General features: G+C 41.0%; 2 protein-coding genes and 1 pseudogene across 4 annotated transcripts in view; all 3 read right to left on the bottom strand.

Moving 5' to 3' along the window:
* Nadk2 (NAD kinase 2, mitochondrial) overlaps positions 1-2,129 on the bottom strand; it is a 40,975-nt gene extending 38,846 nt beyond the window's left edge. The window contains exon 1 of one of the 2 annotated variants that reach the window (XM_055601035.1): positions 1,747-2,129. In XM_055601035.1, coding sequence (XP_055457010.1) covers positions 1,747-2,004 — 258 coding nt within the window. In that variant the 5' untranslated portion in view covers positions 2,005-2,129. The remainder of the gene's footprint in view (positions 1-1,746) is intronic. The other variant, XM_055601036.1, reaches the window with a different exon arrangement.
* A 4,007-nt stretch (positions 2,130-6,136) lies between these two features.
* On the bottom strand, positions 6,137-56,412 carry Ranbp3l (RAN binding protein 3 like). 2 transcript variants are annotated; one of them, XM_055601125.1, is made up of 16 exons: positions 56,254-56,412; positions 55,276-55,445; positions 31,213-31,271; positions 30,236-30,275; positions 29,710-29,787; positions 29,131-29,205; positions 25,094-25,165; positions 23,966-24,108; positions 20,130-20,230; positions 18,680-18,764; positions 15,291-15,393; positions 14,083-14,207; positions 12,635-12,755; positions 10,680-10,822; positions 8,596-8,785; positions 6,137-7,988 (listed from the first exon to the last, which is right to left on the bottom strand). In XM_055601125.1, the coding sequence occupies exons 2-16, from the start codon at positions 55,361-55,363 to the stop codon at positions 7,945-7,947; spliced, it is 1,467 nt and encodes a 488-aa protein (XP_055457100.1). In that variant the 5' UTR covers positions 55,364-55,445; positions 56,254-56,412; the 3' UTR covers positions 6,137-7,944. The 2 variants fall into 2 exon arrangements, with proteins under 2 accessions (XP_055457100.1, XP_055457099.1); XM_055601124.1 differs by lacking the exon at positions 56,254-56,412 and having other exon boundaries at positions 55,276-55,822.
* On the bottom strand, positions 26,378-27,341 carry LOC129671949 (heterogeneous nuclear ribonucleoprotein C-like; annotated as a pseudogene).
* Positions 56,413-72,089: the final 15,677 nt, after the last annotated feature.

A 72,089-nucleotide genomic window follows, 5' to 3' on the forward strand; every position in this document is an offset into this window, starting at 1 on the left:
AACTATTTCACCTCTGCCTCTTGGTGATCACAAAACTGTTGTACGGCCCAGCAGTTATACTTCAAAGCTGTCTTATTCACCCAGTGGCATTCAAATATTAAGAGAGTTCTCCACTCACAGAGGGAGTTTGAGTTCTTAAAGACACCAATTATTCCTACATTTTAAGAGGTTTTAATGGTGGCAATCTAGTTCGGAGATTCAGGGGTTAATCTCAATTCTGACACCATCCGTTTTCCAGAGTCCTTGAAATAATTTCAAAACGCAAACTTCAGAAAGGACCTTGGAAGCTATTTAGTGCAACCAACCCCTCAGGAACTAGGTGAACGAACTCTTGAAAGCTAACATCACAGTAAAAAAGTTAGATTTCACTCAGGAGGTCCAGAGACAAAAACAAAACAAAATAAAACAAACAAAAAACCCGCAGAGGAGAAATCAGTCACACAGAACCAAGGAGCGCCTTGAGCTCCTACCGGGCCACCCCACCCTCTGTCTTGTACACGTGAAAGTACCAGTTCACCTTTTTTCTTAAGTGTACTATTTTAAGAAAAGAAAGGCTTAGGCCAAAATTGTGTGAGACTACGCACACATGGTATTTCACAATTTCTAAAAGGTGAACTATGCAAAGTTGGGCACATCACCAAAAGGACACACCTCTTTTTCCAAAATAGAAACAAAATTCTTCCATCTGGCCAGCAGTTCCCTCACCTCGCTGAATTCACTTCACTCCATTGCACAAAGTACCCAGTCAAGCTGCCGACATTCTCTAATACTGCCAAGTGTCTTCTCCGCACACTTGGGGGAAAGAGAAAAATCTGCACCCTGACTTCTACCAAGTGACCCCTCCCCTTTAACTTGCCAATCAAACAAGACTGACAAGATGCCGCAGCTAAGCCAAGATTTTTACAATTTGGTTTTCCTGTCTCAAGAAAAAGTGCAGAGAGGTATCACCAGGATTTTAGAATAGGCAGCCTACCTGTTCTTGTACATAACTGAATAACGGTTATATATACATTTAGTTCTAAAGCTTTTGGATGTCTGGAGTCAACAATTACAGATATAATGGGGGGGGGGGTCTAGAAAAATTGCTAACAGCAGTTAGGGAAGCTCAAGCTGTGGGTTCAATCCCAACCAAACACATAAACGCGTGGCTGTGGGCACCTGGCAAAGCTATTAGTAAATACACCAAATATGGAGTATCACGGAGGCCCTGTTACTTCCGAGGCATGGGCTCACACCTTCACCCATGATCCTGCTTACTTATCCCTCATCTGACCTTCCTACCAAAAAAACACATCTCAGGTCAACTTTCCGGCCTTGCTGTCCAGGTGCTTTTCAAGCGGCCGGGGCCCCTGGCCCGGCGACCACATTCCAGCAGGGCTTCCCTGGCCAGGCCTCGGTCCCCGGGCGTGAAGGGGGTGTGACCGCGGCACCTCGGCCTTCCTCCGCGGCTGGCCGCAGCGCCCGAGAATTACTTCTCCGGGCGGCCTGGGGAGGGGACCCCGGGGCGAACAACCGTCCCCACCTCAGCGGTCGGAGCCTGTACTCCCGAGGCGGGGACGAAGGCACACGTGGCTTCCCAAGTCCGGGTCGCAGAGGCCCCCCTCCCAGGCAGGCTTGGGGCGCCCCACTCCCGCGCTAGACGACCGGAGGGAGGCCGTCGGGCTCGGAGGGTACCCCGGCGCCCGCGGGGCTCAGCCGCACCGCCACCCCCACCCCGCGGCGCCGGCCGTCCCCGGCGGGACCCACCAGCTGCTTCAGATCCTCCTCCGAGAGCTCCGCATAGCGGTACCGCTGCTGCTCGAACTCGTAGCGGGTGGTTTTCGACACCACCACCACCCGCGAGGGGCGGAAGCCGCCGTCGGCGGGGCTCCCACCGCCCGCCAGCTCGCGCGGCTGCCCGTGCCCCGGGGGCCGCCGGCCGTCTGCCCCCGAGCCCCGCAGAGCCGCCCGGCCACCCGCCACGCGCCGGCAGCTGCCCAGCAGGAAGCCCCGGTAGCAAGTCATGGTCCGCGGGGCTGCGGCTGCACGATCGCGCTCCCCGCCGCCAGCACCGAGCCGGGCGCGCAGAGGTTAAGCGCGGGGACGAGCGTGCCCAGACGCGGGCCCGGGCCGCGAGCCCCCGGGAGGGCCGGGGAGGCGGGGAGCGGGGCCGGCCTACGGGGCCGGGCTTTATTTGTTTGTTTATCCGTTTGCCCTGGCGCCTGCGCAGTGGCCTCCCGGCCCGGCCCCGCCTCCCGCTCCGCCCCTTCGCGGTGGCCGCTCTGCGCCCGCCCCCAGGGCGGCTCTGACAGCTAACCCGAGTTCGGGAAGGGTTGGGAGCCCGAGGGGGCTGCGGGGATTGGCCGCGGCCGGGAACCGGCCGGAACTCTATTTGGCGTTTGAGCTGCCAGAAGAAATCCAGCTGGAACCGGTCTGAGGCGGCCTAGCGGGTGCGGGCGGAGGTTTGAGCGCCTGGCGGGAAGGCGGCTGCTTGCGCACCTCTGCGCCGCCGTGTTTTCATTGTTGCCTAGCTCTCTGGGCGGCTGCCTTCCCTGTGCCGGTGACACTTTAGCCGGCGTCTGCTGGACGGCGGGTGCGTCCACCTCCCGAGGAAGAGCTGAGGTCGCTGGCCTTGCCCCGAGCGAGCCCTTTAGAGAGGAATTACAGATACGGACAGGATCACAGAGCTCAGAGACCTCCGCGGCACGACCCTGTGACCGCCAAGGCCCACCAGCCTAGAGAGACAGTGCCGTCAGTGAGACACGTGGGGGTTAAAGAGGGAAGGAGCTTGGCCTCGTGAGCGTGCGTGTCCGTCTACACCGGGAGATAAAGGACGGCCGGACTGAGGGGTTAGGAACTTTCACAATTTGCACTTTATATCCTGTAGGCGGCCCGCAAAGAAGCGAGTTCAAAGCAGTGTTTGATGATTATTGATCTGGCTTTGGAATGTTGGGCAGCCTTGGAAGCCAGAGCGAGGTAGGACTGGGGGTGGGGGGTGGGGTTGCTGTCAGAGTGTGTGGGGACAGTTACACAACCATAGACATGGGAAAGTCATTCTGAAGGAAAATCCCGTAAGACAGTACACATCCAGGTTTGTGGCCCCTGCCCCTGAGGTCCTTGCTGTACCACCCACTTTTCTTCGCAGCCCTCGCACTCCCAGTAAATGGCCTCCGGATTCCAGGCACGCGTTTTCAGAGATCTCTGTAAAAGACCTGTGTTCTCTCCACACCACAGAAAACTAGTTTGGACTCCCACTCCCAGGAGCCTTATTTTGGATCTCTTGTGCCTCTTTCAAAGCATTGCTTCATTACACCATCTTCCCTGGTGTACCTTGGATTCTCTCTCCCTGCTGGATTTTCCACCTCGGTTCTTAAACATACCCGTGCCTATGACATTTAAAACGGAATAAAAGGAACCTTCTAAGCCGCAGTTGTTTTCTTTTTCCCATCAACCCTTGACATACTCAGTGGTCCTCAATCTGAGGGTATCGAGCTCTTTGGGGTCACATATCAGATAACCTGCATATCAGATATTTACTATTCATAAAAGTAGCAAAATACAGTTATGAAGTAGCTGGTAACAAGATAATTTTATGGCTGGAGGTCACCACGACCTGAGGAACTATATTAAGCGGTTGCAGCTTTATGGAAGGTTAAGAAGCACTGCTACGGGTTCTGGACGGAGTAATCTGTGAATTCTTGCCACCAACCTTCTCTTTTTTGATGGGGAGCAGAGCAGGGGTAGAGGCTCTTAGTTGTAATCCATCTTTGACCAACACTTCACCTTCTCCCTATGCTTACTTTGCTACTATTTCCAAAGTTACCAAATGACTCGATTGAAGCTCAGAAGATGCTATTTGGTCCTTAACTCATTTGGTTTTGTGGAACACCGGAGTGGCTCAGATCTTTCTGGAGTATTTGGCTGTTGTTTCTCAGCACACCAGTCCCTAGGGGTTTTCCTCCCCCTCTCAGCCCCATCTTGGGTTTTTCCTAGGCCCATGTCTGGGGTAGAGCTCCTGCCCTGGACTCAACATTCTGTCTCCTCATGTCCTCCCCCACTCCGCTCTCCTTGATGAATCCGTCTGATGTTGTGTAATGAAGCACTTGGGCCTTGAAAGACTGACTCAAATCCCAGCTTTAGTGTGTATTTACTTTGTGAACCTTGAACTGGTTGCTTAACCTTTCTGAGCCTATTTTCTTATTTATAAAATAGTAGCTACCTTGTATACATGTACATAAATGAATACCTAAACCTATGTCCACTGTAAATTAGACCCTACAAATATTAGCCCCTTTGTCTTAAATTATTTCAGCTGTTACCAACATAGTTAGCCTGTATTATTCTCCTGAACTTCAAATCCTTATTTGTAGCTTATTATAGAATGATGGCTCTACAGTTCAAATATACAACACATTATCAGTGGACACTAAATTATATTTGAATGGAACACCGAAACAGGTGATGGCAATTGAATGATAGAGTCTTTGTTCTTCAAGAGCCTAAAGATTATACAATGGTAGCATTTTACGGAGTGCTTTATAAGACGTAAGAGGAACAGGTTTGGGGAAATGTCCTGGGAATGTCTTGAACTAACATATAGTAAAATATTAGTGTCATCAAGACCGAGAAAGGAATTCTGCAGAAGAGCAAGCATAAACAAAATGTACAGACCCAGTAATGCAGCAATTCTGAATTCCTTGTGAATTGTGAGCAGTAGAAAGTACTTGGAGGCAACACTATAGATACAGATGGGGGAAAGTCCCTGGCAAGTGTTATATCTACGCTAAGAAACTTGACTTTTATGCTTTATATACTAGAAAGTAACAAAAAGGACGAGATGGCATAATTAGCTTCGAAAAATCAGAAAAAAAAAATTCTCAAAAGAAACATATGAAGTATAAACCCCTGAAGAGATGTTCAGTCATACTAAAAATCAGAAAGATATAAATTAAGGTCAGAGTGAAATAGTTTTTATCCACTAGATTGATAGAAATTAAAAAATCCTAGGAATATTCTAGTTAGAAGACTACCAAACCATGAAGACCGTAATAGGCTAAACCATTCATCAATCATTTCAATTTCAATTTCACCATTACTACAGTTTATAAACACTGTCTTAGAAGTTCTAATATATCCTTATATTCCAGCTTGATAAAAAAAAAAATCAGTATACTACAGTATATATAGTAGGTGTGATCTGACTAATGCAAAAACACAAAACTCAGGGAATTCTTTGGATGGGGTATCAGTTTCACATACTCTCAGACCAAAAAAAAGAAAAATTAGGTTACCAAATTTCAAACTCTAATTGCAGTCATATAATATGGCCAAGCCAATGTGGTTCTCTGATGAATGATCCAAGCAGCTACACGATAGCCACATCTTAAGCCAATGTTACTGGTCCTAACATTTTATGAAAATACTGTCATTAGTAATCTGCAGTTTGCAGATATCCAGAGGTCTTAAGATGTACTCTTTCCAGTCTCTGCAACACTCATGTACATGTGACTGTGAAAGCTGCATACCCTCTTTATAACATTTCTGTAGTCTAGGACTTGTATAGATATTTTTCCCTGAGGTTGAAGGCACCTTGCTTTGGTAATAGTGGATGTGTGTGGTGGTTTGAGAAACGGCCCCCATAGGTTCCAGTATTTGAACATATAGTCTCTGGTTGGTGACACTGGAATAAGTTATAGGACCTTTAGGAAGTATGTCAGGGGCTTGGGCTTTGAAGGTTTGTAACCTGGTCCCACCTCCAGTTCACTCTGCTTTCTGCATGTGGTTGGGGATGTGATCTCTCACCTTCCTTCTCTGACTGCTTGCTGCAATGCTTCCGCACCATTACCTCTCAGGAACTGTAAACCCAAATAAAGTCTTCCTTCTGTAAGGCCCCTTGCTTCTTATACTTTATCCAAGCAACAAAAAGTAATTACTAATGGATGTAAAATACTTTATAACAAAACATTTAATGATTCGTAATTAAGCTAAACATTTGGAGTAAATACTATTGAAAGAATATTTCTCTTATCTAAATATAAGATATGTAATTCTATATAAAATTAGGTACATAAGTAATTTAATAAAACTAGCTTTTATGGAAACCCATAATACAGAATTAGCCATCACCTGTCTGAATAACTTATGAAAATGAGTATTCTTGTATTATTGATTACTTCACATTGAAAGGAGACAAAGGATGTAGAAAACCCAAAAAGGAGGGGAGGGTGCTAGATGAACATACAAGATAAAGAAAAATTAGAAAATGTTTCTTTTAATCAAGATGGAGGAATGTTGCACTATATATCTTGTTTCTGCTCTTTGTCACTGTTTCATGATCCAGAAGTTTTCACTGTCTGTCTGCCTTGCTGACATTCTAAATTACTGGGGATCTTGTGGCATTTCTGCATAGGCTACAGGTCTGTTTCTTCTTTGCCATCTGTACAGAAGACCAAAGAAAATCAGTAGCTTTGACTTACATTAAAGTAGTTGAGGCAGGCAAAAAAAACAAAAACAAAAAAAAAAGTTACTTCATTTCCATTCCAGTATAGGAATAAGAAGAAACATGCCAAGAGATAAAGATTTCTCTGCTCCCTGCTTCACTTTACAAGTCATCATATGGAATCTTACAGGTGAACCAATACTTTGTATCTTCTTCAAATGCCTTCCTGATTGTAATAGGTTTCTAGTAAAAATTCTCCACTGGTTTGTATTCTGCACCTTTATAAACAAGGGTGGGGGATAGTGTTTACTCCTTCCCCTGATGGTAAGTGCTTTTCTCTTTATACCTTTTCTCCTTTTGAACACATTACTTAAATCCTACTCCAAAAGACCTCATTCAGCTGTTGTCTGCTAAACTTTAAGATTTGAGCTGACGTTTGGTGAATAATATGTACGTGCAGATACTTTTGTCGTTAGGAAGGCAATGAAGCAATGTTTACTTTTAAAATATATATTCACGTGTACTTCCAAAGAATATTTCCTTCACTATAGCAGTTTGTAATGTTGCAACTTTATTACAAGTATATCAGGGTTCAGAACACGTTCAAAAGCTATTTAGGATCTTGAATCTTTCCTGTAATAAGATTGTTTGCAGCTACTAATAAAATAAAATATGGCCCTAAGAACTGAGACTGATTTTCATATGTGATTCATAAAGTAATACCAAAAAAAGCATAAAAACATCTGCTAAAAATTGTTCAAGTTACTATACCATACTGATGGGATTTGAGATACTCATTTGGCTATATATGATACATTTGTTATAAAAGGGCTTCTGCATGCCACACCTAGCAGACTGCTAATGACAATCACATAAATAAAGCACACTAATATTTGGCTTTTGGATATTTTTGACACATAGGTACTATATTACATTTTGTTCAATTATTCAACATCTCTTGTGGGCTGACTGAATCAAATACATAAGATGCAATGGATACAAGTCCACAAATGGGCACTTTTGTAAAAGAATTCTTACTTGAAAATATGTATTAGAAAATTCAAAGTGTAAGTGAAATATACATTTCTCAGAAGATAAACACAATTTAATAAAATGCCTCACAGTTATAGTATTTTAAAGATACAACTATAAATTTAGTAAAATATTTGTTCTATAGCCAGACAACATATGATTAAAATAAATACTTTGTTTAGATATTTATGAAATCCAACAGTCTTACTTTTAATTACTATATTCATCAATGTGATGAGTAGTCCAAATTAGTTATCAAATCCTATTCTAGATTAATCCACAAAATTATGATTTTTTTTATCTTCTGAAGTTCATTTCTTAAATTTTGCACACGACAATCAAAATGTTAAACATAAAACTTTTAATTACAAGAAATTGTGTTTCTTTAATTTAAAAATAAAAACAAAACCTCGTCGAGGTCTGAGTAGAGTCTTCTCAGTGGGTGGTCAGGCCTTTGGGCTTCCTCTAGCAGTCCTGTCTGCTGTAGAGAGTGCTTATGAGCAGACAACTGACTGTCTGTGGCTCCACCTTGAAGGGTCTGTGATCAAGTTAAAAGATTTCATCACACTTCAGGGCAAGCAGTAAAATCTAAATACCTGTGTACTACTGGTTCTGTTTCAGCCGTAGTTCATTTGTGAATCCTGACACAATTTTAAACAGAAGTAATTTTTGTCTTAGTCAAAGAAGGACCTTAATTTTAATACTTACACAATTTAGATGTTTCTCTATGTACTCAAATTCCAAAGGGGGAATAAATAAGATTTTTAGGACTTTAAACTAGATTGACACGCTTTCCCCATTGCATATATTTCTAATTCCACCAGTTATAGACAATAATAGACTAGTACAAGGGAAAACAGGCATAAGCAGTGGTTACTTTCAAGGCAGCGATGTAATACTTTAAATTGTGAATATAGTCTCTTGTGGTATTTACAGTCAAATGACTTACGGGTGTTGCAGGGAGGCTGCCTTGAAGACCACCGGTAAAAGACAGAGACTTTTTCAGCCCACTCCTGGATCTAAACAGCCAGACTCCAACCACCACTCACTTAAAGCAGTTTTACTACTGAAGCGCCTCTTCAGTATGCTAGCCTATGCTTACAATGTTGCTTTTAGGCTTCTGACCTAACACAAGAATTACTTACCTGATCCATTTTTAGTGACTTGTAGGAACTCGTCCTCATCTTCATCACAGCTCTCACAGCTGAACTGCTGGAGGACTGCATCCGACTGGCTTTCAGCTGGACCACCATCACCTTGCTTGCTGAGACTTCGAAGGGCAATAAGGCGGTGATGTATTGCTGCATATAGATAACCTATGTCTTTGGCACCAGCCTTCGTGGGAAAAATTAAGTTGTTAAGACTATTAAGTGATGAATAACTCTAGCTGTGCTTACATATTTTCCATCTCTTGCTGTCTATAAAGGAAGGATTCTATTACATAAACCTGGGAGGCAAATTAATGCCAATAGCCCAACATGTTAAAAAGTAAAGCTGATTCACTTAACACCAAATCGGATCCCAAAGTAAGTAATGCTATGAGATCTCAGTCCGTACATTTTAAATTGAGAAAATGCAGTTTTGTAATTTCAGAATCCTGTTTGAATGTAAATCTTTAAGATGGGTCTTCTGTTGCCTTATGCTGTAGAACATGGTAGCTTTAAGGACATCTGTTTCCTCCCATCACCTTACTTACCCACCCCTTCAACCCACATAGCTTCCTGGAGAAGCAAAGCTCCTGAGGAGTTGGTGACATTTTCAGACATCATATTTATCAAAACTTCTCCAAGCTAATTTTGAGTTGTCATTAATATAAATTTGGTGACAGCAGTAGCTTAATATTGGCACATCATTAGCTGTTGTGTTTTTATTCCATTTATATTAGCAAAAACAACTAGTATAGAAATATTCATCCCTCTTCCCTTTATGGATGAGAAAACTGGGTGAGAAAAATAAAAGGGCGTGTCTAAGTTACAACATTAAAGCACTCATTTACATTAAGAAAAATTAATGTTTTGTCATCATTTTAGCTGTTTAATCTCAGCAGCTTTATAAATTATATTGTTGCCTTCATTTTTCATGTGAGTAAGTCAGTTTTATGAAGGCTAAGTAATTTATCTGGAGGTAATATAGTTTATACAACGTGACACATATATATGGATACGTTTTTAGTTTATTCCTGATCTTATTGTATTTACACATACATAATGAGATATTTTGTGGATGGAGCACAAGTCTAACCATAGCATTTAGTTATGGTTCATATACCATGGGTCAAGTGTTGAGCAGCTGTCTGGTGATTGTGGACACAGTTAATCTCCATGTCTTCCATTATGCTTTACCCTCTGAAACCCAGTGGAAAGGAAGGTTTCGTTCATAAGTGATAAATAGGAGTTATTGTCTTATTCTAACTTTTTTGTATTGCTGTTGGTTGAACTTACTCTAACACTTTAATACTCAAAAAGTCACTTGTACCTGACAAAACGCTTTAAGTTAATAACATTTTTAGGTTTTATAACATGCCATTTTTCTCCATCATTTAATGGAAGCCTATCTACTTATATTACTACTTACTCCAATATCATTAGGGTACTCCTATTTTTCAAGTCTTCCTGGTCTCAGGCTATGGGGAAAATCTAGCTAGAGGGGGGAGGTCGGGATGGCAGGAAGAAGGCTTTGTTCTTGGCAGCTCTCTCGTATCTGTAGCTTGTGTTTGAGGTCAGGCATTCCTGCCTCAGGGAACAGCTCAGCTGTGCTTCCCTCCCGTTACCCTGGAGATTTACTCATGTTCAGAATTGGAATTTGCTGTTGGACTGGTTGTAACGTGCTGTCCCTGTGCTTTTCCATTCTGCGCTGGCTCCTTTGCTGTGATCACAAAGCCTCCTCTATCTGGGTGGCCTCATAAGTGGCAGGTTGCAACCCCCTGGGAGCCACTTTTGACACTGTTGTCACTGGAAACTTAGAAGCTTATTGACATAATTTTAATAGTAAAGGAAATAATAGGAAAAGATATCCAAATACTTAAGAATGAGGACCAATTGATTAATATTGACTTTGGTGTCAATTTGAATAGATGTTAGGCCATGTTAGATTGTCAGTAGCCATAATGAGTGATTCTTTGCCAGCTTTGCAGATTATCACAACAAAACGGAAAAATGAATAAGGAATTGCAAAAGGTTAATTGTTATATTAGTAGGATAACCACTCATTGCTGAAATCTGTAACTTACCTGAATTAAAAATACTTTTATACCGTCAGCTTCTAAATCTGTTGCAGTTATTCTCAAATTTTTTCGATTTGCTCTTTGAATCCTCATCTGAGCCCAGAGCCTGCTGTTGAGGACCAGCCTCAAATTGCCTTGGTTTCGCATGACTGTGAGGAGATGAATAACAACTCAGATTGAAGTTCATAATGTCTTAACATTAAAAAATTCATAAACATTTTGATGGAAAAGTTAATCCTGTAGATGTTTTATAAGCTGTGTTTTCACTTGTGAGTGATAATTTAACTAGATTATAAATTGATTTTCAATCTGGGCCTTACATTAGGGGAAGTTTATTTATTTACTTACTTTAGTTTCAATGTTAGAATTATATTTTTTCTAGAATGTTTAAATTATTGAATTTAAGGGGCATGATGACTTGAAGATTTCTAAGAAATGTTTATGTTGAAAAGAAAAACAGAAGCAAAATGTTTTAAGTGTTCAAAACATTAAATCAGATAAATTACAGCTCAGCGATGCGAGAGAACGCTACAAATCCATTAACAATACTGAAGAGGGCACTCGTGTGGGGAGTTAATAATGGAATACTATGTAAAAAATGCCAGGTCAGTATAACAATGAACCACAGCTGGACAGTCTACACAGAAGTGTACAGAGAATGACATCCACAGAATATATTCTGTTAGCAGACTGTATCTAGAAGGTAGACGTGATAGGATCTTATCTATTTCTAGATAATATCTATTTCTAGATATTTCCTCTTTCTATAGTGAGTCCATATTACTTATATAATAACAACAATAACAAAAGATGTTTGGGAATCCGAGGCTTAATTTTTTTTTTCTGGCAAACAGTAGAATCAAACCAAAGTGCAGAACAGCCAGTCCTGACTGGCAAATGAAACGTGATTGCATTATTTAGCAACCTGTTTGTCCATACAAGGTTGAAAACCCTGTTCTTGTTCTTTTGGCGGGAATTCTATTTCTCCCCCCCCCCTTTTGAGCTTGATATTTGATTTGATTTGTTTGTTTGTTTGTTTGTTTGTTTGTTCAAGACAGGGTTTCTCTGTGTACCCTTGGCTGTCCTGGACTCACTTTGTAGACCAGGCTGGCCTCAAACTCACAGACATTCACTTGCCTCTGCCTCCCAAATGCTGGGACTATAGGTGTGCGCCACAGTGCTGGCTGAGCTTGACATTTGAAACTGAACAAATCCTCATATGCCCAGGTCCAGATTCTAATGTAGTTTCCTTCAAAGTTTTGACCTCTCAGAATTGTCTGGCAAAAGAATTCACTGCACCAACCCTCCAGCCGAGGCTCACCTGGGCCTCTGAACTAAAGCCCAGTGTGCTCTTTTGGATGCCAAACATCTAAAATTCTTCCCCAGTATCTGTTCACCCATCTGCTGCAGGGCACAATAGTCACACACTTGGGTGTATGAAGGGGACAGACACTGACCCTTCACCCCAGCTCCATGCTGTGCTTGGATGCCGAGAATACATGATCCTTCAGGTGTTTCTTTCCCGAAACTCTCCATCTTGCAAAGTTATTTACTTTCCACCCCTTCCGATACCGATGGTATCATTATTCGGGTGTGTGCTTAGCTTTAACACCGATGCTTTCCACACAGTGTCCCGTCCAACTTTCACAACTGAATTACAGTATCTCTGTGAATTCTCACAAACACTGAAAAAAGCTGCAGGCTACAATTATTCACATTTTTAATTCCTACGGTCAAGCCGTTTCTTTGGTGTTGCTAGTCAGTGGTGGAATGAAAATTGGAACCAGGCTGGCTGACAGGTGAGCCTCCTTGAAATGCAAAGCTCCGAGAGTCCATTAGAGATCTCGTTTCCATCATCAGGTCTATGGTCGTGTTTTATAATGCATTTACACAAAGCAGTGTGCACCTGTGAAGCATTTTGCCCCGTGAAACATGGCTTACTTTACAAGATTGTCCCTTACTTAGTCTTGACTGTAGTGTCCCGCAGTCACTGCTTGCTGTGTCATTCAGTCTCAGACTCCCCCTGCCTCTTTCAGTCCAGGAGTGTGTTGTTTTATTGAGTACGAAGATCTTGCAGTTGATCTAAATGACAGGTTTTTTTTTAATGTCTGAGACATTAAAATCAGATTAAATTATTTCTTATTCCCTAACAGTGTTATATCTGTCTTCTCTCATATTAAATTATTCTTTGTTAATGCCTTATAAACTAGATTTTGAGATTTATTTAACTTTCAAGAACATGCAATCTCTGAATAGTTCAAACTATAATATCATAAAAGTAATAGCACAGAGTAAAATGAAAAGGGTTCCCAACCCTTGCTTTCCATCTTCACTTCTGTAACAGGTTGCATTTTATTTATCCTTTCAGAGATATTTGTAGGTATTCATACATACATACTACATACATACATACATCATCTTTTTCTAAAACTACAGGATACTGCGCATACTTCCTGCTTTCTTACTGAATATATCATACAGAAGCCAACTTCTTCATTAAACTTGATATTATCTTGGCCATATAATGTTATTTTAAAGAAATGAATTATGAAATGATTTTCATGTTAAGTGTTTCAAACACAGCACACAGACATGGAGAGCTGTAACTTGATAACACAGGGTCCCTTGTGGTAATTTAATGGTCACCCCTTCTCAACTACATGCATAAAAAGTCATATGTACATCCAGATCTAAACAGTGTGCCAGGGATTGGCCCCTAGCAGATACTTCCGTTAAGCCAGAATTATACCTGGAGATGTGCTTACTCAGAGTGAAAGTGTCCTTGGCTCACAGTGGAAATAACGGAGTAGAAAGTGTGGGAGAAGACGGAGAATGCTGAAGGGGGACTGGTGCCTTTAAACAGCAGTGAGGTTACAGTAAGTACCCTGACACCACTCAACCTAAACCAGCACCTGTGAGCTTCTTGACTTTAACAGACGAACAAGCCCAAACCTGTTCATCTGAAACTGAAATCCAGGCACTTCTCGGTACTAGTAGACTTAGCCATAGTAATGGCACTGGTTGTGAGAAGTAGAAAACAGGACTCAAGTTATTTTAAGACAGGATCCTAGCCTCCTGTGTACTCATGACTCTAAACTTAGGATCCTTGCTTCTTTCTTCCTGGAGGACTAAAGTGAGTGATTATAAACCTAAACTCATATGCACGCGCTTGCACACACACACAAACACACTTACACAAGCATGAACACATGCATGCACATGCACACACGGAGAATTTAAGAAGATAATACTATTTTAGTTTAACAGTGAAATTCTTACAAGCCTAAACAGGTTTTATTCCAGCAACTTAGTCTTCATGAAACTATTTCCCTCTATTTTTGAAGGTGTCTCCACTGATGTTAGCTTTAATCTAGATAATACCAGAAAAAGCAATACCTAGCATACAGACCTTCAACACATTATGTTCTGTTTCTTCTCCTGTTATGACATCAATTTTCTCAAGCAAGCATTGTTGTGATGGCTTGGAAGAAAAAGCAGCTGCTGATTCAATTAGGGATATGTTTTTAATAGAGTCTGTTTCAAAGAGAATACAGGAGGGGAAAAAAGTAAGACTGTTTTCTCTGCCATGAAAGCTATTTGTTACATCTTCCCACCTTCTCTTTTAAAGGTCAAATGGTTAGAGTGGGTTAAAGCCACCTAATTTACTCTCCCATAGCATTAGGCCAATAATTTTAAAGTTTATGTCATAACTTAATTATGTGTTTTAATCCTTGCCAATTTTATTTTAAAAGCTGGATTGTAGGCTTTTAAATTTGTGTGGATAGTAAGTAAATGCCATTAAAAAAAAATAGGAGACTGGGGGATGTAGAGATAGCTCTGTGGTTTCAATCAGACTGTTTTTCCAGGGGACCCAGCTTCAAGTCCCAGCCCCCACATGATGGTTGTTGTAACACCAATCCCAAAGCACCTGATGCCCTCTTCTGGCCTTTTTGGGTACCTTTTGGGGGGTTGGTCTGGTGCTATGTAATCTAATGCTAAATAATGCCAGATCCCCAAGATCTGGTTGTTACCCAGACAAACACATTCTCACATACACCAAGTGATGTTGTGTAAACCATGCTCCCCAATTTAAAGTTGGTTGGTTAATAAAATTAGCTAGGGGCCCAAAACTGGGCAGAAGAGAAGTAGATGGAGTTTAGGTTCCCAGGCTTGGGGTCAGATGAGTACTGTGAGGAGAAGAGATTGCAGGAGGAGAAACCGGAGAGAAACAAGTTGCTATGGGGCAGAATGGACCCCAGAATGTGCCCATGAGGGCTGCTGGCCTGATGGAACAGAAGCAGCCCAGGCAGGAACAATTGTGGCAAGTATTGTAGGGTATGTAGCTGGGAAAGAGCAAATTAGCTTAGAGGGTTGATATCTACCCAGATATGGTGCCTTAAAGCTTTTATAAATCTAAAACGTCTCTGTCTCAGTTACTTGGACTAGTTGGAGTAGAGAAGTCCTCTAGACTCCAATATCCCTTTTCACAACAGGTACCAGATACACATGTCATGCATTGACATACATGCATGTAAAATACCCACATTCTTAAATGCACATTTAAAAAAAAAAAGGAGACAGTGAAGTTAAATGTTTTACAAACAAAATAATTCTTACTTGAATTTGAAGCAGTGTTAGGAAGTTTCAGAACAGATCTGAATGTTTTTTCCTTGGCATATGAAAGATTTTGAAGTGGAGGCTGGGTGAGCTTTTGAGTGCCCTGAGAAAGAGAAAATGCACATTGTTTAATCTCATGCCTACATCTTTGGAGTAAGCTAAAAGGATTAATTTTCTTTTCAACAGAGCACACCAAACACCACCTACTGTTTTTGTTTCAGGCTCCCTCTGTGCTCCACAGAGAACTGGGCATTGATTCTAACCTCAAAAAACCAGAACCCACTCACGGTTAGGGCTGGGCTTAGGATCAGGGTTAGGGTTATGGGTCTGGTTTCAGGAAAAGAAGAAAACCTTGAAAAGCAGGGAAGCAGATGGCTGTCACTTTGTGTCTCACCAGGCTAACCAAAACACCATTCAGTTCTCTTTCAGTGTTTGTCAGGGACCCAGAGACTCACGACTGGTTTTCTTCTTCTGCCATGTGGTCCCTCAGATCAAACTCAGGTCGTCAGGCTTGGTTGCAAGTGCTTTACTCTGCCATCTCCCTAGCCCACCGACAGTCACATTCAAGGCTGTGTGTATCTGATGTGATATGAGGCTGGATGGAAAAGATCAGCAACTGTGCTAGTCACAGCTGAGTGTGTAACCCTCTGCAGAACAATGACCGTGGAACAGTGCTATTCAAGAACACATTCAAATCCTGCCTTGATGAGTCTTCCATGTTATTTAATGGGAAATCAGTATAATACCTAAAACAAGGCAATGCTGCTATATAATCGTTTTCACTTCAAGACAATAGAAACACCGGCGGCTCAGGAATATTAGTGACTCATTCTAAAAGCACACAGTCAATCAATCGACAAGTCAAGAATGCACCTTGACCCCATATCACAGGGCTCAGCGTTCACAAGATCAAGTAGAGGAAAAGCACAAACTATCCAGATAATTCCATATCCTTGGGACATACACTCTGAGAGAAATGGGAGGCTCTAATCCTTTCATAAGCCACATCCAAAATGCCCATGGGATAGAGTGACAATTCTCCCTCAGGGACCTCTGTGGTCCCAACCGCAGCTTGTTCTCATAGGTCTCCCTATCTCCTTTCCTACAGCATAAACCTCTCTAGAGTTAGCTTTGCATACTGCTTAGGTGGACTTCAAACCTAGAAAAAGAAAGTCCAAAAATGAACAAACCTGCCTAAATATTGCATGGACTTTCCCCTGGAACTTGCTTAGTTCGTTCTAGTTCTGATCCAAAGGTGTGATCAATATCTTTGATATTGGTGGAGTTTCCCTTTTTTAATTTTTTATACTGTCTGATGAAGATTGTCTCACTATTTAGTGTGGGGTGGCCTCAAACTGTCTATCCTTCTCCCTCAGCCTTGCAGTGGTAGGAGGCAGGCATGGGCCAGCACCTCCAGGTGGAAGTGGCCTTCTTGGGAGTGACAGAAGGGTACTTTAAGCTAAAAAGCCACAGAATTATTCTTGGAATTGAGAACAATCCTGAGATATATCTACACCAAGCAAGATCCAAAGAACAATAGACTCAGGAAAAGCCCTAAAAATCTTGGAATCAACTAACTCTGAGAATTTTTGAAAAAAATTTATTAGCATATGCTAATTGTACCAAATAATGCATTTTGTTTTGGCCTTCTCTCTCTCTCTCTCTCTCTCTCTCTCTCTGTGTGTGTGTGTGTGTGTGTGTGTGTGTGTGTGTATTATGTATTTGTAGTGTATGTGCACATTTGTGTGTTCAGGTGTGTTCACTCATGTGTGCAGGTATGCAGAGAGCAGAGGAAGAAGTCATATGGCGTTTTCCTCTATGGCTATCTACTTTATTCCCACAAGACAGGGCCTCTTCCTAAACCAGAAGCTTGCCGTTTTAGTTAGGCTAGCTTTTGCACAGGTACCGAAGATACAAACACAGATTCTCATTTCCACAGCACGTGCTCATACCCACTGAGCCATCTCCCCAGCCCCTCGCTGTGACATTTTCACACATACATCATGTTCCTTGACCATAAAAGTCTCCGCCACTTCATTAACCTGCCTCATGTAACAGTAACCCTAACAGAAGCCCCCTCAGGCCAAGCTCAGGAATCACCCTAGTTTAAATAAAGGCTGGGAAACCCTGTGAGTCATGAAAGTGTGCAGGCATGCCACAGATTCCGCTTTATTGTTCCTTGGCTTTCATAATGCTGCCTTAGAAATCAAAGTTTTGGGCAGTGCCCAGCAGCAGCAGCAGCAGCAGCAGCAGCAGCAGCAGCAGCAGCAGGGAAATGAAATAAGAATGATAGCGTTAGCAGAGCGGTGGTGGTGCACTCTGTAATCCCAGCACTCAGGAGGCAGATGCATGTGGATCTCTGTGAGTGTGAGGCCAGCCTGGTCTACAGAGGGAGTTCCAAGACAGCCAAGGCTACACAGAGAAACCCGCCTTAAACAAACAAACAAATGATAGCGATAGCAGTTAAGAGTTTTCACTGAACAGGTATATTTCCTAGACAAGTTTTTCTCTTAAGATGCAAAATGTTATAATGCTTTTTAAAGTAAAGGTTCAGCTGTGGTTAGTGAGAACACATTAGCTCATTATTTTAAGCGGGGTGACATTTATTTAGTGGTATAGCCACTGAAAAGCTGCCGTTGCTCCAGTCAGTAACCTCCCACTCACACCCAGGCAAGAAACTCTAAAGTCAGTGGGCACCACAGGAAAGGGAGACATGAATGTAGGACAGAGACTTATTGGGAACAGTTCCAGCAGAAGGAAGAAGATGGGAGTGGGTGGGTGTGTGCGTGAAAATGGCAAGATTCATAGTATAAACATATGAAGCTGTGAAACAATTCTTAAAAATTAAAGAAGAAAACATTGCTCTGAGCTTATATTAAAGCATTGCCAATTGATTTGCTCTAGCTGCTGTGTGTTTCTGAGAGTTCCGTGGGTACTGTTGACACTTGATATTGGAAATAATGCGAGGATTCTGCAGTTTCCTTCCTCTGTGGCGGTGGTTCCCTTTGGGGGAGCGGGGTCAAATGACACTTTCACAGAGGTCACCTAAGATCATCCTGCATATGAGATATTCACATCACAATTCGTAACAGTAGTGAAATTGCAGCTATGAAGTAGCAACAAGATCATTTTATGGTTGGGGGAGTCACTCCAGCATGAGGAACTGTTTTGGAGGGTTGCAGCATTAGGCGGGTGAAGAAACAGCTCTATGGGCTTCACATCTATTAGCCAACGAGCTAGGACATGCTTCCCAGAAGCTTTTTGCAGTTAAAGAAAGAAATCGTGACTTTTAGCCCAGAACTAGGAAGTGTGCTTGAACTGAACATTAATTAACTTGCCTTCGGATATGTGAACAGCAGCTCCTCTAAGAAAATTTACCAAAAACTTACCATAACTCTTTCTACCATGTTTTCTCCAAAAACAAAGTCAGAACTGCAGCTTTTAAAAGAACACTTATCTTCCATTGGTCGGCATCTATGAGAAAGAAATAAGTATTTGGTATTTTAAATTTAAGCCTGAGCAGGCAAAATAATCAGGTAGTTTAATATGCTTATGTAAAGCATAAAGAGACTGCCTTGTTCATATGAAACAAAAAAGAAGTGAAGGAAAAACATGAGCCAAGGACTCCCAGGAGTAATTTTCAGAATCTTGTTGCTGAATGTTACAGCACTGGCGTTGACCTGTAGGTATGATCTCAGGGCATTCACTATGTGGGCTGCATGCTCACCTGGTGGGCTGCCCAGCCCTTATCTTGTTGCATTCCAGCAAGCTCTAACCATTATTCTTTATCCTAAGTGGCTAATGACGCTTTTAGCAAGCCAAGATATTCAGAGTGTCTTATCAATTACGCTTGAGTGTGCATTGCCTTGATTCTTCTACTCCACAAAATTTTGTTTTTCTATTAAAATTTTTTTGCATGATGAGAAAAGCAAACATGTAGCCCCCTCTTTGTAGGCAGATGCACTAAAGATTTTCAGCACATACACATGACCTCATAGTTCCCAAGCTGGATAGAGCCTACTTGTGTGAGCCAGTGTTTGTGCACAGCCACTTCCAGCGATTTCTCAGATAAAATATCCCTTCCCCACCATCAACACTAAGAACATTAACTGTTCACTTAGCAGATGCATACTGATTTCCTTTTATCTATACAATTCATGCCAGTTAATCATAGATAGCACCAAAAATGATCAGGAAGGGGAGAAAGGACGACAAGAAGGAAGTTTAATAACAAGATAACTTGGACCTGAAGTTTAGTCATATTTTTTTTCAATATTCCAACCCAGGACCATGAGGTAATGAAGGCAATACAATAATTATGATGCCAGTCATGAAGTAGCTCAGGTACCCTGGAGAGCTCTCTAAACTAATATTCTCATAAAACATTCTTTCCAATGAGAAACCTGTCGATTTATTCACATACACTGTCAGAAAATTACAGTGTGTGAAGAGCTGAAATGGTCAAAGAAAACAAAAAGGGAAAGAAAACATCTTGGCTTTCTCATTATGCTGAACATCCCAAATTAGAAAATCTGAAGTACAAAATTCTTCGGAATCTGAAACACATTGATGTAATATTATGAATATACAATCCCTGGCCGCATATAATAAGTCAGAGTCAGAAATCATTTTAAAATGTTGTTTTACAATTACATTCAGATTACGTACTCGAGATGTATGTAAATCTGTGTACATTTTATGTTTAGACTTGGTCCCATCCCCAAGATATTTATTACATTATGTGTATTCCAATATTACAAAAATCTAAAAAAAGAAAGGAACACTGCTAGTCCCAAACACTTTGGGAAAGGGACGCTCGAGCTGTATTTATTACTTTACCCTGATGTTGCCTGTGAGACGTGCAGATCAGTAGACAGCCGGACTGAACCTCTGGCGTTTGGTAAATTTTCACTTAGTGTACTAGCCTTTGCTTCAGAAATCTGGGAGAGAGAGGGAGGGAGATCTGAAAATCCGGTAATCTCCCTGTCTGTAGTCGTACATGTTGAAAGGTCCCTGTGTCCAGATCCCCTCCCCCAGCCCCTTCTGTGCCTCCCCTCACGTGTTCTTCGCAGCTCTGGGCACTTTGTGCTCCTGCCGCCCACGTGTACAGGCGAGCCGACTGACAGACCTTCGAGAACGCACCACGTCTTACAGCCAAACGGACGTGATGATAAGTACAAGTCTTTCTGTTTCCAGAGACTAAGCGCTTCGTTATAATACTCACAAAACACGTTGCCTTTGTTACCTTTACCTGTCTTATCCAGCTAGGCTTTTTATTTCCGCATTATTAGGGGTACTTTTCAGGACTATTTAATCTCTGGGGATATGCTAAGAGCCCCACTATCACAGCCACCCAGTATAAGAGAAAACTCAGCCCATCTCTTCATTCTGATGTTTTCCCTGGGTAACTGAGCCAGCTGAAACTGGATTTGTGCATGTCCATAATGTGCACAGCCTGTACCAATACTCAGATCTGGAGTAAGTCCTGCTGTAAAGAACTCATCTGGTCCAGTGTTTGCTGCGGTTTTTGGACACTTCTCTTTCCCTGAAAGGATTTGCAAATGTGTTCTGGGGGTGAGTTCATATCTTCAAAGTCAGGCAAGCTGTGTTTCCACTTGAATTTTTATACCAATTAATAAATGTATTAATATTTCTCTCTTAAAACTGGAACTTGAAAGCTAAGAAACACCTGCAAGAGAGCACTGCCTCGGTTATCTAAGGTTAAGGTATATCCCAATGACCTGGCTACTTAAATAATTTCTCCTTCAGTCTCAATGATAGTTTTCACTCTTTGTTGCTTGAAATCATTTTATTATAGTACATTTGGTTTGATTTATACACAAACAGTGGACATTGTCTGCAGAATGCAGTTTTTTTTTTTTTAAGTATGCAACACGATAGCAGAGGGAGCACTGTTTGGGAGAGGAAGGGGCCAGCAGGAAAGGAGGAGGGACGGAGGGCAAAGTAAGATTCTGAGTATGCATGGAGACACCATCGTGAGTCCCAGAATTTACTTTTTAGGAGCCAGTGACCAAGCCAGGGTCTCACGCTTGCTAGACCAGTGCTCCGGCACTCAGCCACATCCTCAACCTTGTAAAGGGAAAAGTTTTAAATGTTTCTTTTACTTTTGAGATTATAATATAGTTTCATCATTTCCCCATTTCCTTTCCTCTCTTCAGACACTCCCACATACCACCGTTTGTGCTCTTTCAGATAAACGGCTTTTTTCACTAATTGTTGTTATTTATACATACATATAAATTCTTAGATACATAAATACAACCTGCTTAGTCTGTATGTTGCTGCTCATATGTGTATGTTTTCAAGACTGACTATTCCATCAAGTCTCATCCACATGACTGCCTAAACTTGAGCTGAACAAAGATGACAGCAATGGTCTTGCTCAACTAGACCAGGGCAGGGGAAGTGCATAGGGAAAGTCCATGAGGCCTCAACCCCACACAAAGAACTGAAGGCAACTAAGGAATACTGAGAAACAAAGAAATTGTCTTCCCCAGGGAAGAACATACCAACTATTTATCTCATACCAAAAGGAAAGATTTTAAAGATGGTAAGAAACAGTGTTACCAAAGTTTATATTTTCCTTAAACTTCTGCATTAAAATGGTACCTATTTTGGTTTGTACTTCTTTAATTTGACAGTGAATGTTTTTACTAAAAAGTAACAGGGTGGATACTAATTCATCTAGTTTTGATATGTGTCAGTAAAGAATGTAAGATAATGGTTCTATAAAATTCACTGAGGGATAATTTTTACACTATCTACAAATTACATCTATTTAGTCAAGCTTGAGCCATAGATTTTCATAAATTGTGTGTCTCTGGGGTTTCAAAGATTATCATGAAGCAGAAAACTCAATAATAGGCATATCCAGTGGGGCCTCTCATAAACTAAAGATCATCTCATCTCTATTCATTACAACTTTAAATGAGGAAGAAATATTTGCAAACCAGAGCTGAAATTTTTCTGTTTTATAATTTAGGCAGAAAATGTTAAAACAACAACAAAAACAAAACAGTTATGAAGATCTGAGTTCCCCAGAAAGCCAGGGGCAATGGAAAACGTTTATAATTCCAGAGCTGGAAAGGCGGGGAGGCAGCTTTCTGGGGCTGCCTGCTGGGTAGCCTCGCGTCAAACTCTGGGCCAATGAGGGACCTTGTCTCAAGAAGCAAGGTAGAGGGCTCATGGGAGATGACACTCAAGGTTGTCCTCCGGCCTGAAAATGCACATACATGCACGTGCACACACAGATGAGAGTTCGAAATATCACTACACTTTGGACATCATAACATATAATAAAAACTTCACCTATACTTACATCTTACACCATTCTAAAGTGGTGTGTAATAGTTCAACAATTATTCAACTTTTAAAATTTAATAATAATTTAACACGATTCTCCCCAACACTCCTAAGTAGATAAAAAAATGATTACAAGATTATATTTAATGAAAACTTCTAGTAATATACTAATCTAAAATTAAGACCATGCTTTACCTCATAAATCACTTCTCATCTGCCACGCACAATTGATTAAATTATTATTCAAATTCCTAATGGGCCTCACAAAATCATATCTCACAAAAAGAGGGTTTGGAAGCATAACAATTTTGGGAGATGCTGACCAAGTTCAACTCCCTTTTTTCACTGATACATAGAATATTGGGTGCCTGGTTTGAATAAGCACAGGTAGTTGCTGGGCAAGACTGCTTCCATTCTGACTTTTTCCCCCTTAATCAAGATGGCTGGGGCTGGAGAAATGGCTCAGGGGTTAAGAGCATTGGTTGTTCTTCCAGAGGTCCTGAGTTCAATTCCCAGCAACCACATGGTGGCTCACAACCATCTATACAGAAATCTGATGCCCTCTTCTGGCCTGCAGGTGTATATTCATAGAGCACTCATACACATTAGATAGATAGATAGATAGATAGATAGATAGATAGATAGATAGATAGATAGATAGATAGATAGATAGATAATTTTTTAAATGGCTGATATAGTTCATATCTGTTTGTTATTGTCATTGGGTTTGGAGTAGGGAGAGGAGGGGAAACCAAACCAGTTGAAAAACCTCAAGAGTTTGAAAACAAATGGCTGATGGAATAACTCAAATTCCAACCACCTAAGTTGGGTCCCATTCCTCCTGAATACCACAGCTAGAACTGCAGTCACAGCACCTTCTGGAGCCCCACATCTGAATGCCCTGAACAAAAAGACTATCCCTGTAGGGGAGCTTGCAGTGAGCGAGTCAGAGCCTGCAGTGAGTGTTTAGAAGGGAGAATTCTTACCTGTCTCTGGAAGCTGTCATGCTCCCTACCCCACTCACAGTTATTCTGAATGGAACCTTTGCTGCTGTTACCCATAAAGCTGTGTCTACTGTGACCCAAACTGGCACAGCCTCTCAATGATGTTGGACGGGGGGGATGCAGAACCCCCTCTTCATTATTTGACTACAGATTCTGGCCCTGCCTGTCCATTGCTTCTCTGAGTTCACACTGTCAACATTCTGGCATTTCCACTCTATTCATGCACAGCTTTTTCACTTGAGTGACAGCAACCACAAAATCTGGTCCAGGGAAACACTTTTGAATTTAATGAGATCACCAAGAGACTCTCAGGGTCAGTGTCAGTCCAACCACAGGGGATTTTCTTACCTCATGCTTGGTATTTTCCTTAATTATGCAAGATTTTGATGTGCTGGGCCAAAATGCTGGGCCTACTTTTTCGCAGCTTTGAGCTTGAGGTGGTTTCAGAACAGCAGGTCTCAAAACTTGTTCTGAAAGTCTCATAGGGGAACCTTGAAAGAGCAGAATGAAAAGATCGATACATTTTAGTGAAATAATTGTTGTCCCTATTTTTAATGTGATGCTTTTAAAAAATACCACAGCTAAGTTTTTAGGGACTAATCAAAGTCGGTACAGCCCCTGATTGGCCCGCTACTCACTTTTAGCCTAGCTTTTGCTAATTGTTTCTTTTGATTACATGATTTGTCTGATAAAATATTTTCATCCTTCGTGTTTCATCGCTCTGTCCTCCCGACATCCACACAGCACACACCATGCACACCCACACCCATATGCACACACAGAGGTGGGGAGAGAATGCGAAAGAGATCAGCGTGATCACGCTGAACGTGTTCACGCGTGAACAGACGCCATATCGGGTTGTAAGTCTGCCTGCTTTTCTAAAGTATTTAAGAAAAACTTAACACTTTGTTTATTTTCTAGACATAAATTTTCTCGTTTTCATGACACTTTTTTCTTTTTTTCTTATTAATTATACTTTATTTACTTTGTATCTCCCCTGTAGTTCCCGCCCTCCTCCCCTCCCAGTCTCTCCCTTCCTCCTCCTCCTCCAAGTCCACTGGTAGGGGAGGTCTTCTTTTCCTTCCTTCTGATCCTAGTCTGTTAGGTCATGACACTTTTTCCCCCCTAAACTTGGCAGTTTGAGCTTCCACTAATCTTCTGAGCTTCCTTGCTCTTTCGATAAAGGTACCCTCCTCTCCAAGGGGCTGTGCACCCACCATATGCCTGACCCTCATGCCAGCCTCGATGGCATGGCTTTTTCCTCTTCCCTCCAGGCAGCTGCTGGGGTTTTATAGCTTGCCTGTCCCAGTGGTCTTCTTCTAAGTTCTAACACAATTCCCCCTGTCCCTCGAGTGAGTGAGTGAGTGAGTGAGTGAGTGAGTGAGTGAGTGAGTGAGTGAGTGAGCCAGCGAGCAAGTGAATAAATACTACTTGGGGAGATGAATTTCTGGGATTCTTGAAACTGAAGATTCATACCTTGCTCTGCATTGTTCATGCCATAATTCCCTTGCAGCAGATGTGATGTCATAAAAACATTCTTTTTCTTCACTATAAGAAAAAAAAGCGTTAAAACAGCTTTAAAGTCTGTGTCAGAGTTCACATTTTCTGCAAAAGGCCTGTTCTGAAATCACCATTAGATGTCGCTATTGGCACTAATACCATTAGAAAGTAGTGCACATTGGGGCCTGGTCCTATTGAATGGGATTGCCAGGTGAGTCTTGCTCCCTACCTCTGCTCAGTTCTCAAAATCTAAAATTAGACCTTCAATAGAAGAGGTAATCTTAATTATAATCGTTAAATAGTGTGCCGTAAGAAATTCTGCATATTACAAACTGAAGTGATAATGAATCCTGTGTGTTTATGTATACTTCTTATAGAATGCTACAAAACTATTAACAAACTCTTCACATTCTTTTATAATGATACTCAGGAGAGAATTAAAGATGGGAACTATGCTAATTAGCTTTGGGGTTTTTGGGGGGTTGTCAACTTGACACAAGCTAGAGCTACTTTGAAAGAGGGAATATCAATTGAAAAAATGTCCACATAAGATAGACCTTAGGCAAGTCTATGGAGACATTTTCTTTCTTTCTTTCTTTCTTTCTTTCTTTCTTTCTTTCTTTCTTTCTCCACTCAAGAAAATTGTATTTAATACAACCTAAGAGTATTTGTGGAAGTTGCTAATTGTAATTGAAGAAATCAGATTTTCTTTCCTTCAAATTCCTGATTTAATAAGGGATTGTTTAGAAAAAGACCCCAAACATCAGATTGTTCACATAAATAACCCGTGGCATTACCTTTCCAAAATAAATATTAAGACTCATACACTATTTTCCTGCAAGATGCATTTGACATGCCAACTCCCATTCACAAAAAACTGTGGCTACATTCGTGTTGCACAGCCCCACTCGCGTGAGGGAAAACACACACCTCTAATGCAAAGCTGCTCTCAGGGCTACAAGTCAATGAGACGCCTCTGCAGTGAGGGGAGCAACTGCTGAAAGGGCATGAGTGGGGAGAACTGTACTCCCTGCATAACAAGAGATTGTTTGGAGGCAGTTGATGAAAACCAAACATCTTTTTATTGTCCAGTCAGAAGAGGCTTCAAAATTAAAGCAAAACTTACAGGGTAAGACTTAACAAAACTACTAAAGAGCATCAAAGGAAGTGAAAATGGAACTCGGCGCAGGGCAGTTATGAATTAATGAACACAGAGAGGAATAGGAGAGGGGAGCAGTGAGAATGTGCTGAAGATACTAGGGGAGAGGACCTGGCGTTACATTGATCTCTCACAAGTGCCCAGGTAAATGAATAATGGGGTAAGATTTCTAACTCCACCCTGTGCTTGAGAGTCATTCTCCTCGCTGGTGCTCTCTCTGTCATCCTCTCCTCCCTCCCTCAGCCTCTTTTTCCTCATCCTTGATCATCTCCTGCTGGTCATCCTCCCCCCATCTTCATGATCATCATCATCCAGCAGGTCACCCTCCTCAGCAGTCATCTGCACCTGCCTCAGACCCCATCCTCAGATTAGTCTCATCCTTCTTCACATAGGCGCTTCTCTGCTCTTCTTCAGGCTTTTTGTTCTGCATCTCTGCCTGTTTGCTTTTTTATTTTTTTTTCTTCAGGCTTTCCAGCAAATAATCCACTTTTTGATTTGTGTGAGTCAGCTTCTTAATGGCCTGATGGTCATCACCTTTCAAGTTTTCAGACTTGGAAGATCCGTGTTGTCTACTCATCGAGTTAAATCCACTTTTGCCCCTTTCTGAGGTGTTCCCCGACACACTCTGGCATTTAAAAGGCACCACAGCTCTAGCAATAGGAGAAGGAGGAGGAGGAACATGTGCTGGGTAACTGTACCTCCTGTCATAATAGTCACGTTGAAAGTCGTAGCCCAAGTCAGTGAGGAACCGAACATCTCCGCTGCAGATCATTTCACACCTGCTTTTCCTCCATTCACTTCTGGCTCTGTAGCCAGGTTAATATCTAACAGCTGACCAACAATCCTTTTGCCATCCTCTCCAGCTATGGCAGCCTGGGCATTTCTTTCATTAACATCCTGGATGAAGGCAAAGCCCTTATACACAGAGCAACCCACAATTTTGCCTTACTTTGAAAAAATGGCCTCCACATCAGACTTCTTGACCACCAGAGTGTTGAGGTTCCCAATGAAGACACAGGAATTTACAGATCGAGGACCTGCCTTGTTGGTAACATTGCCAACCATCTCCTTTGGTGATAAGATTTCCCACAAAACTGAAAACTCACAAGAGAAAAGAAGAGATTGCCTCTCCTACTGTGGTTCTATGCCAAGACAACAAAGCTACAGCAAGCAGGTAGCAAATGACTGCTCTGTCTCTTCACAGAAGAGATATTTTCTTGATTACTGACTGATGTGGGAGGATCTAGCACACTATGGGCTGTTGAAGATGCAGGCTGAGCATTCCATAGAGAGAGTAAGCCGGGAAGGAACACTCCACCATGGCCTGCTTGAGTTCCTGCCCTGACTTCCCTTCATGATGGACTGAAACTGAAAGGTGAAACAAACACTTTCCTATCGTAAGTTAGTTTTTCTTGGTGTTTTGTCACAGTAACAGAAACTAAACTATGAAAACAAGGGCGCCAGATCATTCTCTTGTAGGTGTGTTGCTGAGTAAGATTGGTCATGGCTGCAAGCATAGGACTTCTGTACTTTTCCAAGGCAGGGAATTGCCTTGATAGTGCAATGGCTCTAACCAAAGTTGGATTTAGTAGTTTTTATTACTTGAAACAAATAACAACTTATATATGTATTTATATAAATTTATATAAATTGTATCATTTTCTCATTTCCAACACCATTTATTTGTCACCGCATAAAGCAGAAATGCTTACTGATTAGTGTCCTCCAATTTGTTCAACCTTTGTGTATCTGGATTTTAAAGATGAGGTAGTTATATAAATAAAATAAAGCTGTCCCTTTGCTTGACACAGAACAAGAGTGAACTAGGATGCTTTGCCCCTGGGATCAGTCCTCTCCACATTATACAGCTTGCCGGGGGCGGGGGCGGTTTGAGAGTCTGTTGAACTAAGAAGTGTCTCTTTTGTAACTGGAAAGTGTATGATACACTGTTACTCATTTGTGACTGTAATTCTTGTTATTAATATGGACTCATTGGTTTGGAAATTCTGCAGCTCTTGGGTAGAGGACAGTCAATCAAAAGGAAATAAGATAGATGATGGATAGATATATAGATGATCGATATGTTAGATAGATAGATGACAGAGATAGATAGATAGAAAGCAAATATAATTTCTTAGTGGTAAACACCAGAAAATGCAATTGATTGTTCAATAGAAATAAAATACCCAAGAATATAAGTCCTTGTTTAATGTGGAGATAGTGCCAATCATTTCATTGTGATAAACATTTCATCATGATAAAATCATTTTACTTAGCAAAACATTATGAAGTTCAAGTAAAAAATATTATTTTCATTAATTAAATCTCTAATAGAATCATATTCTAAGCCTGAGAACATGAATCAAAAGCATAGTTATATTTTGAGTACTATATAAGCTATATATGTAGACATAATAAATAAAAACGAAGCAAGCTATTTTTAGTTTGTAGATCTCGCCTTCCTTAAAGTAATGCTATGGCATAAGGGCTATAAGATCAATTATGAAGAGAATTCCTAAAGAACCATGATATAGAATCAAGGCAAACTAAATTTCCAACTGACTGAGCATACAGTACATAACAGAATTCTTCCTTAAACGGAGGCATCTGTTTATTTCGCATATGAAGCCCTAAGACATACCAAATTCAAGCTTTTGCCTAAAATAAATGATGCTCTCCAGAACTGTGGAAGTTGTAAGACAGGCCTCTTGCATACTTAACTAGAGCTTGTCTCTGGTTTATTGCTCAAGCTATTAGCATCTTATGATGTCTCAGAAAGACTATCCATCAGTGATAAGAATGATTTCTAAGACATCAGAGTGTCGGGATTAAGGTTCTAGGAGTCCATAATTACCTGGCCCAGAGGGAGGAAAGGTTGGGACATCAGTGAATGAAGAGGACCTCAGGCGTGTCTGAGACGAGGCTGGCACTAAAAGCAGATTGCAAATGCAAGTCATTAAAGAAGTGGATCTTTTGTCTAGGTTGACTGGGATACTTTGAAGGAAAATTTAGATCTCCAACTCAAATAGAACTGTTTTTTTTAAAAATCAATCAAAACAAAGACTGCCTCTGATGATCATAAATTAACTTTATTTCCTTCAGCTCAGTAAATATTCCCTGAATGCTGACCATGTATTGGACATTTTGTTAGACATAAAAATGCCACCTGTGAACTCACAGTTGGTGGAGATATATGTACATAAACTGCTGCTTTGCCAAGCCAAAAGTCGGTAAAAACCCATTAGGCAGAAGAGCACTGGGGTATATTGATGTACAGAAGGGCAAACTGTTCTCAATTGGCTCAGAATACAGTGTATAATAAAGTACTTTTTATAATGCCAGCATGTTTTTATTTTGTAGGTGCTTGCTACTAACTGACCAGTTGGAAAGGATTTTTTTAATAATTCAGAATAATAGTAAAAACTATACCCACCTCCTTGAGACTGAGAATCTGTGGTATGAAGCGTGACAGAGGAAGACCGCACACGCTTTCTGGAGAAACCACGGAATCCTGAAAGAAGTTCAGCAGGAATGATAACATTGTTTACGATAACACACAGTACAAAAAGAGAATCAAGTCTTTTGTGTACATAGGTCATCATTTCATGACACGCTCGCTCTTGAAGCCCAGCATCAACTATTAGGGATGTTAAGGGGATGATAAACCTACAGACATATCCTATTAGCATGGAACAGGTAGAAATGAGTCTTCTGCAGGAAACTGTATACACATTCTGAAGTTCTACAGAGGCTTACAGAGGCTACTTGCTCACATCACTGTTCTTGGGGATATGCCTGTCATCTTTCAAACCAAAGGCCAATCCATGTACACACTTAAAAACAAGGAAAACCATTAAGTTTCAGAGTCCATACACAAGCCCAAATGCTCATTCTTGCTTGATTTGTTTTTATATAAAGTTTGGGGTTTGTGTTTTGCAACACAGAACGTAATTTATTACCATGTTCTGCTGTTTCATCCAGGCTGTCTTCTGCAGGTCTCTGAAAAGACACAAAACTCCCAGTGAAAGCTGAGTATTTTCTGCTTTTGCATCAATTTTCCACCCAGCCACTGAATAAGAGAAGTTTCAGGAACCAAAGCTAGTTCTTCAGCTCACAAAGACGAAGCAACATACCATAGTTTCACCAAGAACATGTCAGCAGAGAAGGCTAGCCCAGTGGTTAAAGATCTCAATGACTAGTAAATCATTTCTGAAAACTTGCTTAAAATACTGATTTTTTTTTTTTTTTTGAGGCATCTGCTCTCAGGACTCTGCAGTGGTTGATCTGGCATGAAGTTGAACTTTCTTTAGTTTACTTTTCCGAGTAGTTTGTTAATGACTGCATGTAAGAATGAATTCTGACAACTGTTATAAGGTGGATACAGAGGATCCTATGGTTCCAGGGTAATGCTTCAACTTCAGATACGATTTTTTTTATTTACCTTTATTTTATATGCACTGATGTTTACCTGCATGTATGTCCTTGTGAACGTGTCATATTTTGGAGTTATAGATAGTTGTGAGCTGCCATGCAGGTGTTGGGATTTGAACCCAGGTCTTCTGGAAGAGCAGTCAATGCCCTTAATCGCTGAGCCACCTCTCTGACCCCTCAGATAGAATCTTTAAGCCCTTCCAAACTAGTTTTGCATGCTGGAGATTTTTATGCCCAGTTTTAGGCTCTTTCAATAGTGAGTAAGTAAGGAGGTCCTTAACCATTCTCTGCTTTTTCTGTCCTCCTTCTTTACCCTCCAAATAAGCACATTATTTTAGGTAAGGCACTTTATTCACAACTCAGAGACACTGATATCTCTGAGTCCCAACTGCATGGACATTCTGCCGGTGAAGAAGAACGAGATGAACTCATGCAGCTACCCTGTCTTAGTGTAACCACCTCCTTTAAAGTATTATTTGTCAAAAGAAAAATAGTCGGGTCTTACCTTAAAAGGATATTCTTCTTTTTCAAAAACAAATATTGGTTGAGCAATGACATATTTGTCTGCAAAGAAAAAAGAACTGTTAAGAAATCAAAGCACCTATGAGACTGTTTCTCCAACCAAGGACCATGTATGGATATAACCTAGAACACCTGCTCAGATGTAGCCCAAGGTAGCTCAGTATCCAAGTGGGTTTCCCTAGTAAGGGGAACAGGAATTATTTCTGACATGAACTCAATGACTGGCTCTTTACCTCCCCCCTTCCCCGAGGGAGGAAAAGCCTTGCTAGGCCACAGAAGAGAACATTGCAGCCAGTCCTGAAGATACCTGATAAGCTAGGGTCAAATGGAAGGGGAGGAGGACCTCCCCTAGCAGTGGACTTGGAAAGGGAGAGGGAGGGAGGAGATGAGATGAGGGAAGGAGGGATTGGGATTGGGAGAGAGTGAGGGAGGGGGCTACAGCTGGGATACAAAGTAAACAACCTGTGATTAATATTAAAAAATTAAAAAAAAAAGAAATCAAAGCACACTGATGTCTCTAATGCCACCTAAAAACATTTGAAGAAGCTTTTTTTTTTTTTTTTTTTTTTTAAGTTTTCCAGTTTCCTTGCTGTGGTGATTTGAATGATAATAGCCCCCATAGACTCATATATTTGAATATTTGGTCACAGTAGGTGAAAACAGTTTGGAGTGTGGCCTTGTTTAGGAGGTGTGTCACAAGGGGTAGGCTTTGAGATTTCAAAAGCCCACATCAGCTCAGTCCAGTCTGTCGGTCTCTTCTCTCTCTCTGCCTGCTCATCATTAATTATATGAGCTCTCAATTACTGCTCCAGATGATGCCTGCCTGTCTGCCACCATGCTCCCCACTGTGGTCATGTACTCATGTACTAACCCTCTGAAACTGTGAACAAGTCCCCAGTCGAATGCCTTCCTTTATAAGTTGCCTTAGTCATGGCATCTCTTCGCAGCTATTGTGACTCTGACTAAGACAGTGGGCTTTGAGGTCTCAAGAGAATTACGCCATTCCTAGCTCTTGCTTTCCCTCTTCCTCCCTCCATCTCTGCCTTGTGGTTGTGGATGAATGTGTGAGCTCCCAGCTGTTTCTTTACTCCACCATCATGGACTCTGATCTGAAACCATTAGACAAATAAATGCTTTCTTTTATAAATTGTCTTGGTTGTGACATTTTATCATAGCAACAGAAAAGTAGCTACTACACTTACCTCTGAGTAAAATCCAAACTATTTCCAATGGACACGGGTAATAACAAGAATAATACTTGGGGAAAGTGTTATTAGTATTATGTAAGAAGAAAGATAATTTCTTTAAAGACACATGCTTGGGTTGTAGGTTCAACTCGCGTACTGTAAAACAACAACAAAGCCATGCTGTATGAATTTTAGAAAAACCAACGTGTAATTGCATGTCTTCAGAGTCTCATTAGGACAGTGCTTAAGCACTCTTTACAGATAAAACTTTCAATGGGTAAGAAATCTCATGCATAAGCAGCTGGGTGCAGTGACGCATGCTTCTCTTTCAACTCTTAGGAGGCAGAGGCAAGGGGACTGTGAGGTCATTACCAGCATATTGCCCTGTCATGCAATTAGCACGCAGGGATGCACTAATTTGTATCTCTGAGCCTAACAAAGCTCCATCTGAGGGATCTGGAGAATGGAGACCTTGTCTCAAAACAAATCAACCAGCCAACAAGCAGAAAAAGCAGTCATACACTGCATTCCTTCCATGAAATAATCCCCCAAACTCATTTCTTCACTGGAGTTGTCGTATACTAACCTGTATTTTCAATATTTAGGTTAAAGATTAGTCTTACACAATATTCCAAAGTACATAAAACCCTGTAAGCCTTATGCCTCTTTCTTCTTATCCTTTTCTCCACCCTCCCTTCCTCTCTTCCCTCCTTTCTTCTTTCTTTCCTTCCTTTCTTTGTCTTTTCAGTACTGGCAACTGCTGAACCCAAGGTCTTGCACATTCTGGGCAAGCACTCAGCCAGCCTGCTTTTACATTTTATGTTGAGACAGGGTCTCAACAAGTTGCCTGGACTGGCCTTGCATTTGCCTTTTTCTTACTCCACTCCCCAAGCAGCCAGGGGTATGTTCCTGCAGGAACTGGCCTGGCTTCTTTTAATTTTTCCATCTTAGGGAGAATTTAAGGGAAAGAAACCCATTCATTCTAAAATATACCTGAATGAAAACAGCTTTAAATACCAGCACTCCACAAATATTTAGAAGTATTAGTATTGTGTAGGAGTTAAAGCTTGGTCTCTGGCACTAGGAATGTGGAGTTACAACATGGCCCCAGACATTAGGAACACAGAGCTCCAGTGTGGCCACTGGCATCTGAAATGTATTCAAAGGTTTGCTTGCCATGTCCTTTGTGGAGGTGTGGTCTCTCTACCTCATAGAGATTATGTGAAATTTAAATAGGATTTATAGACAGTTGCTTAGATTTTAATGTGACAAAAAGAAGTCTAAAGAAAGAAAGGAAAAAAGAAAGAAAGAAAGCTGGGCATAGAGATATATGCCTGTAATTCCAGCAAGTGACAGACTAAAATAGGAGAATCACACATTTAAGACCAGCCTGGCTTCAGAACAGGCTCCAGATCTGCTAGAGCCACATGATGAGACATTGCCTCAAAGAGAGGTGGAAGAGGAAAGGAGAGGAGAAGGGAAGGAAGAAAACTAAATATCTGAGACAGCGTCAACGCACACCCTAGCTGGCCTTGCAAACTGTCTTAGTCAGTGTCCTATTGCTGTGAAAAGACACTATGACCACCACCACTCTTAGGAAAGCTTACAATTAGGGCTTCCTTACAGTTTCAGAAAAAAGGTACAGTATTGTCATGGAAAGAAGCGTGGCATGCAGGCAGACATGGTGCTGGAAAGGTAGCTGAGAATCCTACATCTGGATCTGCAGGCAGCAGGAAGAGAGAGACACTAGGCCTGGCTTGGGCTTTGAAAAAATGCAAACCCCATCCCCAGTGACACATTTCCTCGAGCAAGGCCACACCTCCTAATCCTTTCAAGTAGTGCCACTTCCTGGTGACCAAACATTCAAATCTATGAGCTTATGGGGGCCTTTCACTTTCAAACCACCACATTTACTGATGACAATGCATTGCTAATGAGCCTCAGTCACACAGCTGTTCTCACTGCCTCCTTTGAGCAGTCATTGTGAGCATATTGTCAGTGGTGTGCTCTGATGCAGTACTTTGTGTCCCAGAGCCTAATAAATAAAGCTCCAGTTAAAGAATTTTGAGAAACTATTGCACAATCACACTTATACACACCAAAGAAAGAAAGAGAGAGAGAGAGAGAGAGAGAAAGAAAGAAAGAAAGAAAGAAAGAAAGAAAGAAAGAAAGAAAGAAAGAATCTACCTCCCCCATGATCAGAACCTGCAAGATAGTGTCTAAAACTCCACCACATTTTTCAGTAATTCCCAAGGAACCAGGTGAACCAGAATAACTTTTTTCCATCCCACTGAGATATACTATTCAGTCTTATGTAATTGCTTTTCCTGCTATCTTCCCTGAGAATCAAATGACTCCCCACCATGGAGAAAGTGCTCTGCAACACTGGAATTATTATGAAACTTCTGCTAATCCTTTTTCTTTTATAAAATAAGGTCCCCTTTAAGAAATTGCATTAGATTTGACCTATGTGATACCTTAGTGACTGAAGAGAAATAGTTTCAGAGAATGTGCTGTAGGCACTTAAGAATGAGAATAACAAATAGCTGTTTTATGAAGTAGCCTTATGACATGCATCATCAAAACAGTATGGCTTCCTCTAAGTCTATACATTGACTTCCTGTCTATTAAAACATGCAACTGAAAATACGTAAAATAATCTTCAATGGTAGCATTAAGGAGGTTACTACAAAGAGTGCTTGTAGTTTGGAGGGACTATTGTAAAGTACAATGGTCATGTTATTTAATGATTCAGCAAACAATGAGTTTGGTGGTTTTGTTATTGCCAGGACTGTGCTGGGACCTAGAGATTGGTGGCCTTAAAAAGCTATGTTAGTGTTGGTTTGGCCATCTTCCTTCCTTGACACTGCCTAGCACTTGGCTGTCTTCACACTTTTTCTTCCAACTAGGTTCTCTCCCAGTCCAAGCAATTATATTGGTTCCAAGAACAGACTCTATACATTTGTCAACTTAATGAGTCTGTAGTAGGAAGACCCAGGAGGATAACTTGTAAATAAAACAAAGCCCTTAAAATTATATTTTAAAAAAGTTTAGCTTGTTCTTTCTGATAATGTCATTAATGACATCTATTCTACTGAGCTGTATCTCAAGGTGATGATATAGAAGGCATTTTTAAGATGTGGTGAAGCAGTTCATCAAAATGAGAACAGGAAAGCCAATTCATTCATTGCATATCCTGGGAGCAAAAGAAATAGAAACCATGTAGTTGGAGCCCCACCCCACCTCCCCACAAGGGTCAAGCCTCATTAACCTATTTCCATCCATTAGACCACACTGCTGAAATTTCTACTACCTCATAATAGCGCTTCTCCAGGCGCCAAGCTTCTAACCTGTTTGCAATAGGAAATAACCAAGAACCAAGCTGTAGCATTGGTACATATCTAAAGACAGGTCTGCTGCACTAATTATGCTCTCAATGGATGCTATGCACAATCCAACACCATGCCAAGAAAAATCTGTATAAAATAACATCGTTTTTAAACATTGGTAATTGATTATATATACATACAACTCTACTCCCTTTGGAAATCAAAACTCAGCAATAAATTTCAAACAGTTGTGGGGTGGCACAGGGGCACAGACCCAAGGAAAACTGAAGAGAAATAATAGCAGCAAGATTTTGGAATCTGGGAAATAAAAAGATAAATGGCGCCTGATTTAGCAGACCAGGAAAGCTGAACTGCAAGTTCAGGACAGTAGTAGAGATGTGGAAAGCAACCTAGAGCACCATGCCCCCAGGAACTCCACAATTCAAATACTGATAGGACTAAGGACTTCTAGAAGAAGAGATGAGATTAGGCTCAAGCCAGTTAGATCTTATGAATGTGGCAGCAAAGAAACACACAGCCTATCAGAAGCCCACACTCCTCACCTTCACACAGGGCACCCATCCAAATCCTCAGGCAAGAGGTCAGCCAGTGTTATGTGTACACACGATGATACCTCTTTCCAGGATCTTCAAGTCCCTTGCCAGTGTTTACAACAGGTACATAACTTTTCCATTATTTTAATACATACCATAATTTTCCTATTTCCAAAAATTAGGGCAAATTACAAGTTGTTGCCTCTACTTTCTATTTGCATATATTTAGTTGACACCCAATCTATCAAATACACCTATTTCAACTAGAAAAGTAGCTGGAGATTTTGTTGATCTTAGAGGAACGGATTTGAAAGTCTCCACTGTAGACAGAGAGAGACCAAGGGTGAAACAGCTTTAGACCTGACTCTTAGGGCCTGGAGACCCTCAGGTTTCTGCTACTTGGTTTCCCCACCTGGAAATGCCATTCTGCTCATCTCAGGCTGGTGTAGAAACTGAGTTCTTTTACCAGCCAGAACCAAGCAGGGCTGGGAAACCATGTACACACAAGCCTTGGCGGAAACAGGGTGGCAGCAACAACTCCAGAGAGGGGCAGCCTTGCCAAATGGGTCACTTCTAATTGCCACCAGGACTAGAATTGTTTCCCTGAACTGCATTCCTGGCAGGCTCTGTGTGTTCTTCCTTTCTTCTGGAATCTTCCACTTGTCTGTGCCACATTTTCTCCTCTGATTTCTTTTCCTCAAGTATTCTCTGCCCTCTAACACTTTCCTTTGTGGCCCTGTTCTCTTCTGTCACTGCCAAAGCTTGAGGACAGTCCAAGACCTGTTGTCTTATTTTTGTTGTTTTTAAGTCTCAATCCTCCCCTCCCCCATATATCTCAGAGGTTGGCCTTTAACCACTAATCCCCCTGCCTCTATGTCCTGAGAGCTGGGATTACAGGCATGTCCCACCACCACCTAACGTACGTGTGTGTGAGTGTGTGTGTGTGTGTGTGTGTGTGTGTGTGTGTGTGTGTGTATAAAGCTGTGTGTATAAAGAGGACTGAAAGCAACTTCTTCTTGAAACCCTTTTTGAAACAAAGCAGAATCTCTGTGTTTAACATCAATCTCCCAATCCTCCATCCTCCTTGTATGCACAGATCTCCCTGCATACGCACACATGACATCTCTCTCTGTGTGAACATGTAGCAGTGCATCAAGTTACAGGTTGCTGTATTCCTCCCTCCCTCCCTCCTCTGGGTCCTAAGCTGTGAGCGATGACCATGCTACTTTGTGATAGCTCTGGTGAAAGTAGATCACTGCTCCTCAACATAGGATTTTATTTTCCCTTACTTCCTTATTCTTACCCTGAGATTTCTTCTGCCCTCTTTCCACTTCTTGACCACATCTTCCGTAGTGTGTGTGTGTGTGTGTGTGTGTGTGTGTGTGTGTGTGTGTGTACATATCAAGGTCAGCGGACAGGCTCAGGTGTTGGTCCTTGCCTTCCACTGGGGTCTTGTTCACTGCTACATTCATCAGGTTAGCTGGCCCACAAACTTCCAAGAATCATCTTGTCACTGTCTAGCTTTTTGTCATAGGAGTGGGCGATAACACTGGCTTTGAGTCCTCAGGATCTAAACTCAGGCCTTTGAGTGGCAAACATTTTACTCACTAAGCCATCTCACTAGCCCAATGACCACATTTGGAGGACCAAGCTTGAAAAATAGTAGCATAGGAATAAAGAGGTATGTTATTTGCTTGAGAATCATCAGATGCTGTCCAATGCAGAGTTGGCTGTGGTTCTGGAAGTCAATCATACCCTTGAAAGCTCCATGCTTTCACCCCAGCCATGACTCCAAACTGTAGCTCTGCTACAACAAGCCATCTGTGCCCATGGCTGCAGTCAGTGACTTATTTGCACTTTAAAACCTGGAGATCTGAAAGAGCAATGATCCAATGATCAGCCAGGGTTCTAGGGGAAACCAAATACTACTGTTCTATTAAAGAAGTGTAGGGATAAAATGACTCCTGACAGCGTTCTGATATATCCATAGGCAAGTGTCTCACTCAGCCATCAGGAAAGCTTCCTCCTGCTGTAGATGGGAGCCAATGAGACAATATGCAGAGTAGAAAGAAGCCCTTGGAAATAGTTGGTCCTAAATGAAATGTCTCCACCAAATCCCTCCCCTCAAGGCTCACAGCACCATGTAGAAAAGGAGGTGGAAAGATTTTTAAGGGCCAGAGGGAATGGAGGATCCTTAGGAAACAAGGCCTTCTAAAAAACAGCAGGATCAGGCACATATGACCTCACAGAAACAGTGGCAGCATGCAGAGGGCCTGTACAGGTCTGGGTCTGATGGGATTCCAGTGCTGAAAAGGGAAGCAGCTATCTCCAATCGATAACTGCTTGCAAAAGAAAAAAAATTAGTTCTTTGCAATGGAGTCTCACCGGGTATACAGACCACTCTTAAGGTCAGACAACATGCCCAGTTGTATGGCCAGCACACAGTGAACTCAGTGGCATTTTGGGGGATCTTTGTCTCATAACGCCTTGTCAGTGCCTTGTATTTTTCCCCCTATAGGTCCTTTGCATGTATATTATGGTTTCTAGTTTTATACTTTTATAGGATTGTGGTATGTGTCAATGTACGTCTCTGTATCTGTTTCTGGAGCTTTTTTCCCTTTGGTTCTTTTTCTTCTGTCTGTTTGTTTTGTCCTATTATGGTTTGTTTGTTTTTGTTTTATCTAATTTTATTTTATAGTTATTATTTGTTTAGATGCTTGTTTGTATCCTAATGAAAGATGAAAGGAAGATTCGGGTGGGTGGGGAGGATCCCAGAGGAACTGGGGGAAGGGGAGACCATAATCAGAATACACTGTGCTTCGTATTTAAAAAAAAAATCTGCTTTCAATAAAAGAGCAAAATAGCCAGCAATGAATCAATGAAAATGAAAAAGGATCCTCATTTCTTTAAGTTTGACTTCCTAATGCTTAAAAAAATACTTATTTTCAAGAAATATATAAATTATATTTTTCATGGATATTACGACATATGGCATTTCCTTTCTTGCTTCCTTCTTCAAGGCAGTATACGAAATGATTCACCCATTTGCCTTTCGGAATGTTTAGCTGAATATGACCCCAATGAACTCTGTGAACATCAGGCCTTGCTGAGTCTGCTTTTATGCACTGGCATGATACTAAGACTTGTATGTCTGCACCCTACTTTAGCTGTTGGGAAACATTTAAATATATTTCTATTTGGTAAATAAATAAATGATTACTAGGAGCCAGAGTAGATAGATTTTGGAAGCCTGTGATTTGAGATGGCAGAGACCAAGTTTGCCTTCCTTGATTTGCTATGTGAGTTCTGGAAGGTCACTAGTCTCTCCGAGTAAACTTCCTCATCTGTGAAATGGGGTCAGAACACCTCACTGAGCAATAATGACTAAAAAAGGTTACTACGGTAAACCCTGAGCACAGAGCCTGGCTTGGAAGAGGTGAGTCCCAGCACTTACTACATGATACACTCTTCAGGAGGGAATTGTTATACCCTTTATCCACAAAGAAATTAAGACTTTAAAATCACATCTTGAACAGAAAACCACGGCCAAACAATAGGCTGAGTTCAGAGAGTTTTGTGAAAGAGCAGGAAGAAGGACTGAGGAAGCTCGAGGGGTCAAAGACACCAGAAGAAAACCAACAGAGTCAACTAGCCTGGGCCCATGGGGTCTCCTAGAGGCTGAACCACCAACCGAAGAGCATGCACAGACTGTGCCTAGGCCCCCCGCACATATATAGCGGACGTGCAGCTTGGTCAGCATGTGGGTCTCCTAGTAATTGGAGTATGGGCTGTCTGTGACTCTGTTGCCTGCCTTAGGATACCTCTCCTGTAGCTGGGCTCCCTTTTCTAGCTTCAGTGGGAGAGGACGTACTTAGTCCTGATGCGCCCTGATGTGCTAGAGTGGGTTGATACTCACGAGGGGCCTCCCCTTCTCTTAAATAAATTAATGGAAAAATACCAATAAAAATAATAAAATAAAATCATATCATGTGCTGACATCATACAGAGGTTCTAAGCACTCATGGCTGATTCCAAATCTCCTAGCTTTTGTTGTCAGTCCAGCATCCATCTGGGCTTCCACTGTAGATGAGTTGATTGTTTGTGTGATTGGTGCAGTTGTTTCTGAAGGGTGGCATGGCTGGGGTAGAATGGCTCTTCCCTGCCCTGGGGACCTGGACAGGTTTGGTTTGGATGTGATCCAATGTTGCTTGTGTGTTCCTACTCACTGACTTTTGCCGTTCAAGTTAGTCAAAAGGAGTCTTATTTTTTACTGCTACTCGCTCATATTCTGACTCTAAGGAGGGTTGTGCCAGAGTGTCCGCAGGTAAATGACATGGTGACCCTGGCAACTCTTAAGTCTCATGTCAATATGTTCAGCCACCGGCAAAACAGCAACAAAAGAATGTATTACCTTTTAAGATGATAATCCTCACTCAGAAAGGCAAACAGGATGAATATCAGAAGAGAGAGAGGGCAGGGAACAGGACAGGAGCCTACCACAGGGGCCTCTGAAGGACTTTCCCTAGCAGGGTATCAAAGCAGATGCTGAGACTCATAGCCAAACTTTGGGCAGAGTGCAGGGAATCTTATGAAAGAAGGGGGAGATAGAAAGACCTGGAGGGGACAGGAGTTCCACAAGGACAGCAACATAACCAAAAAATCTGAGCACAGGGGTCTTTTCTGAGACTGATACTCCAACCAAGGACCATGCATGGAGATAATGTAGAACCCCTGCACAGATGTAGCCCATGGCAGTTTGGTCTCCAAATGAGTTCCCTGGTGATGGGAGCAGGGATTGTCTCTGGCATGGACTCAGTGGCTGGCTCTTTGATCACCTTCCCCTAATTGGGGAGCAGCCTCACCAGGCCACAGAGGAAGACAATGCAGCCAGTCCTGATGAGACCTGATAGACTAGGATCAGATGGAAGGGGAGGAGGACCTCCCCTATCAGTGGACTGGGGGAGGGACATGAGTGGAGATGAGGGAGGGAGGGTGGGACTGGGAGGGAAAGAGGGGAGGGGCCTAAAGCTGGAATACAAAGTGAATAAACTGTAATTTATAAAAAAATAACTTAATTTTCAAAAGTCTGACTAATGCTTAGCTCCCTCCCTTCCTCACTCCCTCCTTCCATCCCTCCTTCCCCTCTTCTCTCCTCTCTTTTTCAGTTGTGACACGTACATAACAGAGCATTCACAACTTTATTTTAGGAGTGTATAGTGGAATTAACTACACTATATTATACACTACATATTTCATTTTAATCATTTGTTCACTGATAGATATTTAAATCATTTCCCCATTTTCCTCTTCCTCGTTCTTGTGATACATTTGGCTCTATACGTCCAACATCTACATGCCGTCACTTATCTTCCACCTTCTTGTCCTTTCTTCTTCCCCCTACTTTTACACACACATCTGCATGCTTAATATTAGAATTATTATATATCAGGTCTATTTTCTTCTGTGTATGCAGGGCTGGGGACTGAAACTAAGACCTTATGCATGCTAGGCCAGCGTAACCACTGGTCTCTAAATACTCTACTATTTTCAAATGAAAGAAGTCTCCGGTTAGCTCACTTTAAAGTTCTGACCGGTTGGAGGTGGCAGACCTTACACAGGTATACACAGATGTGGTTCTTTGTCCCAGTCACCAACCACGCACATAGTTCTCAGTTCTGGTCTCAGACGTGTGGTGTATAATGTCAGCGGGGCAGAGTAATCTTTGAAGCCTTGACATAAAGTCATTTTTGAATGCCAACCACTCAAATGAACTATTTAGAAAATTTATTTATTCATTTATTAAAAGTTAATTGCCAGCTATGATCCAGAACAGTAGCAGCATTTTAAGCTTAAGGCTGAAAGTGTGTGAAATGTTCAGATAGGTAGAATGAAGGTTTCCCTGCCCATGATGATGGTTTTTAGATTTTTTTTTCATTATTTTTTCTGAATCTTTAAATTTGTAGCTAGACCTGTTTTCTAAGCACACCCTCCAAGGCTTTGTTGTTTCTTCACAATCAAAATAGTTATCTTCCTTAACTAATTTTGGCTTAGTTCTGTTCTCAGAAAGAAAAACAGTGAAAATACTGTACTTCCACCCGTATGTGAGCACAAAGCACCTTATAAACAAAGCTGTCTTGTTAAATAAACAGAATTCACAGTCAGAAGTGCTAGTATATGTCTTGGCCACGTACACACTCACGCACGCACATCTATCTACAATCACATTTCTCTGCAGATGACTAAATCCCAATCCCAAACCAAAATGGTCTGTTTGGAACATCTCAGCCTTTTCCCTTATTTTACTCTGTTTTTCTTTAGATGCCAATGTCCCTACCCGTGTTAAAACGTGTGCACTTTTTTTTGACCATTCTGTGGACTGAACTGAAGGCTTAATGCTTGCTAGGTAAGTATTCTACCACTTAGATCTACTTCTAGTCTTCTCTTTTTCTTTGAGACTGCCCAGGATGCCCTTGACAGAACTTGCTCTTAGGCCAGGCCAACTTTGAGCTTGGTGAGTCTTCTGTGTCAGTCTCAGGAGCAGCTAGATTATAAGCATGTGTTATGATACCTGGTATACCCCAGCTTCTTACAACATGAGAAGATTTGGTGCCAATTATTTCAGCAGGTCATTGTACAAATCCCTTCACATCATTGTCCCTGGTTGAAAGTCTAGATCATATTCCTATGACCTTTTTGTTGTCTGTGGCTGTCCCCAGCGGGTAAGGTAGCTGATCACTGGGTAGAAGGAATGTAGCTTTACAAGGAATAAAGTTTTCAGTACATTTTAAATCTTGACTTTGGGTATTTTGCTAGATTTGCCCATTGACTTCATTAAAAAGCAACTCAGATGTAAAACTTTCTTTGCCAAATGTTGATTAAAATTTCAGATCAAGTTAATGATTTAATAGAATAGGTGACCCAGCATTAGAAACACAGTCTCCTGTTTATATTAAAAAAGAAATTTGGGGCTGGGACAAGAGCTCTATAGTAGAGCACCTGCCTAGCACGTATGAGCCACTGGGTCAATCTTCAGCACTGTCAAAAACAAAAGGTGAATTATACTAGTGACCATTATTTAGCCCCTTTTACATTCATAGCTTTGGATATTGATAGTTTGTTTAATGAAAAACCCAAATGATTTCTCTCAAGCCATTTCAGCTCAGTTTTTAAAAAAAATGGTGCATTACTTGACTTAGTATTTTATAAAATGTATAAGACATGGGTTGTCAGCTTTGAACAACACTGCTAGCCTGGCCAGCAAGTTGCCGGCTCAGGGCCCATAGCCTCACACTGACACACCTATATATTATTACCGGTTTTGTTTAGACTAAAACTTACCCTCCTGATATCACCTGGATGTGGTTCAAAATCCATATAGAATTTAACTGGTGACTTAGTAACAGCCTCTATGAAACAACCAAATCACAAATTGATTTCAAGGGCAGCAGCCACTGGGCCAGCTCTTTCACAAGTTTACCCGAGTAACAAATAGGCCGTGAGCATGGCTCAGTCAGTCCAGACCCAGGCCCAAGTAAAGGTTGTCTTAGCTACCTTTTGTAATTAAATACATACATAAAGTGCTTGCTGATGTCTGGCGTATAACAAACATTTCATAAAAACGATTTTTTTTTTTTGTAAGTGGCATGTTAGTGCTGTGATGCTGTGATATGATCTAAGATACAAATCTCCTTTTCTGCTCTCACGAAGGTTGTAGAACATTAGTTGTTTTATTCATGTCTGTGTTGTCTCCTCAGACCACAGGGTCTTAGTTTTGAGAGAGGCCTTGTAAGTCCTTGTTGGAGAGTATGGCCCTGACATCCCATAGAACAGAAAATAAGGATTAGAGTTAGATTGGTTCCACATTCCCTAGCCCACTGGCAGCAGCACACAGGGGTGTGGGCTGTGCATATGCCAAGGTCTCGCCTCTTCACGCCATGGGGGTGCCTGTGAATACTTCATCACTATTGTATGCATGCCTGGCTGCAGAACACGTTAGAATGTGCACTTTTCCTCATGGCAGCTGCAACTAGCTCCAGAAGACGTCAGCAAAGGTTTGTGATTTATGCATGGAAGATAGCCAAAGTTCACTATCTTTGGTGGTGTCTGATGACCCACTTGGGGATTTGTACCCCAGGGGCTGTTTTCAACACCAGGAAATTCTCTCTACTAGCTCCTCAGTTATCTATCTCAGCATCACAAACTGCTGAGAGTTACTGCAGTTAAGCATCAGAAAGAAATTTGTAGTGAAATTGTTGACATTCGAGAACCTTGGATTACCTAAGATATTTAGGAGTACCTCCTAGTCTTGCACAGATTGGTGGAAGGATCTGGCAAGACACACAGTCTACACCCAAATTCAGTGTCCAGTGGTTTTAACTGAAAGGTCTAGTTCCATTAATGAACAGAATTCTTGGCTACTGCCTGACTACACAGAAGACTGTCTGAGAAATGCTGTTCTGTCTGAGCATACTTGATAGGCCAGGTGTACTTAAAGAAAAGAAAGTTTGGACCGGCATTTTAGTTTGTGGGTAAATGTTTGCTTAATAAATGCCCGTCTATTAGAAAGAGCTTGGCCTAAGACTTACTTTATTTTAACATGACAATGTAGTTGTCAAGGAATTACATAAGTTTACCCCACTTCTTACCTTTTGGGGGTTACAGGATGAACCCTATAAATGACCAAAAGCCCAAATTAGTATGTGGTCACTCCCAACTCATGCACTGTCCCAACCACTTCAGCCAACCCAGGCCTCCTTCAGTCCTTCCAAAGCACTGGGACCCAAAAAAGTGACCTAGAGCAACCACAAACAGCCAATGAGAAAGGGAAAGTCTCAGCCCCATCGCTCCTCCGAGACATCCTAAATGGAAAGTCATGGGGAAACCCAGCAACTTCCAGCAACTGTGCCCATTTGATGGCTGGTTGGTTAATGTTCTGAGACAAAGCCTTGCTTTGGAGCCCAGGCTGACCTGCAACTGTCAATCCTCCTGCCAGTGGCACTCACGTGCTAGGTGCAATCCCAAGTATAGGAACCACCAATTGGCATGACTGTTCTATAACGGTCCCCAGGTTATTCTCAGATATGTTTGCGCGTGCTCTGTTTTATCTGTTATGCTCTTAACCGTGTACAATGCTTAATTTCTAATAAAATGTCTCATAGATTTGTAGATAGTCTCGTCCCTTGGTACATGAAGGTGGCTTTGTAGTGACATGGCACTAAAGCAAGTGTGTCAAGAACCAAAGTCGCATGCAGTGTCTAAATCATGAGCCTCCCAGTCTGTGCATTGGCACCAAACTAAACCCAGAGGGCTGTGACCCAGCGTTCCACAGCTTCCTCCCTCCCTTCCTGCAGGTCTTTCTTCACATTCCTCTTCCTTAATAATGGCTGCCTGGAGCCTCCTGCACTATGACACTCTCTGTTCTTTCTACTCAGCTCTACTCCATCTGCAGCATAACCACTCACGCTGTGTGTTTCGCTTCTTTTTTTATTGTCTGCCCATCTGCCCATCCAAAAGCGGTGCGGCGTGAGCAGGCAGTTCTGAGTGAGTGCTTTGCTCTCAGGAACCCTAACACAGTACTTCATCCATGGCAGAGGTTCAGGACATATCTGTTTAATAAAGTGAATGAAGCACTTTGTGAGTTTAAGCAAGAGAAAGAAGTTGAGAGCGGGAAGAAAAGCTCGTGAAATAGTCCATTTTGGCTATTTATTGCAAAAAATGTTTATAAGATACCATGGGTTTAATGAAAGAAAAAAGAAAAACAAATTTTGAGGAAACTTCAGAGAACCCATTGATTACAAATAATGCTCTATGACAGACAGAGACTTAAAAAAACAAAACACCAACATCTCTCTCTAGCTATTTTGGGGGTTAAGTCAGGGAACAAAACTAATGGCTGTGTTCATGCCTATTACATGATCCACCACTAATCCAGACCCCTGGCCCAAGATGTGAGACAGTGATTTTTATTTATTTATTTAGACTTCAATTTATTCCACATTAATCTCATTAATTTGCAAATTTTAGGTTACTGTGTTTTTAATATAGAAGTTTTCAGCTTAAGGGATAATTTAAACAACAAAGTAGTGCTAATTCCCAAGCTCGTCTAGAGTTTCATACTGAAGAGTTGGTATTTCCTGAGCTGGGCTGTGGCTAGGAGACCACAATGTTCTTGCTCCAAGTAGTTAAAACTCACCAAGACACCTCAGTTCCTTCATTATTTACTGGAGTTGCTAACTAATAGAAGCCTGAAGGCAACTTTGGAGATGAAAGCTTCACAGACAATCTCACACTTTAAAAAATTAGAAGGAAAATCACAATAAAATGCCTGGGTAACTTCTGGCAAATCTATGTCCCCATGTAATCAAACCTCTGTCCTGATGTAAGACATGTCTACCGCCCAAGAGGTTCCTTCATGTCCTGTTTAAATACTTTCCCTACCTTAGGAGCAACTCCTGTGATTTCTGTCACCATGGCCTAGTTTCGTTTTAGAATTTTATCTAATTAGAATAATACATCACATACTTCCTGGTGTTGGCTTATTTTGACTCCAAATAGCATCCCTGAAACTCACCTTCATGACTGTATGTTTTGGTGATTCATTTCTTTCTTCTGAATGGTATTCCAGCCTATGAATATGCACAACGTGCTTGTCTATGTATAGCCATTCATGAATAAAATCTGCTACATGCAATTATTCATTTCACACTTCTCAGCAGAGTGATGGTCCATAGGGTCAACTGTTTAGAAAACTGCTGACCCAGTTTTCAAACCGATTAAGCCACTTCACAGCAATGCATGAGAGATCTCCACATCTTTCAAGCATCATAGCATCAGTAGTTTAAATTTTAACCACAGTGGTTACACTGTTTATCTTTCCATGACTGTGACAAAATATTGTCAATCATGCACTTAGAAAGAGGAAAGGTGTATTCTGCCTCACAGTTTGAGAACTTTAAATCCATGGTCAGTCAGCTCATCCCACCATTTCTGCCCACATTGGCACATCAGTGTAGGAGAACATAGGCTGGCAAAGCCACTTACTCCGTGATCAGAAAGTTTAAAGAGAAGAGAAGGAAGCAGGACACTGTCCCCTGCGAGAGCATGCTCTTCACAAGCATCAGGCCTCCTCCCAATGGGCTCCAACACCTCCCAACCATGCCACACCAGCAAGGAGCCTTTAACACATGGACCCAAGGTGACACCCTAAATTCAGTGCCGTCACTGAGGGACACTGATGCTCTGTGGTGGCTCTATTTTGTAGCGCTTTAAGAAAGAACTATGTTGGCATTTTTAATGTATTTACTGGCAATTTTATTTTAGAAGTGTGTGTCAGGCTATCAGCCCACAGTTGAAATCAAATTCTTTTCCATGAGTTGTAAGGTTAACGTATTCTGGCTGCAAGTTGTGGATATAAATGTGAGAGAATCGTTTTCTTCCAGTCCCCCTTCTTCTTCGTATCTTTTTAAGAACAGCTAGTTCTAGTGTTGAAAATTTAAATTATATACTTTTACGGCTTAGTCATTTTCATGCTTGTCATTAAAGACTGTCCATTCCAACAATAGGACTGTTTTCTTACACTTTCATCTAGAAACTTTATACACTCAAGTTTTGTGTTTCAGGCTCATCCCATCTCAAACTAGCTTTTGTGGAAAATATGTTTTGAAATTCATTTTTAGTAATATGTTTTTATATTTGTTATAGACGAGATTGCCTTTTATTCTATCAGAATTATTTGGGTGTTTGTCAAAAAACAATGTGTGCGGTTGGTGACATGGCACAGGGGATAAAGGCACTTGCTGCCAAGCATGATGACTCGAGTTCAATCCAACCACATGGTGGAAGAAGAAAAGCGATGCCCCATGGCACATGCATGTCTGAACTCACATACATGCACATACACCAGACAAATATAGTCATTGTAAATATTCAATTCTGTCCCAAGAATTGATTTTTTTTTCTATCTTTAAACCAATATTATACCATCTGAAAAGCCGGAATTAGAAGTTGTCAACTTCAGTTGTCTTCTTCGAGATTTATTAACAATTTTAGGTCCTTTACATTTTCCAGCTTGTCAAATAAAAAAAGAAAAGTTTCATGGAATTGCAATGAGGAAGCCTTGATCCCACAGATCAGTGTGGGGAAGGATGACTCCTTAATAACATCGAGCCTTCCAACTCATGAGCTCTGGATTCTCCCTCTCCCTCTCTCCCTCTCTCATACACACACACACACACACACACACACACACACACACACACACACAGTGAGAGAGAGTGAGAGAGAGACCTATGAGCCACACCTTGCTTTTTATGTAGGCACTAGGTCTGAACTCAGTCCTCATGCTTTCAAAGCAAACACAGCTATGTCTCCAGTCTCCAAGGACAGATATTGTCTCATAATTCAGTGCTCTGTTGCTCCTATAATCAATGTTTATTTGAACAGGCTTTATACCTAGTTTGTTCACATAATCTTCACATATATTATATTTAAACATATATACACTTAAATATATATTAAAATTTAGTTGTATGTGTTGACTTGATATTCTTAATTTTCTTTGGGGTTTTTCTATTAGTCATCTCTAAGTAAAGGCATTTTAAACTCTTTCTAATGTGTAAGCCTTCTAAAGAAACTTTTATTTCTCCTAAAGAAACTTAGTACACTAGCCGGAGTCTTCGGCATCCTGGCTAGAAGTGGTAATAGCGAGAGCCCTCAGTTCTTCAGGAGGCAAAGCCTTTGTCTACTCCTACCCAGTAGCATCAGATGTTGGTTACCTTATAAATGTTCTGCTATCATCAAGTTAAGAAAGCTCACTCCTAGTCTAAATATTTTGATTTTCATTTTACCAACTAGTGTTAAGAAGATTATCAACTTCACTGTTTTCCAAGAAAGAGCTTCTGAGAACCAAGGATGAACAGCCTGCTCTATTCTTTCTTTCTTTCTTTCTTTCTTTCTTTCTTTCTTTCTTTCTTTCTTTCTTTCTTTCTTTCATTCTTTCTTTCTTTCTTTCTCTCTCTCTCTCTCTCTTTTTCTATAAAATTTTATTTATTTAATATAGGAGAACTCTATCTGCATGTACACATGCACGCCAGAAGAGAGCACCAGATTTCAGTATAGATGGTTGTGAGCCACCATGTAGTTGTCAGGACTTGAACTCAGGACCTCTGGAAGAGCAGACAGTGTTCTTAACTGCTGAGCCCATAACTTTATTCTTAATACTAGAAAAACAAACTACATTTTTTTTTCTTTAGTTTTCTAAAATTTGCTTTCAAATATGTAATAAATATGACCTTGGGCAACTGTGGCTCTTTTATAATGTGGTAAAATATGTTTGCTATAAAGTCAATCCTTGTGGCAATCATCTATTCCAGAAGAATTAATGATATCCATATTGCTCTTGAGCCCACCTCCAAGACTCTTTTTACCTCACAAAACTGAAACTGTATCACTAAGCCATCACCTATAACTACCACCCATCAGGGAAGTTTACTAAGGTAAGGATTCCTACGATAGGTACAAGCTTGAACACAAGAGCCGAATAGTTTTCAGGCATAAAGCTTTTCCCTTTGCCAACTCTTTAAAAGTAGACCATCTCTATCTTTATCAATTTATGGCAGTACATGCTGCTGGACCGCAAAGGAAGGTGCCAATCTGTTTGGAGACCCATAACATCGTTACATGACAGCATCACCTGAGGGAATTAACATATTTATAACACATGGTGACTCTTCACGCAGTGTGTTTATTTCATTTACTTCATAGGTCCCCCAGGTAATAAGTGAGTGCATTCCTACATAGCCACAGGAAACATTTGAAGGGAATAGGACATCCACAGCAATCCAAATGTAAGGTGTATTTTATGGTTTACAGTCTATCCAAAAGGTTGAAAAAATTAGATTAGCTCTTAAGATCTAATTCCTCAGAAAAACCACATTTAAAATCAACCTTGGGAGAAAAACATGTTTGTATTCTTAGTGTCTGACACTCATCTATTCCATGTAGGTATTCATTAAAATGTGTTGATTATAAATTAAAGGCTGAGGGTGTTGGCTTATATTTTTATACATTTTTTTTACATTGAAAATAGATTTTTTAAAAGTATATTCTCTTTTTTTGGTTAATAGCATTATATTTCTATAAAATGACTGTTTTTTTCTTCAATGTCATAAACATGCATTTAATTTCTTTTTTGCAGATATTATTATTATCATTAATTACAATTTATTCAAGTTGTATCCCAACTGTAGCCCCCTCCCTCATCTCCTCTCTATTGCACCCTCCCTCCCTTTTCTTCCCTTATGCCCCTCCCTTAGTCCACTAATAGGGGAAGTCCTCCTCTCCTTCAGTTTGACCCTAGCCTATCAGGTCTCATCAGGACTGGCTGCATTGTCTTCCTCTGTGGTATGGAAAGGCTGCTCCCCAGCCCCCAGCAGAGAGGTAATCAGAGAGGCTGTCACTGAGTTCATGCCAGCCAAACAATATATTCTGATTACGATTTTCTCTCCCCCAACATCCCCTATACCTCCCTTCCCATAGAAATCTACACCCTTTTCTGTTTCTCATTAGAAAGTGAACAGACATCTTAGGATATCTTTCAATTCCTGACTCTCAGGAAACTGCTTTGAATAAGGTATATTGAGAATAAAGCACATATGAAAATTACCAAATAAATATAATACATAACTTGTGTTAAAGAACACAAATATTTGTCTCTATTTCTTTGGCAGAACTTCACAAAGCTTTGAATTTCCAAGGGACAGTCCTTGTGAATGTGAATGAAATGGCCAATTAGACACTTAGATATTTTTAGAGTAGGGCTGGCCACATCAAGAAGACTAAGCCTATGATTGGAGGCTGAACTATTCAGCTCCTGCCCACTAAAGGCATTTAGAGAAGAGCTGGTAACTGAGCTCAATCACATGACCAGTGACATCATAAATCATTTCTACACAATGTAACTCATATAAAAACTTCAGACACTGATCCGTGGAGTCTTCTGGCTGATGAATCTATCAACACATGGGAGTAGGGCACAGGGTCACTCTATGGAGACCAGCTCTGGTGCTCATGATACCCCAGACCTTTAGTCTCTTACCTGGTCAATAGTCTGAACCCTCTGTAATGAAATGGTGATCACAAATAGAGTGACATGGAATTCTGTGAACCATCCCACTGAATTATCAAGTCTGGGAAAGTGTTGGGACATTTTGGACTTGTGGTTGAGCTTGCAGAGGCACAAGCAGCTCCAGACTCCTGAAACTGGTGATGGGTGTCTGAAATGGGGCATCCTTGTGAGATTATGTGACCAACTTGTAGAGTCTTTGCTAAGTCTCAGTAGTGTCAAAATTGGATTGAACCACAAGAATTGATGTCAGAAAACTGTTATCAAAATACACAGAGAAAATCAAAAGGTCTTCCAAGGCATTTTAAATGCTTGTGGAAAAGTTTCTTTGATATGAACCTGTGAAAAAGATCAGAAAGGAGAGGAGAACCTCCCCTATCAGTGGACTTGGGGAGGGGCATGCATGCAGAAACGGGAGGAAGGGTGAGATCGGGAGGGGAGGAGGGAGGGGCTTATGGGGGGGATACAAAATGAATAAAGTGTAATTAATAAAAAATTTTTAAAAAAAGATCAAATATTGTAACACTAAGATATACACTTTGTAAAACAGTTATATAGAACAGAACTAACATTTAAATATCCCTTATTTTGTGACCTTGGGAAAATCATTTAACCTTGATGAGTCTTTCTACACATTTTAAAAATGAGGTAATTATCCTGGGTTTTAGTAGACCATTTTATGTGTCAATGTGGCTGGGCCTTTGTACCAAGATAGCTGGTCAACGTAAGTGACATTCAGTGACTTTGAAAGGTACGGTTAAGGAAGCAGTTCCCCACAGTGTGAGCGCGCTCCCCTCAGTCAGCTCAAGGCCTGAATAAAACAAAAGATTATCCTACCCTAAGAAAAAAGGAACAGGCATCAACAGGAACATTGTCAGTCTCTGGTCTCAAACTCATACCTCAACTCGCCGCCATCCGTAATTCTCCTCTTTCACCCTGACTAGTGTACTATTTTCTGTTTCTTGCATGCACGAGATGAGAACATACATGAAGCCACGTATAAATTTAAAAGCGCTAGAAAACACAAGGATGGTTGTTTGCTTGACTATGTAATTCATAATGAACATCCCAGATATAAGCATTAATAATATTCAGTGTGGTCAATGTTCCAGATAAAAAGGATTGAAAATAACAAAGAAAAAGCTGTAAATAAAAGGAATTAGAAAGATGCTAAATTTATGGCTTGGACAAATGTAGTATCTGTGCCATTGAGAGCAAACTCAGGGTGGACAGGAAACTGTAGCTTAATTGGTTTAGCTAATTTATCCACCCAGCACCTGACACAACACTTTGCCCAGTTGTTGCCCAAATAGTCAAAGAACAAATAACTTTCATCTATGCAATCAGCCAAAGTAGTCATAGAAAGACCCAAATACCAGAGTGAAAACACAATACATTAGTACACTGTATGGAGGGCCAGAAAGACAATGTGTACTAGAGCTGGCTGTGCTTCAGCAGAGTTACATATTAATAAGCCATAGTCCATATGATAGACAAGAGCAAGAAGATCATCTTGCCTGAATGAAGCCAAAGGCATGAACTCAGGAAGCTGGTGTATCCTGAGTTCCAATCCATAGCCTGGCATCACTTTCTAAGACAGTGAATGGCTTTGCCTCCTTGGACCTTTGCTGAACTTTACATAATAGCAAGGTGCAAATATAGCTTTGGGGGAGAGAAACCATTGCTACCACACTGAATGAGCACCTTTAAACTCCAAGGCTGCAATAAATGTGAACTTGTCGATTCTAGGAACTGGGATGCCATTTAGCAATGTCACTTGTCAGTTCAGACCTCTGGATGACATCTCTTGTGGCACTCAGTGGCTAGTCTGGAGTTCATTAGCATGCCTCACAAATTTATGGATTGTGGGTTTTGTGGGCAGATATTTTGAGACTTGGCCACAGAAGAATGTGGTTGCTTTCAAAACACTCTGAGCAAGGAGCTTGAGGCTGGGAAAACAGGAGCAGGCTGCTTGCCTTCTTGGTATTTTGGGAGGTATGTCATCATAACGATATTTCCAGGCTCCTCTGGATATGGTCAGTAAAGAAGAAACCATCAAGACAGCCTCCCTTAAATTAAAACAACAGTGGGATATTATTTTCTCCTTATAAAATTGGAAACAAAATTTAAAACTAATGCCCGGTATTACTGAGATCATATCCTTTATTACTGGAAGGTGGAAAACCACTTAGCCAGAAAAAAAAGTTTAAAAATTGCATAATCTTTAGAACATATCATTCTCTAAGAATTTGTCTCATGAAAATAATTGTCTGTGCAAAGATCTGACTATTAATTTATATTTAACGGTATTAATTTTAGTGAAAAATGTCTAACATTGACCACTAAAAATAACTTTGTAGAAGACATAATGACATGAGAATTTGGCCATCATAAATTGCTATTTAAAAGGCGGTTTACAGAGTACTATGTGCCAAGTCTAGTTTTTTTTTATTTTTAAAAAGCAAGCAAAATAACAACCCCAAGCATGAACACCGAAGAAAAAGCTAGACTGCCTATTAAAATATTCATAGCAGCCCTCTTTAGGTAGAAAGTTACAGGCATTTTAAAACTCACTTCTTTAGGCTCCTCTCAGCAAGTTTTCTATTATAAATATTACAACTGAATGAGGGGCACTGAGGCTTTAAATATTTTAAATAAAAAAAAAGAGCAGCAAATAAACACATAGACAAGGCTATGATAAACTAAGGTTTTCTAATACACACGAGCAATGTGCACAGTACTATATCCAAGGCTGTCTGTTCAAAACTGTTTCAACCTAGATGGTGTAGCATGCCCTGAGAGGTTTACACTGGAGTCATTCTGCAGGAATCATCCCCTATCCGCTATCCTAAGCCCTGTGTGGCATGAGGTCGCTGGGCTCAGCTCAGGGTTCTTGCAGGGAGGTGTCGTGAGACATTCCCCAAATGTTAGCACATGGATGTCACCTTGAGTGTGGGAGGTTCTGGCTCATCAGCTGCTACTCACCTGGAGAGTGGCATCAAAAGCTGGGTCTACAGGGAAATAAATGAGAAGCTCATGTGCCATGTATCCTAGCTCCATGACAGGCTGTCAAGAAGTTAGGTTTGTTTGAAAAGTTCTTAACCTCTGAGGCAGGGGGCTGGGGGTGGCATGAGGGTGGTAGGGGTGGGTGCTGATGTCCTCAGCACTCAGCCTTTCCCACAAATGTCCTCTGCTGTCCTTAACAGTGCACTGGGGGTAATAGTTGGTCTATTCATGTCAATCATCTGCTGGTTGGGTAATCAATCCAAAATGCTTTTCAAGATGATTCATGGAAAGCTGTGAAGTGTGGAGTATAGATGTCCATCAAGTAAAATCCCACACTGACTGTTCCAGATCCTTTTGGACTATAAAAAATGAGCGTCAACATGTGTATTTTCCACAAATGAGTGAGTCGGAGGCCCCCACAAAGCTAGATTTAAACAGAGCTCCCACCAGTAGGACAAGGGGAGCGGGGCCAGTCTAGCCCAGCTGCTCTCTGACAAATCTCTTCAGTAGCCAAGTCAGCCCTCCCCCAGTGGGTGTTTTCAGCCACACACACACACACACTCTCTCTCTCTCTCTCTCTCTCTCTCTCTCTCTCTCTCTCTCTCTCTCTCAGGGTCTACACAACTGAGACTGGCTTTAAGCGCATGTCTCTCAGCAGTATGTATTCTTGATAGTCTTCTGATTATCCTTTAAATCATCAGGGAGTCCACGTTAACCCACTTCCTCCGAGTTTAAAAGGCGTTTTATAGTCAGAGCGTCCCGGGTGCTTCGCCAGCCCACCCTTTTCCCAGACATGCAAACGGCCAGAAAGCCACAGAACACAGGACCCGCCGGACTGTCTAGACCCACCTTGCTGTTGCTGGTCCTCCTGCACCTTCAGCTGACCCGGGCACGCACCAGAGAACTGGCTGCCGTCTTTCCTCTGTGTTGTCGACATGGTACCAACAATCTGGCTGGGGCTCGGGAATCACTGGGGCATTTTGTCTCAGCCAGTCATCTTAAGACTTATCTGCAGAAGTCTCTGGGAAAGAACACAGAGGCACACGCAGCTCTCGCCTTGCATGTAAAACATTTACTCCTTGAAGAACATGCCAGAGTTCCTCCTGGCTAAGAATCCTGCAGTAAATATTTACCAGTGTCGCACCTTTTCCCTACAAAAATGCCAACTTAATTTGGTTGGAAAATCAATTCTTCGTTTCAAAGCATTCTGAAGCTTTCTCCTCTTAGAATGTAGAAATTCTACAAAGAAGCTATCTCTCTCGATCAGTTTTTAAGCATTTTTGATCCCTTCACTGGATGTGAAGCCCAGTCCCTCTAGTAGAGCGAGGACTGCTAGAGAAACGTACAGGCAAAGGGGGAAGGTACTGCAGGGTTAAATCAAGGTTTCCTTGCCTGGTTGGAGTTTACCCCTGTGACAGCCGGACGAGCACGGTTCTTAAGGGAGGCTGGAAGGGGGAGGAGACCAGTGAAGTAGCTGATTAGCATAAAGAGGCAGGCAAGGCGGCTTTTGATTGCTTTAAGGTAGAGACGGAAGCAGGGGCTGTAAAGACGCCCTGACCGCGCGGTAATTAACCACCTTCCTTCTGCTGCGCAGTCTTTAAAGCACAAGCCCAGAGCAGGGCTTGAACGGCGTGGATATTCTCGGGCACATGTGAAATGGAAAAGGTACAGCTGGGGCTGGTCATGAGCTCATGGAAAAGTACTGCTGGAACTGCCGGATCCTGTAAACAGCTCTGAGGCTCCAGGAGAGGACAGTTACGGGGCTGAGGCAACTATTTTAGAGTTCTGCAAGAAAAGGAACACACGGAGCGCTACCCAGAAACTTACCTTTGCTTCTCAGTACAGTCTCCGCTGCTGCCACTGGGTTGTAAGACAAGGCTGCTTGCCAGTCCATTACTATTGGAAACCAGACCCCAAACACCTTAGATTCAAAAAAGTCACAATGAATACCGTAGGTCCTGCTCTGCAGCCTCCACTTCTTGCAGAGTCCGAATGTACGCAGAATTGAGAAGGCCGGAGCTGTCTGGAGGCTGAGGCTCTCTGCTCATATTTGGAAACTCGTATTAAATACCCTAATAAGGTTGTCTCTTTGGGATATCTGGGGGTGGGGGTGGGGTTGTGTCTTTTGCTGCTGTTTTGTTTCTTCATGCTGAGGCAATTTGCAATTTCCCAAGCATATTTTGGTTTCTAAAAACTCATGAAATGTATGTATGATTTCTCTTTTTTGACTCCTGTGACTAGTTAAAATGAAATGTTTGTATTATATTTTGTTTTCTATTTCCTGGAACTATCATAAAGACTAGACTTGAAGATGTAGATTCCCAGGCTCAGCTGCACCATCTGATAGCTAAGGTTAAGTACGGACTCTATACACACACAGACACACACGCAAATGCACACACGTGTGAGAGTACACAATCACATACATAGCACACCCACACACATGTACTTCTTAGTCTCTGTTCCACAGAAGCAAAGGCTTTTTACACAGAGCTGGTTTCTCCTTCTTTGGTGGACTACACCCTTGCTGTAGGCCTGGCTCAAGTGCACGGTGTTAGACAGGACCGATGCCTGCGGAGCCTCACGGGTCTGCTTTGGGCACCCATTAGCTTATGGGTGCAGCCCTGGGCAGTGGCCTTGTGCTTGATCGTCTGCACCCAGCAGACACCTGCGTTCTTTCCGTGAGTGTTGTTTCGCTTCCACTCTTGTACGATTGGGTCTTCTAGGCTCCTCCCCTGCAATGAGTCCAGAGCATGGCTGAATTCTACATGTGACAGGAGTGAATAAGGCACATCCGAGGTGCAGACTGGGCATTTCCTTCGCATCCACCTTTTACTCATTTTTAAAAAAATAAACACCCACCGAGTTACTTCATAACAACCATGCTTTACTGCACTTTTTGATTGTCAGGAAAAAGCAAGACATTGGAATGACAGAGTTGCTTAGGTCAAAAAAATAGGTGAATAATCATTGTCATTTTTATTTACAATTTGATTAAAAACATGCTGTGATCTCATCAAAGTCGTCTTCTTTTTCGTTATCCCTCACTTCAGAATAACACTGATTGTGTGGGGGAGGGGATGGGGGAGTGGGCGTGGGTGTGAGGCCAGAGCTTGACTTCAAGTGACTTCTCTCATCACTGTCCACCTTATACTTTGGGACAGGCCTCTCACTGAGCTTTAAGCTCTCTGCATCGGCTAGGCTCGCTGGCCAGCAAGCCACAGGGTTCCACCTGTCTCTGCCGCCAGGACTGACAGGGCAGGACCAGGTGGAGATCCAAACTGAAGCGGAAATGTTTGTACGGCGTGCACTTTACCCATGGAGCAGTCTCCCCCGATCCCCACGGACTTTCTTGCTTGGGCTCTTCCTTCTCTGTCCTATCCTTTCTTCTTCCTGGAAACTGGCATCTTTGTGCTGTGGAATGGTATGTTGTTACAGGTGTGCAGCCGGTCAGCTGCCATTCTTAGGGGAGATATTTGGAAATTTGGTACCTTATGATTAAAGTTGACAATTCAGTTGAACAACCTAAATACCAGAAAATTCTTTCTTCTCAGTTGAAGCATATTTACAAAGCAAAAATACATGCACTTAGCATTAGTCCTCAAGCAAGTTACTTGCTTAATTCGTAGCTTGCCTTGTTTCAAATATACCTGTAATATCAAGTCTATGGGCAAATTATTAGTTTTAGTTTGGTTTTGAGAATGTCTACAATAAGTTTTGACCATATCTGCCCCTTCCATACTCACCAAACTTGTCCTCTTTTATTTTTTTTTTAACCCATCAAATCCTGTACTGTGCTGCAGTACATTCTACTGAATGTGTGGCTTTCCAATGCATCATGGTCAACCAAGCGGTAGTAACACTCATGATAAAAGTCGATTCTCCCTCCCCCAGCAGCCATCACCTGCCAGCGGTTCGTTTGCTGTGACTGGAACTTCGTGCCCACCTTCCCCTTCAGCGCTGGGCTTTGGTCTGGCTTGAGGTTACTCCGCTGTGAGTTTCTATGTGTGCCTGCCCCATTCTGTCCCGAAGACACTTTCCTAGCATTCATTCACCACCTCTGGCTCTTACAGTCTTTGATGGAAGGTGTTACGTGGACCAAAAGCAACAGTGTGGCATTTATCATTTTCATCCTTAAAGGATAGGATAAAAGACTCCTAACAGATTGTAAGAATGAGGGCTGGAGAACTTGGTCTAGTCTCAATATGATCTCAAAACTCTAGGGATGTTTAAAAGGCTATTATAGCTCAGGAATAATGAATTACTTCAGTCTTCCTCTTGATTTCAAGAAACAGAGCCCTTGTTCCTTTATGTAAGCTAACAGTAGCCCCACCCCCAACACACACACACACAAAGAGAGAACATTCATATAGTGAACAAAGATGTTGTGGGTGATAATTCTGAATTTCAAGGTTTTACAGCGGCAAATACTATGTAAGAAAGCAGCCGTAAGAGCAGGCTGTGTCAGCCGGGCCGTGGTGGTGAGTGGAGCACCCCCTCTGATCCCACACTCAGGAGACAGAGGCAAGCAGATCTCTATGAGTCTGAGGCCAGCCTGCTTTACAGAGTAAGTTCCAGGACAGCCAGAGCTACACAGAGAAACCCTGCCTCAAAAAACAAAACAGCAACAAAAAGGGCTGTGTCTAGACAGAGTTATGTTATTCTAAGTTACTCTAAGATTTTAGCAAATAGAGCCTCCTCAGTAACACAGCTGGCTGGAGTCCCACTGTTATCATCCGGGAAAACATTTACTAGACACTGTTTTACCTGAATACCTGTTATCCAGGAGCTCAGAAGGCTTCACTGGTACCGCTCTGACCTGCCTATTGATGAAGGGGACTCACTCTTCGGAAATCTCTAACCCGTAGAACACAGCCATTTGGGTCCTGGGGATCAAAAGCTGCATCTCTTTTATGGACACTGCGCGGCAGGGCAGGGCAGGGCAGTTCAGAGCAAAGTCTGTTCTTCAGCTGGTGAGCCCTAGATCTGGTTGCTGCAGAGCTCCCTCTGGAGGTCGGCAGGACCCAGGGGTGTTGAGCTGAGAATCACCTCACCCTCAGTGCACCTTCTCAGGGTCACAGGTCGAGGGTTTGTGAGTTTAGGAAATGTTCATAGTCTGTATTTGCAGAGGTGGGAAGCTCCCTGGTCAGCCTCCTGTCAGTGAAATTTAGTTGCTGTGTGGTGAGATTTAATCTCCTATAGCTTTACATTTTGTTTTTGATTAAAGTCAAAATAAAACAAAGAAAAACCAGCCATCAAGAAAGAATAAAAGCTACTTTATTTTATTGTTTTAGAGAAAAATATGCACAAAATACATTTATTCTGGTTTTATAAGGTCTGCCTTCCAAGAAGGATAAGCTTATCTCTGGAGTCTGAGTATGCTATACAGGTGCTGGAGTCCAATGACACCAAGATGAATGAATGACTTTTGACAGAACAGAGCTTTTTAAAAGTAAATATGCAAACAAACCTTCATAGAATCAAACTTTTATTACCCCATTTAAGTTTTCATTAATAAGAATAAGTGCTAATCAAATCATGTCTCTCCTCCCATCATAACTACTTTCTGTAGTGGGTAATTTGACTTTGGGGAGTCCATGTATTCCTTCCTATTCTATCTCTAGTTCTCCTCAGACTGTTTCTTTTTGTTTTCCTTTTATTTCAGGATTTATTTATTTATTATTTATACACCATTCTGTCTGCATGTGTGCCTTTGCCCCAGAAGAAGACACCAGATCTCACTATAGATTGTTTTGTGAGCCACCATGTGGTTGCTGGGAATTCAACTCAGGACCTCTGGAAGAACAGCCAGTGCTTTTAACCTCTGAGCCATCTCTTTAGCTGGCAGACTCAGTTTCTTTTATGACAGCTATGTTGATTTTAGAATGATTTTGATGTACTAAAGATGAAATTAATTTGCATTTCTCTGGTGGCTACTGTGGTTTTTCATATCCATGTTGGCCATTTGTATTCCATCTTTTGATAATGTTTCATCAGCTCATTTATTGATTGGGTTGTTTCACTCTTGCTGTTTAGTTATTTTGAGTTCTTTGTTTTAGATACTAATTCTAGATACTAATCCTTTATCAGATGTACAGATAGCAAAGATTTTTCTCCCATTCTTCAGGTTGCCTCTTGATTCAATTAACTATTTCCTTTGCTGTTGTAGGTGGTTATTAATATTTACTATTGGTTTATCTTCTAGTAAAGCTTGCTGTTAATCTTAAACAGCTGTATAACCAAATCACCACACAGAGACTGGGTTTTTAGTTAACCTAGAACACAATGCTGGGCAATATTTACTGCCTCCTAAACCTCCAAGCCCTCAGTTTCCTAACATTTAGATTTCCCACATTATACTTGCTTTTTGTGAAATCTTAGGTCTGGTTTATGCTCCACCTCCTCCAAGCTCTCTCCTCCAGCTCTGCTCTCCTCGAGCTCCTCCTCCTTCTCGCCCTTTCCTGTTCTCTAGCTCCTCCCCTCTTTCCTGTCCTCTGGCTCCTCCCATTGCACAACATTGTATCTAGTTGCTTTATTTGTGTCCCGTTTACACAAGAGTTGAGACAGGATGCTTATAGTGAGTATCACAATGCAATATCCAGATTGAAACCAGACAGTTGGGGGTGGGGAAATCAGCATTTGCATTAACAAGGGTAAGGCATATACATTTTAAAAGAACATTATACCAACACTTTGCTGTGCAAAATGAAAATTATATTAAGATTTCACCTCACTCCAGTCCGAATAGCAGTGTTTGAGAAAGCAGACAACACATGCTGGCAAGTTGTGGGCAAAAGAAACCAGGGTATATTGCTCGTGGGAATGTAAACTGGTTCAGCCACTGTGAACATCTGTAAGTTCCATATGTAAGTTCCTCAAAAAACTGAAAATAGATCTATCATATGACCCAGTTATTCCATTCCTGGGTATTTACCCAAAGAACGCCAAGTCAACATATTTTTACTTATACACTGGTATTTATTGTAGCACTATTCACAATAACTAAGTGACAGAAACAAGTTATGTGCCAAACAACAAAAGAATGGATAAAGAAAATATGAAATATAATATATATTATTAAGTCACCCTAATATATATATATATATATGTCTTTTTATATGTGTATTTATATATGTGTGTATGCATACATATATAAACAGCTTAAAATGCTTTGTCTAGCTACCTGGATACAATACACTTGGAGCAAAATTGATTATGTTTAACTGGTCAAAATGATGTAATGCTGCCCCCGCCCTCACTTCCTATACCTGGTTATCTGGTTGTTACCTGGTTATGGCTTTTTATACAAAAAAGCCTGCCTTCGAAACAGACCAGCGACACTGTCTGGCTCCTGAGACCAGATGTGGCATTGGCTGGTGAGTTTTTGTTCAGTGTTCAATGAACTTCCATCAGTCTGAGTCTGGTGTATGAGTGGTCAGTGTGTGTCTATTCCTGAACCTATAACACACACACACACACACATATGTCAGAGTTCTTCAAGGTTTTGGCCATAGTTTTCTTAAATTTGTTTAAGTGTGAGGAGATATATATATATATATATATATATATGTACACATGTATGTATATATATGTTTGTGTCTGTGCATCTCTCTCTGTATATATATGTATATATATATATACATTTTGTTTCAAGTGTATTGTATCTAGGTAGCTAGACAAAGCATTTTAAGCTGATATATATTATATATGTATGTATATATACACATACATATATAATATTTATATATTATATTATATTATATTATATATAAATATGTATGTATATATAATATATATACATACACATATAAAAAGACCCATATATATATATATATATGTCTTAGGGTTACCTAATAATATATATAGAGAAATATATACATATATATATATATATATATATATTGACATAGATATATAAAAAATGTCTTAGGGTTACCATTGCTTCAATGAATCACTTTACCAAAAAACAAGTTGGGGATGAAAGGGTTTATTTGGCTTACACTTCCACATTGCTGTTCATCACTGAAGGAAGCCAGGACAGGAACATAAACAGGGTAGGATCCTGGAGGCAGGAGCTGATGCAGAGGCCATGGAGGAACTCTGCTCACTACTGGCATATTTCCCTTGGCTTGCTCACCCTGCTTTCTTATTGAACCTAGGACCACCAGCCCAGGGATGGCACCACTCACAATGGGCTGGGCCCTCCCCAAATGATCACTAATTGAGAAAATACCCTATAGCTCTCATGGAAGCATTTCCTCAACTGAAACTCTTTCCTCTCTGATAAGCTTGTGTCAAGTTGACATACAAATCCAGCCAGTGTAATATATAGCATATATGACAGAAACGTGTTCATCCATTAAAAAAAAATCAAAGTTATATCATTTGCAGGGAAATGGATACAGTTGGAGATAATCATAGTAAATGAGTTAAGCCAGTGCTAAAAAATAAATGTCATATATGTATATATGATATACAAAAGCAGAGCTGTCTGGAGACAAATGGACTACTGGGAATGGGCAGGGAAGAAAGTGAAGGTACAGAGATAGGAAGGAATGTGCTCAGTATATGATGTATGCTGCTGTGGAAATGTCCTTATGCAACTCAGTGCCAAGCACAATTGTTGGTATAATGTTCTTTTGGAATGTATACACTTTACCCTTGTTCATTCAAATGCTGCTTTCTCCCCCCTCCACCACTCTCTTGTTTCAATCTGGATATTGTATTGTGATACTTATTATAAGCATCACCTGTCTCAACTTTGTGTAAACATCCAAAATAAAACAACCAGCCACAATGTTGAGCAATAGAGGGGAGGAGCCAGAGGACAGGAAAGAGGGGGGGGGGAGCCAGAGGACAGGAAAAGAGTGAGAGGCAAAAGGGTGAGGGAGAGCTGGGAGAAGAGAGGCAGGAGAGAGATCTTGGAACGACGTAGAGAGATGGACTAGACCTCATATGTCACTAAAAAAGCAAGTATAATGTGGGAAATTTAATGTTAGAAAACTATGAGGGATTGGAGGTTTAGGATGGAACAACTATTGCCCAGCATTGTGTTCTAGGTAATTAAATAAATCCCAGTGTCTGTGTGGTGATTTGGGTATACAGCTGTTTAGGATTAACAGCAGCTTTACTAGAAGATATATCAATAGTAAATATTAATCGTAACTTAACAACACACAATGAATGTGTACAATGAACATTTCTAAAGGAAATTACTTTCTGAGTTTTCAAGATAATATAGATAATATGTGAAATGCAATTGGCCATAAATTGATAATTATTAATGATGATTTCATAGGGATATATTGTGTGCCCTCTCTCCACACAAATAAGTAAATGTAAACAAATTTTTAAAAGCTAAATAAATTACTATGGCCAAAACCTTGAACACCAAGGAACATTCACGAGCTGTAATCTAATGATCCACAGAAAAGGAGAAAGGATGGAGCACAAAAGCATGGAAAGTTTATTCTGTGAAATTATAGAAGAAAATTCCCCAACCTTAAAAGGAGGAATTATGTAATTGTGTTTTAATGTTAAAACATTATTTCAAAAACTGAACAGCTGAACCAAGATGCATTTAGGAATCCAAATAGACATGACCAGTGAAGAGCTACTCCATGATCTATCACAATCAAAATGTCAAAAATACAAAGTAAAGAAACAATATTAAAAGCTCTGGGGAAAGTGTCAATTTGCCTATAAAAATGAATGTATTTTAATAATACTACATTGGTTGTTGGCATTCTAAAAGCCAGGAAAGTATAAAATGGTATATTTCAAGCCTTGAGAGTAAAAAACAGCCCAAACTACTCATACCCAGCAAATCTATCTCTTTAAATTGATGGAGAAAGCTAGCTTGGTGGTGTACACCTTTGTTTCCAGCACTCTGGAGGCAGAGGCACGCGAATCTCTGTGAGTTTGAGGCCAGCCTACTCTACAGAGCAAGGTCCAGGAAAGCCAATGCTGCACAGAGAAAGCCTCTCCCAACCAGTCCTACCCCCCAAAAAGTGAAAAGTTGATGGAGGAAAAAAAGAATATTTCAAAGCAAGAAAAAACCCGAAAGTAATTCATGACAACCATGCCAGCTCCGTGAAAAATTCTTAAAGGAATTCTATGCACAGAGGAGGGGAAGGTAGTCACATTCAGGAGGGTACAAGAATATACTTCGTAAGGAGGATAGATAAACAAAAGATAATTGGGAGGGAACACTACTTCATGTCCAGCACAGCAAATCATAAAACCCCTAGCATAAATAGGGGAAGAAGAAAACTAAAAATAATGTAATCAAATCAAACCAACAACACAGCATAAACTAGTAACAACTGGACTTAACTAATTTAAAATCAGGGAGAATAGAAAGCTGGGGTGGTGAGCTGGCGCACGCCTGTAATCCCAGCATGCAGCGGGGCAGAGGCAGGTGCATCTCTGAGAGTTCAAGGCCGGCCCAGTATACAAATCGAGTCCAGGACAGCCAGGGCTAGACAAAGAAATCCTATCTCTAAACAACCAAAAAAAAAAGAAAAAAAAGACAAAGAGAGAGAGAGAGAGAGAGAGAGAGAGAGAGAGAGAGAGAAAGAAAGAAAGAAAGAAAGAAAGAAAGAAAGAAAGAAAGAAAAGTGGTTAGGGAAATGGGGTGAATCTGAGTAGAGTTGAGTTGAGGGAGGAAGTAAATCTGATCAGAACACATTGATGAAATTCTCAAAGAATAAATATAATTTAAGATTAAGAAAAAAATTTATCTTCAAAATGCATTCACATTTTATAATCAATATATTTACATTTTAATCTTTAATCTTCCTTCCTCTACTTCCCAAGTGCTGGGATTATAAGTATTTATCAAGTTTAAATTCAATAATCTTTGATATTTGGCTTCATTTTTTTTTTATTTGTTTTTGTTTTTGCTCGTTTGTTTGATTGGTTGGTTTTTTTTGAAACAGGGTATCTCTGTGTAGCCTTGGCTGTCCTGGACTCTCTTTGTAGACCAGGCTGGCCTGGAACTCATATCGATCCGCCTGCCTCTGCTTCCCCAAGTGATGGGTTAGAGGCCTGTGCCACTGCACCTGGCTCCCGTCTATTTTTTAAATTAATTCTCTTAGGGTTTATTTTGTAAAGTAGGGAGACTGGGACTCCTTTCGCGTAGCCATTGTTAGCTTGATTTAACGTCCTTAAATGCAGGGCTGGTTACAGCTCAATGGCAGGGTGCTTGTCTAACACGCAGGGGAGAGGGGAGAATCACGTAAACACAAGAGACTTAAGATACATGCCTCCGTTGTCCCAGACCTCATGCAGTTTAGATAAATATGAAAGAACCCCAAAGGCAGAGGCTCAGGATAGATAACCACCATCCCTAAAATGGATAAAGGAGAAGGCTGTCCCAGGATGCTTGAGGCATCAGAGGGATTGTGAGCCGGAATGAAGACACGCACAGACCAGACTGGATGACATCCACAGCTGGGGTCAGCTGAGACGCGTCCAATGCCAGGTCTTCCCCTTTCTCCTACCCGTGGCCTTCTGTGGTCAGTCAGCTCGTTCTTGTTCTCTCCCTCAGATATGATACTCCACCCCTTCAAGTTCAGTGAGACTCAAGAAGGGAGTTCCAAACTGGACGGTCATTGAAAATACTAAGCTTGACTAAAGATATACAAAACTAGACCAATGTTAACCGAAGTGTGTTTTAATTTTCAGCTGGATAACAAGAACAGGGCTTGTAAAAAAGAGCTGAAGAGCCTTAGCAAAATAAAGATATGACCTTTTATTCACCTCTTTTTTTTGGGGGGGTGCACACTACTTTTTGATAGCACCTCACTAGAAAATAGGACACTTTGAATCAGATGTCAGCAAGGGGAGAAAGACAGAGGTTAATATTTTGTTAGCATGAAGCATGGATGTCTGATGACTGTACAATTGAATCAACCTAAGAGCTTCAAAATATTGGTTTTAGTCTGAGTCTAAAGTCTGGCATTCGGCCTAGCATCCATGTTTTAAGGCAACTCAGGTGATTTTAACGGGCATCCATGGTTTTAGTTCATGGGGTTAGTCAGTTCTTTGACAGTTCTCTGTATGTGTTCTCAGCTTTGGCAATACTCACCACTTTACTCTGCTGATGAGGCCTTTGGCCTCAGGTGCTTTGCACAACAGCTTTTTTCCCTTTCATGCTGAGGAGTGTGTAACAGCCACATCAGTGACCTGAGAAAATAACCTGTGTCAAAGCCAATTACTTGCACTGCTCCCATTTTAATGAAGCACATCAATTATGGGAGGAGGGCTATACGGAAAATTCCTAAGCCTGTCAGACCAGCAGCCTTAGGCTATTATATGGGTAGTTACAGAATTCACTCATTCCTTCATCAAACATATATTAGGCACCAAATATTTCCTAGAAGCTGGAAATAAAAAATGATGGCTATGATAAACATGAATATGATGCCAAGCTTCAAACTGTTGTGTTTTTCAGTCATCCAAGAAATCAATGATTTTTTTTTTTTAGCCATCTGGAGTTTACTAGTTCTTAGCTTTGACATTTCAACTGCCATTTTCTAGACTTTAAAATCTGATAGGCTAGTAATATTTTTTCAGTTAAGTGAACTACCAAATTTAATTTTTCAACTTAGACAACCAAATGAAAGTCTCCTTAACACAACAGCACGTAGACCATCTTACTATAGCGTCCACCATTTAAAAATAGTTTTTGTGAAAATTTCTGCAAATCTTAAAATTTTAAACTGGTTTATTATCCATCTGCATCTTTCTCACAGTAAGTTTATTATTCTCCAAATAAGTGTTAGTGCATATTACAAGTCACGTTAGCAACCAATATGTAGAAGCAGGACCTGACCTGTCCCCCGAGAAGCTTCTTCAGCCACCAGCAAGAAAATACACTTAGCCCTGTTTTCAATGCAGCAAAGATGACTAACTCCTGAAAGACAGGAAACAAATGGGCACGGCCCTGGGATTACTCTGGTCAAATGCCTTAAGATCAGCTCTAGTCTTAAAATACTCTGGAATGATAGAGCTGAAAGTTCAGAATAAACACAGTCAGTGGAGTCCACAGGAAAGAGCGCTGGTCAAGAAAGGGCTATCAAAACACCTGCCATTTCTCCCCGTCTGAGCTGACAGGCACATCATGAGACTAGCCCAGGCCAGGAACACAGTCACCTGGAACGGGAGAAGTTAGGGTGTCTGGCAGCCACACAGGGTCAGAATAGTGCTTGTGCTCAGAATCATGAACAGAGCATCAGTTAACTGTTAGATGACACTAGTGGTGGCATTAATATACATAAGTATATTTCTAAGTTTGATAACCATTATAAACCCACAAATTCAAGCACAAGACTCATCATGAAAACTGTGCCAAGACACATATAATCCAATCGCTCAAAACCAGTGATAAAAGGGAAAATCAGAAGAGATAAAGGAGAAACAAGCAATGATAAGAATAATATATTCTACATCACAAAAAAAATGCCGACAAGAAGACAAGTCTCATCATGATTTTAAAATCTTCAACAAACTAAAAACAGAAGGAACTTTCTCAATTTTACAGAGGAAATGTATGTGCGGCATATATCTACCTCACACGTAGTGATTGAAGAGCACATTATTTCTCCCTGAGAAAGACACAAAGGTATGTCTGCTTCAACAGTTCAATTAAAAACATATTGTATGAAATTCACAAGGAATAATAAAAACGTCATTTTAAAAATTGTGTGGGATGCTCTGGTCAGTACAATAAGGCAAGAAAAGGAACAAAATCACCCATAGAAGTAAAGTATTTCTTCAGATGATACAATCATCTATGTAGGAAATGTGTGTAATCTGTAATAAAGATATTGAGCAGAACAAATGAAGGCCTACGTAACAGAGAAAGACTCTGTGTTCATAAGACAGGAGACTCAACATTTTCCTAGTCTCGTCTGCCCAAGTTTGATTTTAGCTGGAAAATTACTGAATCAGAAGGAAATTGGTGGCTTCAATGAATATAAAGTATAGAATTGACTACCATGTAGAAATCAGAGGGACATAGAATAGATACATTTATTTTGAGAAAGAGAAAAATTAGAGAACTGATACTACTTGTTGAAGATTCATTATAGTTGTAGGAACACAAACAGGAAGAGCCCAATCCCAATACATGTAAATAAATCTGCATATAAAATGAGTTATCCTGAAATAAACTAGCACATAAATACACAATTGACTTGGAAAAAGAATGCAAAGGCAGCTCTCAGTGGAGAAAATAACATCAGGCAACCAATGAAAGCAAATGCAGGGACTATGGCCAGACACTGGGCAGAGCCAGGGGAACCCTAAAGAAAAGGGGGATGAAGGACTGTAGGAGCCTGAGGGGTCGAGGACACCACAAGAACAATGGTCACAAAACCAACAAAGCAGAGCTTATAGGTACTCTCAGAAACTGAAGCGACAAACACAGACCCCATATGGGTCTAAGCTAGGTCCTCTGCATATACCTTATGGTTGTGTAGCTCGGTGTTCTTGTGGGACCCCCAACAATGAGAATGGGTGTGTCTCTGACTCGTTTGCCTGTGCTAAGGACCCTTTACCTCCTATTGGGTTACCACATCCACCATGAGAAGAGCATCCGTGCCCGATCTTGCTGTATCTTGTTAAGTGATGTTCAGTGGACATCTCTGAGAAGGCAGCTCTTTTGCTTTGTTGTTGTTTGTTTGTTTTATTTTTCATTTGTTTGTTTGTTTAAGGGAAACAAAGAGTTATCTTGTGGGAGAGGGGAGGTGGGGGCAGGCACTGGTGGACGGAGGGGAAACCACTGTCAGGACGTAATGTATGAAAGAAGAAAAAAAATTTTTAAAGCCAAATAAATGGTCAATAGGAGTAACAAAATATCATGTTGATCAGGTTGGTTGCTGTTGACTAGAAGCAGGAAGTATGTAGATAAATTAATATAAATTAATATATTAAATTTTAGTGATAAAGGGAAATAGATTAAAAATATTACTCAATAAAGTCTTATTTTGTCTGTAAGGGTTTCTCAAACACCTTCTCAAAGACGTTTCAGAGATAAAGTCCAGAAGAGGTAGAGACATCACAATTAGGAAAATCTCCAAAGACAAAGTATTTGGATAAATTGCTGCTGTATTTGTAAAGTTCACTTTTCAAATAAATATTATCACTTTGGTGGTTACTTTGACCAAATTCAGTCATGAAGGCATTCAAGCAAAGCTATTTTCTAGTTTTAGCCTCCCTCGTGATATATTTTGGTACCAAAATTAAATGTTTATCAAATTGTGCTCATTCCAAAGATAAGAAAACAAAGCTAACCTTGCCATGGTCTTCTTAATATTTTTCCAGCTGTCTCTCTTAGAACTCACTGCCTGTTGCTTGGAATAACATCTTCCCTGGTTAGGAAATTCTGAGGTGTTGTGTTTAGTGTTTGCTTATATAATCTTGTATTCAAAATATATTTTAAAAAATACATTTGAGAGCTATTAGGAAAACTGAGGCTATGGCAGTGAGTAGAACAAAGAAAGCTCCTGCCCTTCGGATGTTATATTAAATGATGAGTTTGAGGCACAGTTACAAACATTGGAACATAGTGGGGAAGTGGTGCGTATTCAGTTAGTGGGAATTGTGTGAGTCAATTTGAGCTGCTATAGTAGAAACACCATAGACTGGGCAGGTAGACCAGCATCTGTTTCTTACAGTTCTGGGGGCTGGTTAAGGTGGCTGGTTGCAGATAGCCATGTTCTCACTTATTTTTCACACACCATAGTCCTCGCATATCAGAGAGAAGAAGCAGTCTTTCTATGCATTCCTAACAGGGTAGGTTAGAGGTCTATCTTCATGACCTAATTATCACTCAAAGCCTCTTCCCCCAGATGCCAGCACATTGGAGATCAGGTTTCCATATAAAAATCTTGAAAAGACACGCAAAGTCATTGTAAAAATGAATGGACCTATAGTTCTTAAGACTCAGGTAGAAGCACTCTAGTTGGATGTTGCTCATCCAATGCGCATTCAACAGTGTCTTTCACTGGACGATGTGGGTTCTGTTACATGCTATCTGGGTTCCCACTCTCACAAACTCATCCTAGGCAGGTAGTCTTTTTAAATGTTTCACCTTTTCCCCCCTCAATACCAGACCTTGCCTGTGGAAAAACAACCAAAAAGATGGCAGTTTTTAAAAACGCAGCCTCAATCCAAGCTTGAAAAATTCCCAGGAAAAAAGAAGTTGCTAGTTTTATAAGAATAAAGTCTAACGAGTGATTTAGAAGTTTCCTGTTTTGTGCCGGGCTGATATTTCTCCTCTCTTTAAATTCTTAGTCCACAAATACTCAGTAACCTTTAATTGCATAACAAAAATGGAATTGTATTCTTTCCAAGCCAACTCTGCCAGTGAAGCCAGTTGTCCCAAGAGTTAGCAGGAATGTTCATTGCTTCTCTGGTCACAATAGCTAGGAAATGGAAACAGCCTTGATTTCCATCAATTGATGTGTAGGTAATAAAAATGGGGTTTGTTATTCAGCTAAGAAAAGTGCAATTACGAATTTTGAAGGTGAATTGGTGGAACTGGAACAAATAATACTAAGTGAGGTCATCCATTTACAGAAAAACACAGGCCAAATCGGCACATAAAGTGAATCATGCTACTATACTAAAAAACCACATTTTTATATTTCCACATAGAAAGATAGATGTATTCCTAAAGAGCTGATTTCCAAGCACAGCCCCCCCCCCCCAGTTTATAACAGGGTAATGAGTTTTCATTTGCTTTGCAGTGGCCTAGAAGCAATGGATTTCCTAGACTGGAGACACACAGCACAGCACTCCCTTATGATGCTGGGTCACACGACCGCTAGGGTAAAGCAAATGCATTCTGTGGTGGACAGTGCTGGTAAGATGTGGTGCTCAGTGTCTTAAGTTTAATAAGTGTGTTTTCATCGTACAATAGCATAAGTTTGCAATAGTAGGTTTACTGGGACATAAATTGAAGGCCACCTACATTTTTTAATGAAAAATTCTATCAGCTGAATTAAGAAAACACAATTAGATAAAGTTTTTTTGGGTTTTTTTGGGGGGGTTGTTTGGTTGGTTTTTATTTGAGGGCTTGAAAACAACCCATTTATACAACAGCTTGGTCGTTACTTCTGACCGTCCTGCACTTGAGGTTCTACTAACCTAGCTGGAACCTACATTCTTCCACTTAGAATAGCCCAGAGTTTCTGGCACAAATGAGCAAGCTGAGGAAGGTAACATATTTCCCATGTTTTCCAGGCTGTAGATTCAACTTTCTCACCTGTGAGCTAAAGGATTGTATTAATTCATCTCATAAGACTACGTAGGTATGAAAATACTTTAGTACTTTCATATGGAAGTGACTCCAGCTGCTAAAGGTTCTTTTACATCCTTTCATCACTCCTCTGTCTCCCCTAGCATTTTGTCATGACTGTTGAGGAAAAAAAGCTAGGCTGAGGCTACTAGGGACCAAGCTCAGTAAAGACCTTGTCAGGTGTTAGACAACAATGGGTCAAAACACCAGATCTGATTCATGACCTTTGCCACCAGGTTATATAATACAAGGTGAGGTGATATAAGAATAGCTATTTCTGGAGAGGTGAGAGATTGTGGAGCCATCCAGCATTTTAGAAAATGGTGGCACAATACCTGCTGCCCTGGCTAGTTTT

This window comes from Psammomys obesus, unplaced genomic scaffold, assembly GCF_907164565.1.
Source record: "Psammomys obesus unplaced genomic scaffold, mPsaObe1.curated_primary_1811, whole genome shotgun sequence".
Lineage (NCBI taxonomy): Eukaryota > Metazoa > Chordata > Mammalia > Rodentia > Muridae > Psammomys > Psammomys obesus.

What these genes read in the sequence shown, in the direction of transcription:
- Ranbp3l (XM_055601125.1), bottom strand. Translation starts at nt 55,363, where the DNA reads ATGTCGACAACACAGAGGAAAGACGGCAGCCAGTTCTCTGGTGCGTGC. An exon ending in GGATGAAACAGCAGAACATG is followed by an intron (nt 29,788 to 30,235) that starts GTAATAAATTAC and finishes AACTTCTTTCAG; the next exon opens with GATTCCGTGGTTTCTCCAGA. An exon ending in AGATTCTCAGTCTCAAGGAG is followed by an intron (nt 29,206 to 29,709) that starts GTGGGTATAGTT and finishes ATCTGCTTTTAG; the next exon opens with TGCCAGCCTCGTCTCAGACA.